Source organism: Myodes glareolus, chromosome 8 (assembly GCF_982192425.1).
Source record: "Myodes glareolus chromosome 8, mMyoGla1.1, whole genome shotgun sequence".
In the NCBI taxonomy this organism is placed as follows: Eukaryota; Metazoa; Chordata; class Mammalia; order Rodentia; family Cricetidae; genus Myodes; species Myodes glareolus.
The window spans coordinates 22,431,731-22,503,819 of record NC_142033.1 but is presented as its reverse complement, the minus strand read 5'-3'; positions in this window follow the sequence as shown (position 1 = coordinate 22,503,819).

Sequence of the window (72,089 nt, the reverse complement as noted above, 5' to 3'; positions counted from 1 at the left end):
AAGCCTATCCAAGAGGCAGTGTTTATGAACTAGTAGAAGCTATATACTAGAAAAACATGTATTGCTGCCATAAGGACCAGCATCCAGCATATCAGGGATTGAGGGGGAGCCATGGAGGGAGTCAGAGAACTAATCACTCCATCCACAGCTTTTTCTCCCTCCCCTCCTCCACTTCCCCCACCTCCCTCCAACCCAAACCCCATCCACTCCTCAGAAAGGGTAAAGCCTCCCATAGGGAGTCAGCAAAACCTGGCGCATTCAGTTGAAACAGGACCACCCCACCCCATCTGAATGGAGACTGAACAAGACATTCTACGATACAGAATGAGCTCCAGATAGTCAGTTCATGAACCAGGAATAGATCCTTGTCCCAGTGCAAGAGGTTCCACAAACAGACTAGTCAACTTGACTTTTCTAACCGAGGGAGTAAAACTTAATTCTCTAGGACCAGTTAGGCAGGCAACTCTTAACTCTTTGGGGTTGGCGATAAAGGGAAACACACGCACACACACCTAATATATGTCAGGTTCGTACCTAGGGTGCTAATGAATGTCAAGAGGAGATGCTGAGCAGACTAATTAAATACTGGATAGATAGACACATTCTGTCTTTTCTGAGGGTCAAAGTTAAGTTCTTCATTTTATTATTTTTTTCCGTTCTGTTCTTTCATGATGCTTTCCTTCTATCTCTCTTGATGTCTTCCCTCTAGCTAGCTTAATGTCTTCTCTTACAGCTTTCATTTCCAATCAAAATCTTTCAATCAGTATAAAAATTACAATGTAGTTACATTCTGCTTTTTACTTGAAATGAATACAAGTAAAAAACAACATGCTTTCCATATACCTTATGTGAGTAAACATTCTATGTATTACAGGTGAAAAACAAGTTGGTCCAAGAACCCACACACATTCATACCCAAGTACTTGTTATATATTAACAGAGTGTAAGCAAGCAACTTTTCTTAGCCATTTGTTTTAGTTGCAGGCTGCATTTTGCAGTTACAAAGAAAGGATCAATTATTTTATTATTTATCTAAAAGTTAATATTATATAAAATCTTAAAGAAATTATAAATCCAAACTTTTATATATGAAAAACAATGTCAGCTCCATTTTTTATTTTTTTATTTTATTGATTTTTATTGAGCTCTACATTTTTCTCTGCTCCCCTCCCTGCCTCTCCCCTCCCCTTCCACCATTGCCTAAGGTCTCCATGCTCCCAATTTACTCAGGAGATCTTGTCTTTTTCTACTTCCCATGTACATTAGAACTGTGTAAGTCTCTCTTAGTGTCCTCATTGCTGTCTAAGTTCTCTGGTACTGTGATTTGTAGGCTGATTTTCTTCACTTTATGATTAAAAAACACTTATGAGTGAGTACATGTGATAATTTTAAATCCTCAGGGTACATATACACTAATCAACTATATATATATATAGTTGTATATATATGTATGTATATATATATATATATATGTATGTATGTATATGTATCAGGAAGCTGAGAACAGAAATGGGTACCAGGAATTCATAACCATCTTTGATCATCAACCCATCTTAGCAAGAAAAGTACCTCAGCCAGCAATAGCCAGGCTGCCGTTGTTTCTGTTCCCTGGCCAGAACAAGTCCCTTGCTCAACTATTAAAACTGTGTCTTTATAAACTTTAAATTAGTACCCAGAATTTTCTACCTCTAAGCCATGGAAAAAAACCCAACTTATGCTAACCTTAAGCCATTCTTTAAAATTTTGCTTTAGCTATGATGCACACTGAAACCAATGAACACATCTCCAAATATTCAGGTTAAAAGAATTTGATCTATCTTAGCTTCTGGGACTCTACAGTTTTTTTTAATCATTAACCTAAGTAACAGTCTATATGGCTCTTCAAGAGAAACTCATAATTCCTAGCTATGTGACACTTCCTTATTTTTATTTTCTGTCCTATGCAGCCGCTGTTTTATCTGGGGTGGGGCAACACTATATCCTGCCTTTACCTATAATAATTTTTCCACTAAATTAACCTCTACTCTAATTCTTAACTATATTTGTTAAAAAACCCTCAATCATCAAAATTTTATTTAAACTGACACTGCTATTGTATAAAATCACTGTTTTAGTTAAACAGTACAGCTTGGGAGGAAATCATCTTTATATTAATCCACAGGTAAAATTGTACAGTAGAATGGGATATTTCCATGAGTTTATCCAACTACTTTAAAGTCAGTGGGGGAATACACACACACACACACACACACACACACACACACACACAAACACACACACATACACACACAAATAGTAGCCACAAACATGTAAAGACACAGCAGCAGCGAGAAACATTACAGAGTTGAAGACCACAAAGCCTTGCCTGTCCGAGATTCATCTATCACTGCCTTGTATTCTCATGGGCCAATACTCTGCAGTCAATTACCACCTGCTTCTCCTCTGACATGGCCACAGGAAAATATGTCCCTGTTTTACCTGGAGATAGGCAAAAGGTGGATCTGAGAAGACAACCAAAGGGGGCTAGAGATACCACCAAGAAGGGATTTGCTAAACAACAGCAAGAAGTATTCAGTCTCTGACAATCATATCTATGAATAGACTATACCATGAACTCTCCTCCTGGTGCACTGCCCTCTGGACAGATGTAACTTGATTTCCAGTACTAAAGATGACAGAATTCACAAAAGAAGCCTGAGGACATGAATGACATCACAAGAAATGCTGAGAAAGAGGAAAAGGCAGTACAGTACAAAGAGACTGATGTAAAGACTCAGCTGCTCCCTAGAGCAGAACCGCCATGTAGACAGCCCACAAACCTATCTACCTTTAAAGTACCTGGACCAGCCTTCCCTCCACAGGAAGTGAATGAAAAAGAAATGCTTTGACATTTACAAAACACTTTCTCCTAGACCTAAAGTCCCAGAAGCTTATGAAATGTTCACAGCAATCATAATTCATTTTTATCTTTATTATCTTTTGCAGATCTGGGTCAGAGAAATAGAATAATTCAGTCTATCAGCTCCTCTGATTCTAAATCATTTTCATTCAGAAAAATTCATGAATAAACTGTAAAGTAGTAGAACTCACAGAGACCAATGCGAACACTGGCACATGCAAGCACACACACACACACAAACGCTAAAGATACAACCTAGCTCCTTATATCATAGGCTCAAAGTGTATTAGGAAAGAAAATTGAAGAAACAGTCTTAAGATACAGCTGATTGCAGTTGAACATGTGTGAATATTGTTATCTACAGAGCAGATATCTTGAGCCAAATATAATTGTGTAGATGGAAGCGTCTATCCTACCCGGTCCCACTGCCATTCAGTTCCAAATAAACACACAAAGGCATATGTTAATAATAAACTGTTTGTCTATTGTATTGCTCAGGTTTATTACTATTTAGCTCTTACAACTTAAATTAACCCATAATTCTTATCTATGTTTAGCTATGGTGGCTTTTCTCAGTGAGGCATTCTCATTTTGCTTCCTCTGCATCTGCCTGGCGACTGTGTCTCTGGCTTTTCTCTTCTCAGAATTCTATTAGTTTGGTTGCCCCACCATGACGACCTTGCTGGCCACTAGCCAATCAGCATTTTATTAAACCAATGCGAGTGACAAATCTTTACAGTATACAAAAGCATTATCCCACAGCATCATTGTGTGACAGTGGAAACACGGTGTTACACAGTGCACACACATAAACAATGGGAATGGAAGCCATTAGGGAATGAGAACAGCTATTAACAGCTAGGAAACGGAAATGATAACAGGTCTGGCACATAATAATAATAGGTGGTCAGTTAGATATGACTGGAGAGAAGACTGGGTTGATAATGAAATGAGAACTACTCTCGAGGCATGAACAGTTACTAGTAGAGTAACTGGGGAGACAGAGTAATTCCTTAAGAAGATATAAAAAGACTACAGATTCTGTGAAGGAAAGTTTGAGTTATTTGACACTGGGAAAGAGGAAGGAGTTTTAAAAGAATCTGAACCTTGAGAGAAGCCAGGTAACAAAGCATGCTGGACTTCCCTTGCTGCTTAGAGGAAATTTAAACTTCTCTTCACGTATTATACAAGGAAGAGGAAGAGTTATCACATTCTTCATTTTTGAAGTGTGTGTCTGGCAGGCACAAAGATGAACTAGAGAAAGATAGGAGAGAAGGAAGGTGTGAGAAAAAAGTCTCATTGTGACCAAAACATCAAGTTTGTAGAAAAAATATTACAGGGAGAGTCAAATCAAATCAAGGAATAAAGCACAGGGGAATTCACCAATTCATTAGTTTAGGGTTCCGTTGGATGCATAGAATGATAGATAGAAGAGATAATATACTGACTTTGGGGTCATTTCCAATATTTTCTGTTATTCCTAACCAAATAGTAAATGTAAAAATAATAGATAATAAGAAAGTAGAAAAAATAAGAAAAATCTAAGAGTGATGTCAGAGACTGAAAGGACATAAAGCCATGAATGACCGTACTGTCAAATGGGAATAAAATAGGTACCAATATATACAGATGAGATCTGGCAAATAGATCACTGGCGGCCCAAGAAGCAGCTGTGTCAGTAGAATAGTGTGGGCAGATGGCATGGAGCAGCTGGCAGAGGGATTGAGAATGGGAACCAAGGGTAAGGCACCAAATGCCCAGAGATCCCTACCTCACAGATTGTTAGTAGTAACTTGCAAGAACATCACCATATTGGGAAACTGTTTCAAAATTTAAAAGTTATCTGGTTACCCAAGGATCACTCATTTATAATTAGAGGAATATATGCAGTGTGTTCAAAGTCCTTCACTAGATGGAGTGTATGACCTTGGTAAGAAAAGTCACTGGCTAGAATATGAGTCTCGAAAGATTAGGAAGTCCAACTATCTTGTCTCTCATTGTCCTAAAATACCTGGCAGTGACGATCATTAAGTAAGTGATAGATTGCACCTTTTGTGTGCCTATTTTTAAATTTCTTTATCATGCCAGCATAAATTCTACTCTTTTTCAAGGTCTCAGGTTCAGAGAATAAAAAATCACCCTCCATTTTTAATCTGCTTCTCTTTTATATGTGAGGGTGTGTGTGTATACTTACATACAGTCATACATATATATCTGAATATATATTTATATCGAAGAGGCTAACAAAATTAAATGTATGCAGTAAAAGAGAGATAAAGAAAAAAGAACTCCCAATGATAAAATGTGCCAGATACGTTTGTATATTTTATTAAAATTAATTTTATGTATGAACACATCTGTCTGACTAGAAGAATATTTATCAGCTCCATCAAAGCAGCAGATCTTCTGTTAAGTATTATTACACCTTATTCCAAGATTTCTTGTATTCAGTTCACTTTTTACTTCTGAACTATGCCAGCTATCAGGAAGGGAAGATTAATATGAACAGGGAAAAAGAAAGGCCAAAGTGGAACTCATGAAGATGAGATTAAATCTGCAGGGATACATGAACCCACATCTGTCTTTCACAGCAAGCTCCTCCAATCTTCTAACTTCTAACTTCAGTGACGCCATTTTCCTGAAGCTCTGGTGAACAATGAGTTGTGACCCTTTCGCAGAATTTCAAGAGAGAAAAAAAGATCCAGCAAAACTACAGAGGTTACTCGGAAGATCTATAACTGTGCCCGGAGTGCAGCTGTACCTAGTGCTGCAGCAGCCTCTTGTGTGTAAGCATGGCTGCCCCTTCTCTTTACTTTCCAAATGTCACTCAGTTTTCTCCTGTTGACGGTCCCAATTCTGAACCACACAGGGAAAGTAATTCTGGAAAATTAGCTCTCTGTAGGTTAGGTGGACACAGTAAAAGCACTACATCCTTCTCTCATTAGCTTGAAACCATACATTATCTCTTTTAAACACATGAAACTTATCAAAATGATGTGTTCAAGTAACATCACACCAATGTTGCTTAAATGGCCAAAGATATTCCAACCTCTCCTAGAAAAACAATATTATTATTATTATTATTACTCTATTCACCTTCCAATGATATTCACTTATCATTTAGCAGTCACAATCTTCCAAGTCACCCTAAATTTAAATATCAAGATGAATTTGCTTATTATTATCACATCATTGTATCATATCATAATAGAATAAGAAAATGAAAACAGTAAAATAGGCAATACTAAGATTAAGCAAAAATAATGGAAATATATGCTTGTTACAATCCTCATTTATGAAACAAAACACACAATAAGTGCTGTTCTCCAATGCCTTTACTACCAGCATCATATACAATTTTCTCTTAAATGAATTACCAAATTTACTCTTGAGGTGTTAGAAACATTAGTTATTTGGACTATCACAACATAAATTATGAAGCTGTCACCCAGTAAAAAATATTAAAGATTAATAGACAGGGAAAAAAGGTGGTCAGTTGCGGCGCGCATCCTGACCAGCAGGAATGAACGCCACTAAAAACGAGAATTCCTTCCCTGGTCATGTCTTTATTCGGAGCATTCCGTTGAGGAAAATTGGGGGAAGGGAAGATAGAGCAGGGACAAGAGAAAGCTTAGAGAGAGAGAGTAGAGTCCAGAGGCAGCTGCTTTTAAACGGTGGAGAGGCTTGAACGCTGTCCTGATTGGTTAATGCCATTCTGCTGGTCTGAGCATGTGCAAGCAAGGGTGCAGGCAAGGGTGCTCAGCCCCACGCGGCCAAGCCAGGTATACCTCCAAACTGCAGGACCACCTGTGCCTCCAGGTGGCTCCCAACAGTCAGTAACTGAAGCAAAAAAGTTAAGGTTGTTCTCTGACCTCTGCTTCTGCCACAACATGTGCACCCATTTACATGTGTATGTAAAACACACATATGCACATACATGAACATACATACCCACATGCACATACACAAAATAATCATGAGAAAGGTCTCTCACACATTTTAACTCTATTTTCAATAAAGTAAATGAGATTGAAGAAGTACCATCATATCTTCAGACTGGAAAGTTAGTGAGTTCCTGTCTCATCCCATCTTATATTTCTCTCTAGTTCTGCTAATTAAAGGTGTGCACCACCAACTCCTGTCCTCTATGGCTGACTAGTGTGGCTCCTGGGATTAAAGGTGTGTGCCATCACTGCCTGGTCTGTATGGCTGACAAGTGTGGCTAGCTCTGCACTCTGATCTTCAGGCAAGCTTTATCTATTAGATCATAAACAGAACATCGCTACATTTCTTCTATGCTCTTAGCAATCATGTCTAACCAATAGATAACTGACTATGAAGTAATATAAACCCTTACCTCTAGCCATTTCTCCTTTGAACTTTTTAGTTTTGCTTACAAGAAGGTTCCTTTTTGCCTTTTGAAGATACAACCAAATGGTATACTAATGTTGCAGCCTCTCCTTTGGGTAACAACAGCACAGGATTGAGAGTCATCTAAAACCAGGATTAAACATTATTTAAACTTCTTCAAGACACATATTATGATCCATCTTACATACAGGTGTCTCTCTACAAATAGCACTAATTTAAAGCACATGACTTATTATGCCTATTTTATTTAAAGTTTTGCAAAATATAGTTATCGCCCATAATTTCCTCTTTCCCAATTCTTCCAATAATCACTTCTTGCCCACCCAACTTCATGTTTCTTTCACACACTGAACAAGAAGAAAAACCAAAAGAAAAGCCAAAAAGAAAAAACACCAAACCATAACAATTAAAAACAACAAAATACTACTACTAAAAAAAAAAAAAAAACACATGGAGTCTGTTTTGTGTTTGTATACCACTCCTAAGCATAAGACCTTCCCTGTCATGTGGCTGACATACCCAATATTACTCCATTGGCAGAGATTAATTTCACCCCTTCCAACAGACATCAATTGCAAATAGCTTCTTTCTCTGTGCTGGCATTTTGTTTGCTTTGTCCCGATCTTCTCTGTGCTGGCATTTTGTTTGCTTTGTTCCGATCTTCTCTGTGCTGTCTCAGTGTCTTTGAGTTCATATGTGTATCAATACTCTTTTGTCTGGAAGATGCTGTTTCCTTGTAGTCATCTATAGCATCTGACTCTTATAATCTTTCTACCTTCTGTTCCTTCTAGATCCCTGAGCCTTGAAAGGAACGGTTTTATATAGACATCCCATTTATAGCTGAGTAGTATGAACTCTCTCTCTACCTACACATTATGTAATTGTGTCTTGATAAAGCACATATTCTCATTGACAATTTGGTTGCCTCTTGGGCTAAATGAAAATCAAATAAAGAAGAGAGTTGAGATAAAGCGGTCTTCTCTTTCTTGTGGTTGGTTTTATAACTATTTGAATATGTTGCCTATTTTAATTATTTGCTTGCTTTAAATTTTCACTAGATTGAGCACAGTAGACTAGGTACCTACTACTTTAAAAAAAAGAGTTCCATTGTTCACAGTTTAAGATTTTAAATGCATTTTATTTGTACATCAACTTTTTACATAGAGCATTTAGATTCCGTATTAGGAGAACAGGAGGCTGACTTTTATATCCCAGAGAGTTTGCACAGCTTTAAAGTAAGCCGTGCTTACACAATCCATGCATTAACCTTTTGAAAATATCATTATGTATGCATGTTCACACAGTGCCAGTGAAAATCAGATGCTACTCAAACCTACTCTACTGTGCAGTCATGTCAAAGATACTTCTTCTGACTGATTTTCCTCACCAATTAATTGTTTTGAAGGAACTCTCACCAAAGCTTCAGAGATTCAGAGAGTAACTACATCCTAAGGGTTTGAAGCAATAGCTTTCCCTACTGCAAAAAAAAAAGCATGTTTAATCTCTCACATATAATGGGTAGGCATGATTTCTATTCATGTCACCTTTTGATGAAGATTTCTCTAATAGCTCAGGGACAAGCATGAATATTCATGTACTTTTAGATTAACTAGGGGGTCTTCATGTGTTTATTGCTTCGTACTTTTTTTACATTTTATCTAGAATCCCTACATTTTCTCAGATGCCTTCTTAAAATAAAATGAATGAATGAATGAATGATGGGTTTTTCTTTAAAATTGTGGTTGATCAATTTAGAGATCTAACTATGATATGTGAATAAATTTCACATACGTGATCATTTCCTACTTTAAGCACCCTTGTACCTCTCCATCACCTGTATTAGTGTCCATTTCATCTCTTCTCTTTTATTAGATGCTGCTCACCTTCGTGTCACTCAATACTACCTGCCTTGAGTCCTGGTCCTTTCTTCTTCATTTACACACACCCTAGATACTCTCTTACCTTGTGGTTTTTACATTCATTACACTAATCTCAAAATTTAGCACCTCTTATATCTCTACCTTGAATTTGGAACTAATAAAATTAACTGCTAATTCAATCTTTTCACTCAGGCATTGATTGATAGCTGAAAAATAACATGTCAAAATTCAATTCCTGATTGCCACACACCCTCAAATTCACTGACTAGGCAGTCTTTCACTTTCATTAATGACTGCTCTATCTTTTGCTCTTTAATCAGATCAAATGCTTTGTTACCTTCTTTCATACCTCAATACAATAATCCTGCACAGAAACCTAGCAACAGCATTCCTACATCTATTTCCACAAGCATCCTAATTTAAATCAGCATCAAGTTTCACCTTGATCATCAGAACTGTTCTTTTGTTTGAAGTCCTGGCCAAAACACAACTCCTAGAGTTATTTCCCATAATGCTATTTGGCCTTGTCACTTAATTCTCCAAATCCTCCATTAAAGATAATAACATCATTGTTGTGGGCTTTCTTTCTTTCTTTCTTTCTTTCTTTCTTTCTTTCTTTCTTTCTTTCTTTCTTCCTTTCTTTCTTGACAGAGCTTTTCGATGTAACACAACAAGACTCTAAGTCATGGTTTTCCTGCCTCCACCTCCCATTTTCTAGAATTACAAGTATGTATCACCTTATTTTATCCTCATTAATGTGGAAAAATTAAGGAGTTTAAGAAACTCATAAAGAATAACAAATGATCTATGAAAGAGTTTATGTAAATAAAATTAATGTGTTATTTTAATAATTATCATTTGGGAATGGAAAGGGATAGAAAATATAACAAAAGGTGATCTCAATCTAGGTCTTGAATAATGGAAAAGAGAAGTCTCATAAAGCCTAACGAAGAGTAAATAACCTTGATTTTACTTGAGAAACTGAGACAATAATAAAGATTGTATCTCTGGGTTTAGAGTAGAGGAGTGGCAAAGAAAGGAGAGACTATGTATAAGCATAAATCATAAACACACATGCTTTGTAGCTACACAAGTCTAGTAGTCTCAGTTATAAAAAGCCATTTGAATATTTTAAGCATCAGATGAGTGTAACACTGATTTAGTTATTCTTGTAATGAGTAGATGGGCTGAAAGGGATAGTTAGCTAGCTGGCAAAATTATTTTGTTAGACATGAACAACATAACAAAAAAATGAAGTAAGAAAACCACAGGCAACATGGAGGTAAAAGATAAGTGAAAATGAAAAACTTAGAGTAATTCCAAGGTTTCCAGGTTAAGAAAGCAGAAATTGAAGTTAAATATAGTCATCCCTTGGTATTCTCAGGAGATTGGGGTCAGGGCTCCTCTCAAACACTAAAATATGAGGAAGCTTAAATACTTTACAATACAATAGGTTAATATTTGCATTTAACAAGTGCATAATTTTCTGTCCACTTATCTTTAAATTATGCCCACATTCTTTATAATACCTGATACAATACAATTGCTTTGGAGATGTTTGTTGCACTGAAGTATTTAGAAAATGATTACAAGTAAAAGGATTAGACACATATAACAGAAATACATTTTTCCCTACTTGACTGAATCCATTAATAGAGAACCTATAGCTAAACCAGGCTACTGTATATGACTTCCATTCAAAATATACTGTGTTTGATATGTATAATATCAAGAACCTACAGAAGTTTGTAAGATAAAGTAATTCATAAAAACTATGAACTTCTAGAATTGGAAGATCATAAATATGTGTGTGTTCATTAAAGTGTTATATATATAGGTGAGCATTTGGAATGAAAGGACTTAGAGAGAAGTCTATGAAAATCATATTGCTTGGCGAGAGTTTAAGCCAAAAGACAGCACACATATCAAGATTCAAAGAATTAAATATGGAAATATCAGAAAACTCACATAGAAAGTCAGTGAGTCGGAAGGAAAATCACTAGCATGGCATGAAGTTCTGAAGAAATAAAGAAGGAAAGAGAAGTGATTAATCAACAATGTCACCCCCTACGGAAAGGAAAGGAACATGACCAATACCATAGGACAGCTGGTAACCTGGTAACTATTACAGCTACTTCACACACCCATGAGTAAGTGGGAATTGATTTTCTTTAGATGCCAATGAGAAACCAATTTTATTTTCACTCATTCAATAAACATTTCCATGACAGTAATTTCATGGCTAACACAGCCTGCTGAATTAAAATAGATTAACCAAAGCAAAACCATTTTCCTTTATCATTAAATCAGGGAGAATTTCTTGAGCTCTTTCCATTTCCTTTTGTCCATTTTTATCCCACAACTCACCAAAAAAAAATGACAAAATCATCTCAAGCATTAATTTTAATTGCCTTTAATTGAACATATTTATTAGCCTTAACTATGCTTTCATCTCTTTCACAAAAATTTCAGCACCTTTGTGTTTTACCTTGCAACCCCCATCAAAAGACAGAAATGCTATAGAAGCTTCCATTGGCCACCATCTGAGTCATGGCCTTTCCCCCTCCTTGCTTGCAGCTTACTCATTTTATAAGGCAAAGAGAAAGCACAAGATGAAAGTGAGCGAGATAAAAGAGGATAATAAAAGAAGTGAAGCTGAAAAGAGGTGGCTTCCAGCACTCCTGTGAACAATAAGAGGTCCTCATTCATAATAAGGAGACACTTTGCTGGAAGCCTTCTTTCATGAATGCAGTAAAGTGCATAACCTTGGAAGAAGAAGGTGAAGTCGATCTGCTGCAGAGAGCAGGTATTTTTCCTCCAGTGCCAATACACAAACTTAAACTTTCTTTCTTACGATGCTCGGTGGTGATATGACAGCATATGTTCTGCACAAATGCAAAATTTCAACTTTAAAAATAAAAATATATGCAAAGCAAATAAAACAACAGAGGACAGCCACATAGGATGTATATTCACAGAACAGGTATTGTCCAGAGGATGCTAAGCTCCTTTGTAAGAAAGCACCACAGTTTCCCATTACACCTAATCCACATCATCCTTACACTGAACATCTGGAAACTCTCAGCTCAAATTCCCAAAAGTTTTCACACTTATTAAATTCTTATTAGAATTAATAGCAGGCTTACAAAGCATGACAACATTATAGCATCCTTTTATTAAAATGATGTGATCAATTGAAGTAATAAAACCGCTTTCTGCTATATAAAAATCAAGGCCAAATATGATATAGAGAAAACTATTCAAATTATTCCTGAGAAAATATCCCTCCTTTTCACACAGTGTGGATGCCCTGATGACTTACTCACAAGGCAACCTCATGGGCAGTAAAGTGAAGTGTCTCTGTATTGTTATAATAGTTATACAAATCCAAAATTCCAAATGTAGCCATTCGTATGTCCTCTTACCTTGCAATTAAGTGGATTAAGTGTCTAAACAATAATTTTGTATATTGTGCCACTGCAACAATTTAATAAGTATCAGTTTACAGCCTAAATCTGTTTCAGGGGTGTGTCAATTCCTCCTACTTATGTATTTTATTGATTACATTGATGTTATTATCTTTCAGTATGGAATTATACCCATACCCAAATCTTGGTGTCTTTATATTTGCTGTTTCTCTGCTTGCTTCTATGTGTTTATATGTGGGATTCTCTCAGTTTCTTTCTCTTTTTGTCTTTCTCTGTCTATCTGTCTGTCTGTCCATCTCTCTCTCTCTCACTAACATAAACACACACACATACACACACATGCTCCCACACATATAAATATTATCTGTGTAAATTTTTTAGTGTTTGTATGTATGAGTGCTATTTTCCATCTGGTTATGTTGCTGACAGCCACAATGTTTATATCTTTTTTCTTTTAGTTTGGATGTATGTAATTTGTAATTCTGCTTTCTTTCATGACATAAAACTTATGTACTCTAAGAATTCACCATATTATCCACTTTAGAGTGCAGGCTTCAGTGGTTTGCAGGATCTGCAAAGTATTGCGCAGCCATCAGTACTAAGTCCAGGGCATCTTCATCATTCCATAAAGAAAAATGGTCTCCATTAAGCTGTTATGCCCCATTTCTCCCTCCCTCTTTTGCCTGAGACCACTAATCTTTCTTTCTCTGTGATTTTTTCCCAATCTAGAGGTTTCATACAAATAGAATCATACAATAAGTAGCATTTTCACCTGCTTTCTTTCATTGGTACCTTTTCCAGTTGCTTCCATGTTATACCGTGTGTGAGAAACACATTCCCTTTTAATTTTTGAAGAAATACTGGACTAGGTTCTCATGTCTTCAGGTTTAACGCTGGGCATCTGTGGTTCTCTCTGCATGGGGTTCTGGTGAGCAGACCTTTGTTCTATGCTCTTCTTATCCTTCTTCTGTCCCTATTAGAGTCATACTGGCTAGGTTCTTCTTAACTTATTTTTGTCTGTGAATCCATAGACTCCCATGCAGAGATGAATGCTAGAAACGTACGTACACAGTACATTTTATAAATTTATATAAAGAACTCTTGTCTTTGATGGGTTTGGATTCTTTTCTTCACAGTCTTGATTGACCATAAAAGGTAATTGGAAGTTTCCCAGAGTGGTCGGCTTAAAAAAAAGGAAGTCTTGCTTTGCATCCAGATTCACTCCAACAAAGACAATAAAAAACAGCTCATTCACAAATTTCTACACATTATCAAGTTAAAAAAAAACTTGGGAATGAACTATAAAATTAAAATAATACACAACTGTAGTAAGAAGGAGATGCTTGTTCGTACTGGCCACTCAGAACCGAAATAACCACACAGAAACCGTACTAATTAAATAACTGCTTGGCCCATTAGCTCTAGCTTCTTATTGGCTAACTCTTATATTAATTTAACACATTTCTACTAATCTGTATATTGCCACGTGACAGTGGTTTACCAGAAAATTTCGGCATGTCTGACTCTGGCAGCGGCTCCATAGCGTCTCTCTGACTCTGCCTTCTTCCTTCCAACATTCAATTCTGTCTTCTCCGCCTACCTAAGTTCTGACCCGCTATAGGTCTAAAGCAGTTTCTTTATTCATTAACCAATAAAAGCAACACATAGACAGAAACACACCACACAACAGAAAAAGAGATATGAAAGAGAAATATTTGTTAATTGTCATGTTAGATTACTTCCAGTAAAATATGCCAGAATTCCTTTTAAAACCAATTGTAGGCTGCAGGTCACATGTTAACGCGCCCTTTCTCAAACACAATATACTATCACCACCATCTTCTTTGGTCACAACTTGGTACAAAAGAAGGAAAAGTGGGGGGATATTTTCCTATGACTTTTCAACAGATTTACTCCTGAACACATTTACAGTTTTGAGACTATGCCTTGCTGTCTTTCCTTTTGCCCTAGTTGCTAACTACCTTGAACTCAGCACATCCCCTGCTGAAGAGTTCCTGTAACTAGGGCATCTGGTGATCTTTCCTCTATTGGTCTGCATGAATTCCTTCAAATATTTTTTCAAATGTGGGTACCATATTTCATTTCTTCCAGTCCTTTTCATCACCCAATGAAACCAATTGTTTTCACTGGCATACCCACAACTTAGTAGCATCTCAACACTGACTATATTTTTTATTAAACTTATACACTTACTTGTCTACATCCCTTCTAGGTATTTAGGTTTGTTTTATTCAGTTGTGCATATGCAATGCTGAACATAAAGCCTGGTACATATCGAATTCTGAGTAAATTATGTTGGAATTAAATAATTTAAATTTTCCACTTAAATAGTGTGAAATTCATACTGTTTTACGAGCATTGAAACTGAAAAGAAAAATAATTGCAAATAAACAAAATCTAAATTAAGGACCAGAGAGATGGCTCAGTGGTGAAGAGAATTTGTACATTTGTGGAGGACCAAGGTTCTATTTCCAGGACTCAAGAGAGCTCACATACTGTCTGTAACTCCTGTTCAAGAGGATTCAACATCTTCTTTTGTCCTCTGTGGATAATATGCACACACAATATACACAGGTAAAACTTTTGTACACATAAAAATAAATATTATTCTAAAAAAGAAACAGAATCTGAATTAGAACATGATTCCTAAATGTTCCCTTAGAGAGAGAGTAAATGGACCCTGCTCCCATGATTTTACTTTTTGGTGGGTCAGACAGAGAACTTCTGTGAGACCTTAGTGAATAAGACCATAGTAGTGATAACAGTGAAAGTATTTGTGGGGACTTGTGGGCAGGGGGTACTTGGGGAAAGTTGCTGAGTAACATGGATCACTGAAGCAGCAATCTGTCTCATATCAATTTTATGTTCTCAGTATCTGTGTGTGGTGATGTTTCAGAGTAATCCTCAGAGCTGTGCTCCAGCCACAGCAGGGCTTTTCAGTTCCTGCTGCAAGTGCATAGATGACCCTGAACTCAAATATGGATATTAAAAGCATCAGATATTATTTTATCAGATTTTTTTAAACAGACATAGTAAGAGAAAGAACTTCAAGGAAATGCAAATCAACACTTGTTAGACAAATACATTTCTCCCCTGGCTACCCTTTTGGCTCCTACAGCCAACCAACTAAAAGTCAGTGCTAACTATTCAAACAACCTCACACTGAGATCATCTGATTAGGAAACAGTTTAGAGTTATTATATTCAGTATTTCTGTGCACTTATGTTAAATAGTTGCAGTGGGTTTTTGTTGTTGTTCTTAGACATGCAAACAAATGTCACTTTCCATTCAGCTGAGCTAAAATATAACAGAAAATGATCCTTTATTTTATCTTGTGTCTTGTCTTCTCTCTACTCAAAAGACTTGATGTTTATGTAACATCAGAAAAAGAAACTATGTCTCATGAAGTAACTCTAGAAACAAAAGCTATGTGAACTCATTCAGTGGAAAAGGGGAGAGACTGAAGTATGCAAACAGATAAAAAATAGAAAAATAAAAAGCTAAGTTGACCCAGTTTTTAAAAAGGGAGTAATAAAATAACTTTCCCAAAAGCTGGACAAAGGGAAACCATACCAAAACACTTTGTTGACCCAAATAGCACATACTTTCAAAGCACATGAAATGTAACCACTCTAAACTAAGATGCTCTGTAAGCATAAAACTCCACACAGAATGTCAAAAATGTATGTAAAAGGATATATAAAGTAGTTTATTGATAACTTTTATACTTACTTTATACTAATAATATTTAAACAAAATGAAACAAAATAGGTGGCTGAAGTTAATTTCATTCTCTATATAACTTTTCCATACAAATAGATATTATTAAATTAATTATATGTATTTGATTATTATTCTGACAAATCAATTTTTTAAAATACTGGATTTGGCTAAAAGAATTTATCTCAAAGGGTTGTTGTAATTTTAACAGACTATTTCAGTAGAAGGAATTGCTGCAGTAGGAAGAACACTGACTACAAGATCACCACAAGATCTTCAAGAACCTTTGCTTTCTTACATAGAATGAAACTTTTCTTTACAATGAAGAGGAAACATAGCTACAGAATATGAGGAGTTATTGTAATATGACAGTTGAGCAAGAATTGTACTTCCTTTCTAATAGCCGATTCCCAAAAGATTCCATGAAAGTAAATCTATTTGGTGGTTTAAATTAGAAATGGTCAAAGCTCCATAGTAAAGGACAAAGAATTACCAAATGTCAAGTCAACTTAATAGCATCATCTTCCAGCTTAGAAAAGGGACAAACAAGCCAGTTAACTTTTTATTAGTCAAGGAAGTGGACTGTGGCAGGTCTGTGCCCATTTGGCAGAGCTAAACAAGAAGCACTTACGAGTCTTACCTATGTAGGGCAGCTGTAGGTAGGTTCTTCAGAGTAAGCCATTTCTTAAATGCAAACAAAGTGTACGGAGATTTCTTTAGCTGTTGTTAATTTCATGAATTGTGGGGGCCTCTGGAAAATTTCACTGCCAAAGTCAAACAGTTATAGAATCTGGATGTTAAACTTGTGCAAATAGAGGTTCAGACAAGCTGTAGAGTCATATACACTGGTTTGTGATCTAAGTCATGTCAGTCTCCACCCTGAATTTTTGTAAAAAATTATATAATTCCTTTTTGCTCAGTTTTTTTCTATTTGTCAAAAATAGTCCATTGGCTCTTATATTTATGGAAATAAAAATACAATAACCCAAATGAGAAAAAAATGGCTTTTTATTTAGGTTGCTATAGAAATAATCAGCTACCATGACTTTTGCTTGAAGACTCAGAACAACAAAATGAAAATCTTCATGAATAAACTCACAAGACTTACAATGTCTCCTGATCATAGGTTGTTGGCAAGGGAAACCTGTGTTGGGTACTGCAGTGTTGGAGATCACAGTAGAACCAAAATTTAATTGTACTCCATCTTCTCTAAGTAGAAAACACATAGTTCATTTTAGGCCAGTTTTCTTAAGATAATGGACTAGAAGTTCATTAAAGCTAGTGCTCCAAATATAAGTGCAAGCAGTTATAAGACAGCTTGAATACCACTTATGAAGGGTGGGAACGCACACAGCAAAGTCTTCACGGGATTGAATGGAGATGAGATGGAATATTCAGAATTTATTGAGAATTAAAAACATGGATGTCTTCCCAATAATGACTGATTGCCAACTTAGGATTGGGTTAAAAAAAATGTCAGCTTGTTTTTTCAGAGAGAGATAAAGGGCACTGAGCTAGTTGGGTGGAGAGCTAGTGAGGATCTCAGAGGGGTTTGAAGAGGGCAAAAGTGTGATCAGAACATATTGTACAAAAAAATAGAATCATGATACAACTATCCTAGGTTTGGTAAGATGGCAAGCTAAGATTTTTGATGGATATAGAAAACTTTGGGGCATGAATTATCAGCAGGTTGAAATTATCTATTGAAATACCAGGGACTCAATTCTACTTTTCTACTTGGAAAAAAAATAACAGAAAGGAGTCACCATTGTTCTACATAAGATGATTGTAATTTACAGGAATCTGTACTTAAATTCCTACCCATCATTGGGAAAGAGCAATTATTCCATCAGTTTTCAGAGAGAGAGAGCCAGGAAATTAAAAAATAAAAAAGATACCATCAAGATGTACCTTTCCCACAACAGCAAGAGCTGTTGGAAAACTGAAGGAGATATGTTGGGGGTTCCAATAGCATCTGCTCCAATCTGTCACTGGCAATGCTCAAAGTTCAATTTACCCCATCACTGCTTCTTCAAGTTGATGGGCCATAAAAATTTCTAAAAAGCATTCAAGACTCACAAGAAAAATAATGGGGACTTTCAATGGAAAATGTAATGGGGCAAGCCATAGTTCTTACTGTTGTGGGTGATACTGAGGCCATAATTGACATTGTACATTTCTTCCTGCCTACCAGTCACTCTATTGACTGTAACTACCTTAGGCAGTACTTGTACTTGTCTCTGAGAATTATAAGCCATGTTATTGCATCTTTGTGTTGGCTTCAGAAGTCCACTGTCATTTACTATTAAATTCAAAAGTATTAGGGATTCATGGGAATTTACAAGCCCTGTGCACACAGATTTCTGTCTTTTTCACACAGCATGAACTTCTTCTCCTTGTTATAATGAATTGTCTTTACCAGTATAATATCAAAAGAACCTAGAATAATTGAACAATTTACTAAGACTACTACTATGTCTTCTGGTAGAAATGCCTAGTGCCACAACCTAAAATAAAAATTAAAACAAAAACAGGACTTTTGACCTATAATAGAACAAAAAGGCCAAGTTTTCCCAAATAGGTCATTGGGAAGAATGGACGAATTCTTTTCAATTAATTCCATCGCTGTTCCTAGGCCATGTATTCTGGTTCTCATTAATATCATTCCATAATGCTTACTGATCGTAATGCCATAACTTAAAGGATCGTATTCAAATCTTTCAAGACTATTGTTTACAGAGCTCTAAAAAGGCAACCCAAATTTCTGTCGTGCCCCCTCTCACAAGGTTAAAGGTTAAAAATGCAATGAATGTCATGGCAGTATGTGTCTCTGAAATTTTCAACACCCCAAACCAAAGAAGGAGGGAGGGTTAGCAACAACCTGTCTCAAAATAAAACTAAATAAAAGGGAGCAAGGATGGGGCACAGTTCAGAAGTGAAATGCGGTTCTAGAAAAGGCAAGACACTAAGTTCAAGTCTCAGCAGAGAAGAGAAGGAAGAAAAGGAAGGAAGAGAAGAGAGAGAAAGGGAGACTGGGAGAGGAAAAATGTACTCCTCCTTTTCATTCAAAGCACATATAAAGTAAAGAAAATAAAGCTGCCCTCCAAATTCATTGCCACCCCACGGTATTATGTTTATTACTCTAGTTGTCTTGTTTCTCTATAAATAGTTTTCTTAAACTCTAAGCTTACCAACAGGGCTCCAGAGAATTTGATCATTCACATTATGATGAACCTTGTGCAGGATGTTTCTTTATCCTGGTAGACTATGGATTGACCCTTGACCAGTTTTCCCTCTCACAGCAAATTTGTTCATCATAGCAGACACACCATGGCTTTTGTGTGACCTTTATCCACCTTATTCATCCCAAAGTAGCCTCTAATTATGAAAGGCTAACTAAGAAAAAAGTTTTGGTATGTCATAGGGATGACACAAGGAAACACATAAGAGAAGTAATTATTATTGACAGACACAAGAGTGGGAAGGGGTACTGGTGACAGGTGACAGAGGAATCACAGAAGCATGGTCCCACAGATGGCAGATGCAGGAACAGAGGGAGACAAACCTGGACGCTGTATGCTGTACCGGAGTTCGGGGTTGATATTCTAATAATAGTTCTCATTTGTGGGCTTACAGCAACCAGGCTACTATGTCAGGAAGTCACACTATAACTGGAAGATTATCCCTGGGCACATGTGTTCAGGCCATATGGGATGTGAAAGTTGGTAGGACAGGTCTAATAGGTGGTGTCTTCCCAAAAGGAGGTAAGTACCTGGGGGCAACCATGAAAGGTAGATGTCTGAGTCCTTTATGGTGAGGAACTGAAACTCTGTTAAATATTGGTAAGGTCTGCTTTTGAAGTGATAGGAGAGAGGTGACTTTACATTCAAATTTGAATTCCAGGCAAGAAAAATCCTAAATTTCACTCTATCTTGATATTCCCTCCTCTGTTGATTTGAGTGACTGCATAAAACAATGAAGGTGAAAGAAAATGAGGGACAGAAAAGCAATTGTGCTTATGAGCAAGCAGACATTACAGGCAACAATGTGGGACACCAGGGGCTCAGCCTCAGCCTTGTTGACATTCACTAGGATCATGCCTTTGAACTGGTCCACTCAAGGGATGAGAACCTGGGGTTTATATATTTAATTCCCACTCACTGTTAACTGAGTGTTCCTCATGGCTTTAGTTATCTAGCATTCCCCACCAGTCTTAGGCAACATTTAAGCCTTCAGACAGAGACTGCAGGAAACCTTGGCATTTAATGGAATGCTAGTGGTTAATGTTATGCCACCCTACCTAGGTATGTATGGTGTCTCCTTAATTATTGGAAAGAGAGAAACCAAATACACAAGGCTACCCATTTTTCACATCCAGTGGTGCAGGAAGAGCCACAAGATCAATCAACACCAACAGCCACCAACAAGCTGAACACATTGTAACCAACATCAATTTATAAACCTGTCAATGATGACTTCAAGCAGAAAGCTTCAGTTTTTCAATGAAAATGAGACCAAAATTGCTGGAAAGCGGAGGTAATTCTTATAGTTGTAGCGAGGAAATATACTTATAACCTGAGTTTGTTTTTGAAGTTCAAGTCAATTGAGTAGGTTTGTTATTGATCTCTGTCTCAGGGTAATATGCTTTACCGATCTGTCTGAAGGAAAACCCTTAAATGAAGATCTTTTAAAAACCCAAATCAGTTTTGTCATCCATATGGAAAATGTAATCCTTATGTTAGAATGCCAGTAGCATGCAAAATAAATACTCAATACATATTTAATCTTATCTCTGCATATTTAAACCATGCTTCTGCCCAAAGATTATAACCTCTCTGCTTTAAAACTTCTCAATAGCAAAAATTATTTTTGAATCATCTTCAGAAGGGCAAATTTAACATGAAGCTCAATCAATACCATATGGAACAGAGAATGAAATGAATTAACATATTATTAATTGCATACCATTAATTTTCAAGGACAACTAAAAATTAGAATAGCTCATTCCTTTATAAAATGAGAGCTTTTGTATGGGGAATATCTTCATGTCTCAGGCAGGTTCTCCATTTATTACTGTTAAAATATTTCCTCTCACTCTCAGTTCTCTGAAGGGTGCCATAAAAGGGGGACAGATGTTGAATGGATAGAGTGAAAGTGTGTGCGCTACAAGCCTAATACTATAAACCAGGGAGAAATAGAACAATCAAGAAGCAGGAAAGACTGAAGAAATCCACTCTGCAAAGGCCCAAGCACCGGTACAGACACATGCAGAAGAGGAAAAATAAGGTTAATGGTATTAAGTCCAGACAAAGTAGGAACATTATAGCAAGAATCTATTTTGGTCCCTTCAATTGCCTTCCTTATTCAGCAGATGTCAGACAGGCAAGATTCTCTGCGAAGTTTAGTTCCTGAATTGTTTGCAACATACAGACAATGTGCTTTACTCTGTATTGACTCAGAAGATGACTTGATCTCTGCCTAAGGCTCTTACAATCTGGTTGAAATAGTCAAAGCAATTCAAACATAAAAATGTCAGCCAAGGAGGGCATTGAACCTCAAGCGGCACAGGGGTGAATATGATGTTATTAGCTCTAACCCTCCATCGAGGGTAATTAAGCAGAGAAAACTTTCATTTGCTTCTGCTGGCAGTACAAATCAAAAGGGCACTATTTAAACTATGATGATCTGTTACCTTGATGTGACATATGATGTGATAAACTTAGAAGGTTGCCTATCAGTAATCCAAGTAAGCTTAAATAATCAAAATTGTATGCTGTTGACCAATGTAACTCTCAATACTTGAGAATCAATATACTTGGTGCTTTTCAGATTTTAAGAATATCATGCACATAGAAATAGGACAACTGTCAAAAGTAAATCTGACATGTCCATCAGCTGTTTCATCTCCATGGGTGACTTTCAGAAGATCTAGTTGAACAAGTCAACAATGAACTCATAACATAGTGCCTGTAGGGCAGATTCAGTCTGTGTATATGTATTAGTGACGCTAATTTAATTCTGTTAAAGTTAAATAAAATTATTGGTAGTAATTATTTAAATAGCATATTCCACATCACAGAACATTATGATTAAGTCACTAAAATGATTCCTCAGCTCGTCAATGTTCTCAATCAGTTTCTGTTATTTTTTCTATAGTGCACTCACACAAGCACATATGTTCATAAAGTTGCTATGTCCTAAGGTGATGCAAGGATGATTATTTTTTCCAAAATCTTAATATTTAGAGTGTTTCCTCAACTTTATAATTAATATATGTTATACATTAAACAAGTATACTAATTTAATTTGGGGGATTTGAAAAAAAGTTCATGTAGTAACACCGTTTCATGAGCTCAGAGACTAGGGAGACCGTATACAAAGCAGGAAATGACAGAACACTATTACAGTTCATAGGGCTAAAGAGGCTAGAGAAACATAAAACATTAGTGATGCTCCGATGTGTCAGGGTCATGGACAAAGAACCTCTTGACAAAATCTGAAAGATGAGTATCCGCCACTCACAGAATCATGGCAGGTAAGGAAGGTAGTAGGTTAGGGAACTTCCTCCCTTTGTGGTCTTCTGTGCTCCAGCTAATTCCTCCCATTGACTGAAACCAACTAGAAAACAAGAAATACATAGTGATGTCCACTTCCTGAAGCCCAGAAGTGAATGTCCAAACCATGGGTAGACAGATGTAGTTAGACAAATGCTCAGTGTTGTATGTAATCACCAAATACGGTGACGCGCATCATGTAATAAAATTATAAAGTTTACTTTCTATTTTAAGCCTCTCTCTCCTTATAATAGTGTGTCTCTTTTTCAAGAGTAAATGACTCAAGAACCAACTATAGCATACAATTAAGTATATCTACTAAATGCTGTTCATCTTAAAGGACTTACCTGTAAAATGCTCGATGTGCTTCGTAAGTTTTATTATGTACCAGAAACAAGCTCAGCTACCACCTTGACCCCAAAATCCCAATGTTGACAATCTCTGTAGAAGCATTTAAAGTTACTTTTGAAACCACGGGACATGTTGAGCAAGAGTCTCTTTTAGTTAGCTAAACCAAATAATGTTCCAAACCAAACATTGGAAACATTATTTAACCTTTTATTCTTACAGGTCAGCATTTTATGTAAAATTGAACATAGGATTCAATGTATACATTTTTTTCAGAAAATACCTCTTCTATAACACATTTCACTATTTAACTGTATCAATGATAGAAACAAATCCAAATATAAGTTTGACTAAACAACAGACTCCAAGGAGGTACAGCGATGGTCAAGCATCCCAATACAGGGAGTACAAACTAGTAAGAAAGAAGATCAATGAAGACAGAGAAGGATGGACAAATTCTGCATCATAAAACTGAATTGAAATGAGTATGCTCATGGTGTTGCTTTGTCGAGACGGAATAGAAATTTAAGTTAGTGGTTCAAGGAAGGAGAACTATTCAACTAAGAGACTTAAAGAGGCAACAGCCAGAAAAGAAATGGGAGTGAGTTACAAAAGGAAACATAATACATGCCTCCTTTGCTGTCTTTAGTATTAAATAATACCGAAATTTTGATTTGGCTCATTCATAGGCATCTATTTTTTTACATATCAGTGTATGTTTCATAGATGTATGTGGTTATGTTAATTTGTCCAATTATGTTACTCCACCAAACTCTATATCAAATATATTTCTGTACTGAGACAATTGGCCTAGCCCAAACATAAATAAATGTTTATAGTTCTTAAAAATTATTAGAGATATTGAAGTTATTTGTTATACTTCTATTCAAGTGGAAAAAATTATTCTGTATTTCAAACAAGACCTTTCTTTTAATTATTCTCTTGTATTCACATTATTTTCATGACATAATTGTGTCTCTGTTTATAATGGTGAGTCCTGTTGCCCAAACTAAATTGCCAACTGCTAGACATAGTCTTCCTGAATGCATGTAGCACACAGGACTGAGAAAATTGTTAAAACTTAATATATTTCTGCTGGATTTAATTTAATTCATCTTCCTACCTAACAACTTTTTCAACTGAAGAAGCATGCCTTTTACCTCTTATTCTTTTCAAAAGTACAGCTGAAAGTAGGGTACATTCCAAGTTCATAGCACCTATTCACTCTGTCATATAATTTCTGGAAATCAAATATTCAAACCTAAACTGTGATTAATCTCTTTATATGCACTTATGAGAAGGATAAATATAAATTGAAATTCTTCTGTGAACAGCAAATGAAGTAGAACAAATGAAACATTGTTACAAATTATTTTTATCTTATCTCTCTGCGCTACTAAGGCTTTCAAAAGGGATCTGAAATGGCTATAACTTCATTTTGTGCTAAGTTTTGGAACACAACAGATATTTACCATAACTTTCATTATAACATAAAATCAAGCCCCTTGTATGTGTTATCATGCCTCAGATGCTCTCCATGTGCATAAAATTACAGTTAACAACCCTCTTTTGTACCATTGTAACAGTCTTCCCCTCCCTTCAAAATAGAGATTTCTCTAGTGAATTCAGTATTCTCTAAAGGCAAACTGAAAAACTCAAATATTGAAATAGCAAAAGATAATAGAACACTCAAGATTTTATTCTCTTTTATTCTATGCTGCACTCTCCAGAACAGGCCACAGTTCTGTCATTCAAGTAACAAGTTTTATATCTATTTTCAGTTCTATGGAGAAAGAGATTTTCCAACCTGATGATACTTTCAGCACTTCTGCTATGACCTCAATCATATGACAGTCTTAATCTTTCCATTTTGCTCCTATCTGTTTCACAATTTAAAATCTCTATGCCTGCAATATAGACACTGAATAAATAAGCTTTCATGTGGTAGTATGACATAATTCTATTTCAATTTTCATTAAATTTCTCTATTTTTTAGAATTGCATACATATACACAGTGAAATATAATTATTTCTACACTAATTTTTCCCATCAGCTTTCCCTATACCTTCCCATAATAGGCCCCCAACTTGCATTTTTTATTTTTAATAAACCACTAAGTCCTCATGTCCATAAGTGCATAAGTGTGAGACAATTCACTGAGGCACAGGAAGCCAACCAGAAGCCATATCATCAAGACTAATGATTCTCCCTCCCCCAACAATAGCTCCTCAGAATGAGGTGGAGTCTGGAAAGCACCTTCCCCACCCATGTGGGGATTTGGGCTAGCTTGATCTTAAGAAGGTCTTTTCAACTAACTAAAAGTGTCATGAGACTGTGGTTGTGGTCAACATGCTCTGTCCAGAAGAGATCACTACTCCCCATTCTCTGGCTCTTATCTTCTTTCTGCCTCCTCTGCCATATTGTTTTCCCTGAGCTTTCATGGCAGTGTTGGGAGTCTGATATAAATGTTCTATTTAAGGATGAGCAGAGTTCCTTATTTACAAAAGAGTTGCTTCTTTCTGTATTTAATCATTGCCCTATGGTTGTTAATCCTAACTCTGAACCTAACTAGAATCACTTAGAAAACAGGCTTCTGAAGGTACACACACATGTACCGACACTGTCCCCCACAAACACACATTCATACACACACGTGTGTGTGTGCACATGTATATTTTAATGGAGAAGTTTAGTTGAGTAGGAATTACATTAATTACATGGGTGACATGTTTCCATGAACTGGGTTCCTCACTGAGTATAGAAATGAAAGCAAGCTGAGGAAGGCATTTTCTCTGCTTCTTGAATGCAGACGATCCGACCAGCACTCTCGGGCTCCTGCTGCTTGCCTTTCCCTTGATGCACTTTATTCCTTCTTAAACTGGGAGACAGAGTAAACCTTCTCTACTTGAGATGCCCTTGCCAGATAGCTTGTAACCCAGCTATGAGAAGAGGGATTAGTATAAGCCATAACATCCCCTTACAAGTAGCCGAATTATCTCAGAAGATAAACAAATAAGTTTTCATGAGATGAAGCTATAGCTACTGTTCCCTAAACAATGGAGCTTACATGTCTAAGATTGTCTAAATCCAAATTTTTCTAAAACCTTCTGTCATGCCCTAACTTTCCCACACAGTGCTCTATGTTTGGTCACTAATCTGAAAATCTTACTACATACAATAATTGGGGTATCTTGAGAACTTTTGCCTTGTCTTATTATGTCTTGCTTTGTCCTGATTGGCTGTTTTGTCCTTTAGAGGCCTGGTCTTTTCTGAAGAAGAAATGGAGAGGAAGTAGATCTGGGAGAGAAGGGAAGTGTGGGGGAGCTGGGGATTGGGAGTGGAGGGAGGGAAAACTGTGCTTAGGATATACTGTAAAGTAAAGATTTTTTTTAAAGTGTACTTCCTGTACCTGTCTTTTTAATCAAGGGTATTTCTTTTATGGTCTTAAGTTTAATCTTTGTAAGTTCCACAATCTCTTAGACTAGTTTACCAGAATGTGGTAAACAAAGTCACCATTTATGACTATTTTACTTTCATTTCTTTTCTTGACAGTCCTGTCCCAATCGTTCTTATACTTCTGGACACTTTTTCTCCCTTCTTCTTATTCTATTTCTTTCTATTAACTCACCTGGAGTGTATCTTAAATTGAATTTTCATAGGGTCCAGGTTTATGACACACATCGTGAGGTATATAAAACAGATACTTTAGCTGTAATCACTTTGGATTCTCTCTGATGGCGTTAACTATGCAATGTATTTCTGAGTATCAAAGCTGTGAAAGGAAAAGATGGGATGCTTGGTTGAGCAAGAGGAATTAGTCTGAACTGCAGGCTTTGTAAAACCTCTGATAACGAAAAAGGTACTAAATAGTTTAAAGTAGCTTTTCACTGAGCAAAATGACAAAACCTGATACGAGAGTCTTGCTCTGACATTTCCTTCTAGACACCACTAGGAAAAGATAACCATCACTGTGAAGTTGAAGTAAACAAAAAGATTAAGAGCTGGAGAAGGGGTCTTCCACTAACCATATTCCCCAGCTCAGCAAAGAGCCTTACTTGAGTAAGGACCTAAATGCTGTATCTCTATGTCTGCAACTATCCATCCTGTGCCTCCTGAACCTACTTCAAAGTCCTGGAGACACAACGGGACAATGTTTACAGATGAGTTAAGGAGATGAAGAAGAGACCCTATCACAGAAATTGACTCTAAGGTTGAAACCGTTTCCCTCTGTTATCTAAGTTGTATTTCCTTAACCTCCCTCTCCTAGTAGTCACAGTGTCCCACGTGAAGGTCAAACTCAAGTCCTGAGAGCCTTGGAATCATGCTTTCCTTATCTGAGCATTTCTTAAACTTGTCTATAACCACAGTTGGATGATAAAAAGAGATGTTCAGATTCTATATATGGTATTTCTTACCTCTATAGTATAACAACTCTGCTTCTACTTAATTATTAGGCCAGTTATCCCAATCACATTTCTGCTCTTCTCGACTTCTGTTTCCAGGACACAAGGTATTTTGGCAAATAGAAGTTGTGAAGAATGCATACATATATTATCTTCTGTGCTGACAAACACAGAAGATAATTTAGTAGTTTACCCTGGCATTGTCTCTCCCTCCCTGTCCCCCACCCAGCCCTCCAATAAACTTTTAGGGAGATTCTGCTTTTTACCATGTCTTCAGGCTATGCACAGTTGAATATGTAAATGGTTATAATATGGTGAAATATAGGAAGGGAAACAGAAAGTAGGAAAAATGAATTATGATCTAATCTATCAATCAATATATTAGGAGAACCACCTAAACTGTGCTATTTAGCATCCAAATCCTTATTCTCTTGAGCCTCATAAAAGGAAGCCCAACACTAGTCAAGACTCTTGAGCATATCATTCTTGTGGTCTCCTTTCTTACAGTGGATTGTAATCTTTTCCAACACTTTGCTTGCTACTTTCATAAATCTGTGTGAGCTTTTCTTTCATTTTCTTAGCTTTTCTTTTTTATTTATTCTTCTCTCATAAAATAGATCCCAACTGACGTACCCCACCCTTCACTCCTACCATCCACCCATCCTATCCCCCAGATCCCTTTTCCCTTCATTTCAGGTCAGAAAGGAACAGGCTTCACAGGGATATCAACTGAGCGCAGCATAACGAGATACAATAAAACTAGGCACAAACCTTCACATCAGGGCTGGGGATATTATTCAGTAGGAGGAAATGGATCCCAAGAACAGGCAAAGAGTCAGAGACACACCCCACTCCCACTCTTTGGAATCCCACAAAACCCTAAGCTAACAACTATAACATACATGCAGAGGGCCTCGTGCAAACTCTTGAAGACTTTGTGATTGTTGCTTCAGTATCTTTGAACCGCTAAGAGCCCTGCTTAGTTGATTCTGTGTGCTGTGTTCTCCTGGTATCCTCTACCCTCTAGCCTCTACATTTCTTCATCCCTCTCTTGTATAGTTGTCGGAGCCCAAAAGGGAGGGACTGAATGGAAATCTCTAATTTGGGCTATCTCTCTGCTTCATATTTGGCTGTGGGTCTCTGCATCTGCTCCCATCAGCTGCTGGAGAAAACCTTACTTATGATAATTCGGATTGTCAATGACTTATGAGTATAGCAGAATATCATTGAGAACCATTTTATTGATTTCTTTTCTATCCTAGGTATGTAGGCTATAGAAGTTATGGTTCCTGGTCATCTAGGTAGTGATGGGTATGGACTCCCTCTCTTGGTGCGGGTCTTAATTTAAACTAGTCATTGGTTGGTCAATCCCCCGAGTTCTTTGCCTCCATTACTCCAGCATACCTTGCAGGCATTAGATTGTAAGTTGAAAGTTCTGTAACTGGGTTGGTGCTCCAGCCCGACCATTTGCAGGTGCTTGGTTACAGAGAAGATGGCCAGTTCCAGGTTCTTCGTTACTAAGAGTCCTCAGTACGGTCACCATCTTAGAATCCTGGGAGTTTCTACTGCACCAACTTTCCACATCATCCCCCCAAAGCCCACCATTTCCAGTTACCTCTTCCCCACACTCTCCTTCTACCTCTGCCCCGCTGATCCTCCTATTCTCATTCCCACCTGCCCACAGTCCACCCACAAAATCTATTCTATTTCCCCTTCCCAGGGAGAGTCATGAATCCCCCCTTGGACTCTTATTATTTAACCTTTCTGGGTCTGTGGATTGTAGCATGCTTACCATTTACTCAATCCAGCTAATATCCACTTATAAGTGAGTTCATACCATGTTTGTCTTTCTGGGTCTGCGTTATTTCACTCAGGATGAATTTTTTTCTAGTTCAATCCATTTCCCTGCAAATTTTGTGGTGTTATTTCTTTTTACCAGCTAAGTAATACTCCATTACGGATATCTTGGTTGTTTCCAGTTTCTGGCTATTATGAATAAAGCTGCTATGAACATAGTTGAGCAAGTGTATTTGTGGTAGGATGGATCATGCTTTGGGTATATGCTCAAGAAAACTACTATGGAAATCAGTATGGCAGTTTCTCAGAAAACTGGGAATTGATCCACCTTAAGATTCAGCTATATTTCTCTAGCCTTTATTATCAATTCTTTGGATATGGTATACATCTAAGAGAAAAGAAATAGATGGAGGGAAAGAGAAAGGTAGGGTGAGGAGAAAGGGAGAAAAGAAGAGAGGAAAAGAGGAGAGATGGGGAGGAGGGCAAGGGAAGAGAGAGGAGAGAAAGAGACTGACACAGAGAGAGACAGACAGACATACAGTCCATCCACCATACCTCCTAAAGTACATATCATTGTCATGTTTATTTTCTCTATGGCTTCCGCAAAAGCACTCTAAGGATTTTAATGCTAGGCCCCATACAATATCGACTTGATGTCTCAGAGTAATGATATTTCTAAAATAACCTCTGCTGAAGGTCAAAACCTTAGCTAAAATAAAAATGTATTTCGTGCCCAGCTTGCTCCTCTATTATGGGTAAGGGTGGCAGGTATTTTTCTTAGCAAAGTGCACTGATTGTTTCTCAGAAAGTTGATTTCATGAAGGCGCTTGCAAATTGATTTTCTCAAAGTTGTTCTCGATGCTTCTTTTGCGGCAAGTCTTATCTGAGTTAATCTATTACCTTCTCTATTGCCATGACCATAACTCAGATAAAGCATAACACATTTTCATTTTGTCTTTCCATTATTTTTGCAGTAAGTCAATATAATCTGAGGCGAAGCATGCCTTGCTCAGCATTTATTGATCTGTCAGTTTGCTTATTGTTTACATCAAAATACCACTTGTCAGTTTGGCCCTATTACAATTATCTTCTCATATAGGAAATGACAGCTGCAAAACACAGCTAGGAGTCAATTTCCTGGACAAATTACTCTTAAGACGCTGATAGGACATGAGTACCCCACTTCCTCTTGGTAGGCACGGATGATGGATGACTTTCATATTCTCTCCAAAACTCAGAAAGGCATACATCTATCCTAACTAGACACCACTTTCTCCAATACAAGAAAAGCATGTTTTAATTTGAATCGCAGTGCATGCTTACATAGTAAACGGTCAATAAATGGTAATCACTATTAACGCTAGTTCAAGCAATTGTGCACATGTTCTAGTCGTTAATAGGAATCAATTTTGCTGAGGTAGGATAAAAAATGAGAAAAATAATACAGCTTGGAGAAGTGTTTTTGACTCTCGCAGACAGAAAATTTATTTGGCCTTTGAAACGTCTCAGTATACAGACAAAAACCCTTTTACTCAATGCTAATCTTCACTTCTTGAGTCTTTAACCCCCCCGATTATTTTGAAAGTATGTGGAGCCCTATTAACTCTTAAAAGACACGAACATCAAACCAGTTTATTCACCCCTTCGCTAACTTTTTTCTATCATTTGAAGCTTTTAATTTAGCCCTTGCTTCTTATATCTTGACAATTTAATATCTAATTCATGAAAGCATCCTCCTGACAGAAGTGTCCATTAACTGCATTTCTAATGCTGGGTGACTTTGCGCCTGACATCCTTTTTAACACAAACGTCCTTCACTTTCACCACTGCAGATAAAAGAAACATTAAACCATGCCTGTGCTCTGCTCAAAACCTGTTTTCTTCATGGACTTCTTCCATATAAGGACCACCTACTTGCATCTTTCATCCCCTATGACATTTTTATTATTTCATATATTTGGCACTTGAAATAGAATTGCTTTTTATGTCACCGTCATTCACTAAGCCACTTTCATAATGCAGTGCTGGGCACACGCATTGCAGCCTCTGAGGTTTACAGCTTTGTGATCTTCGGCAAATTCCTATGAGTCCTTCGACCTTGGTTTAGAAATTCAAATTATTTTCAAACTCCAAATTCCTGAAAATTGATTTAGTTGTATATTTAGTCTGGTACTGTATATAACTAATATATACATTTTAGTGCTTCTCATGAACAACTGAAGTAGCAAAGTTATTATACATAAATTCACAGTAAGTATATGCTGAAAAATGAGTGGTGGGTTGAGTGAGTAGCAGGATGGATGGATGGATGGATTCACTAGTTTAAGACTTCATATCGAAAACTTAGTTCTAATTGTTTATATTATTGAGAGCTGTGGCTATTCCTTCTTGAGTTTGAAAGTAACTCACTCATTTCTAAAAATTTCCAGTAAAGCTTTTCTAGCAAACAGTAATGCTTTCAGACATATGTGCACAAGTATGAATTGCCGTTTGATAGGCAAAGATTTGTAGGTAACATAATTTGAATTTTTTCTTTTAAATTTTTACTAGATAAATTATTGTAAAGGCAACTTCTGTCAACTGTGTTCAAAGTCATCAACCTCAAAGCATGCATACAAACACGCACACATTATTGAAAATAACTGAAAAGGGCACAAATAATAGCCCAAGTTTATCCAAATCTCTAAAAAGAATTTTCTGCTCTTTTGGAGTTTGTGTATGAAGATAAAAGGGAATTTAAGTCAAGGAAAAAGGTCATACTCTAAGTCTGATTGAACTGTATTAGAATATTTGTTGCTTGCTCTTCTTTTGTGAAGATAGAGGTGGATTTGTCTCATTACCTCTCTGTCATGTACCTTCTTAATCACACATACTCAACCCATAGAAGAAGAATGTCACACACTTTGTAGGACAACACAAAAGCTTCATTTAGAGCAGACTGGCCCAACGGGATCTGCCAGGGCCCTTGTAGAAAGCAGATGAAGTGTTCCTGGTTCCTGTGGCAGGCTGCGATTGGCTGGCTTGAATAATTCTGTAGGCTGGCAATGAATGACATCCATCTAATCAAGGACCAACTGGAATGCAGCTGTTTCAGCTGATAGAGGGCCTTGCTGAATGGAGAGGCCTTCTGGCTGCTGGGGAAGTTTATCTGTTGAGTCCAGGAACTCACACATGTCAAGGACACACTTGGAATTGTAACTTTTACAATACCCCTGATCATTATAAGATCCAATCCGTTTATCTTAAAGCAAAGGGAAAGTTACGAATTTATATTTTTAAAAATTCAGTCAATTCACCCACTCTGCAGCTTTTAATGTATGTACTTAGCCACCGACATACACAAGTGGTGGGGACTAATGATATGTGAGATAAGACATACAATGAAAGGGACTTTTAAACAAAATTTTATTAATTGATGGGCCGTGTAGTCCCTACAGTTATCTGTATTAAATAATATCTAATGGGTGGTTTGAAAATGAATGAATAAATAGGAAGAAGAATGTGAATAAAGGGACAACGAAGCTAAGATAAGAAAAAGACAGGTAAAGGGGACAGCAGGAGAGAAATGGTTCAAGCTCATTGCGATGAGACAATCTACAACTGTTGCAATGAAGTGGCGGTTACCCAAACGGTAGGCTGTGAAGACAGAGATAAGTGTGTTTCAAACAATCCTAATTTTGACATTTCTGAGAATTCTTAGGAATCCTGGCTTACTGTGCCTGAATCACAGAGTGACAGGCAATGGAAAACAGTGAGACACATCCTGTTTTTCACCCTATGTTAAAATGCTAAAAGACGTTGTTGTTGAACAATCACTCTTTAACGGTAAGGATATTGCCAAGGGAACGGGAATCCCAGTTTGTCTTGTGAAATATTCCCTTCGTAGGTGTATTAAGATTAGAGAACTTCCTCAGATAATGGCAAGCTGTCCTACTTGAAGTTTTCACTTAACACTGTAAACTACCAGGCTGCTGTAATGATGCAGAAAGACAGGTGAGCATCATATTCTTGGCTTAGGGGTTTTGTTTTTTGACATTTTTTTCTTTTTTTATTGATTTTTATTGAGCTCTACATTTTTCTCTGCTTCACTTCCTGCCTCTCCCCTCTCCCCTTCAACCCTCCTCCAAGGTCCCCATGCTCCCAGTTTACTCAGGAGACCTTGTCTTTTTCTATTCCCATGTAGATTAGATCTATGTAAGTCTCTATTAGTGCCCTCATTGTTGTCTAAGTTCTCTGACATTTTTTAACACACTGAAATTCTGTTTTATGCTGAGCACAATAGTGAAAGAGTTGTTGCAACTCTTTAAATGCATATTGTTATTTTTTCTTAGTTTAAAATACCTTGGACTCCAATGTGGGTCTCCGTCTGTATCGCCATCCATCGTCAGATGAAGGTTCTCTCTGGTCTTGCCTTCTTTGCTCACGTTCTCTTTCCTTCTGCTTCTCGTTTGGACCTAGGGAGTTAAGCCCAGTGTTCCGATGTGGGTCTCTGTCTCTATCTCCATCCATCGCCAGATGAAGGTTCTGGGATGAGGAGCAGAAGGATGAAGAAAATGAAAAAGTAAATAAGGACTGCGAGGGATGCGATCACCCACTGATACAAGGGGACGGATCTAATGAGAGTTTACCAAGGCCAGTTGGACTGGGACTGAACGAGGACCCGATCCAACCAGATTCTCTGAATGTGGCTGGCTTGGAGTCTTTCTGAAAAGCCATTGACAATGACACTGGGACTTGTTTCCTCTGCATATACTGGATTTTGCGGATCCAGTCTGTCTGGACACTCACCTTCCTGGACCTGGAGGGAGGGGGGAGGAACTTGAACTTCCCACAGGGCAGGAAACCCTGACTGCTCTTAGGGATGGAGAGGGAGGAGGAGAGGGAGTGGGGGGAGTGGGAGGGTAGTGGGAGGAGGGGCGGAAATAGAAACTTTTATAATTTAATAAAATTACTTTCAAAAAAAATAAATAAAATAAAATACCTTGGACTTAACATAAGTCATTTTAGTCAGTAAATAAATATTGAGATCTAAAACAACCCACAACAGTAACAGGTATGAATCTCTCTCATCATAACATTAACACGAGAACTTAGAAAGGGCCCACTGGTCCTACATGACACTATCTCCCCCAAAATAAATAGGGACTTCACCAGTTTTTCAATATAGGAACAGATAAAGTATATATTCCAAATATAATGAAAGCAAATAAAAGCTCTTGAAACTGCATTTAACGTTATAAAAACAAAGTTAATAAGAATCCACAGGTATAGCTCAAATACAGCCGCCAAGCTTTCAGAGCAGGGGAATAAGCCTTTATTCTGGCTTCCCACTGTATATACTTCAGAAAGTCTGAACATCAGGCATTCCCCCTAGGAATCATATTTGCCATTCAATAAGCCCTTGGGGAAACATTTCAGACAGATGCTGGCTTTGTCCCTGTCCACATTAGCCTGGGACAGGAACAAATCTTAACAATTACACTGTACTTATAAAACATATCGAAATTCTTCTAGGAAATAAATCATTTCACACTCATCCATTTTTGTCATGTGAGCAATACTGTTTATTCACTTGGAAGCACATTACAACCACACTCTTCCCCCCATGCTTAGAATGTCTTCCTTAGCTGTCTCCACAGCCAAGAAGACTGGTAACTGTTAAAAGGATTCTAGAAATGCTTTGGATGGAGGAACCAGGAAACTGTGGTGTTTACAGGCATAGAGCAGGGCTGGTAATGGGTAAATGAGTTTCTTTGAAAAAGCTGAGCTTAAGAAACCTGTGTCTTTGCATAATGCACAATGTTAAGACACTGTTCATACCTGCTGGGTTTAGCTTGATTTTCTTAAAAGAAAAGTACTTTATAAACTTAAGTCAAATGATCATGAATCTTAATGAACAGATAAAAACTCAAGAGATTTGGGGGTGAGAAGACAACATTTTTATTTTTTATTTTATTTTATTCACTTAGGATGAAAGTTTACCTAAGGAACTGTCTGATCCATTTGTTCTAACAAAGAACTTTATACTGAGTGGAAATTTCATTCCTCAAGTGTGATTTAATAAAAAAAAAAGACATTTGGGCTCAGTGGTCAAGAGCACTGACTGCTCTTCCAGAGGTCCTGAGTTCAATTCCAGGCAACCATATGGTGACTCACAATCATCTGTAATGAGATTTGGTGTCTCCTTCTGACCTTCAGGCAGACATACAGGCAAAGCACTGGATAGTTAATAAATAAATAATTTTTTTAAAAAAATAACATTTGCCTGTAAGTTTTGATTTTTGAGTAGAATATTTAGACATAATACTATTTACAATGTAGAGATATATCTATCAATATAGTCCACCATTTTACTGTCTTGTGCCTCTTTGTATTACTTCTTCTTTCCCATAGTATTCCCCGTGCTTTCCTTGTATTAACTGGGGAGCTTTAAAAATATTTCATTTTATCTCCACTGTTATTACTAATTATACTATCTTGACTTATCTTTTTAGTTGTTACTATTGGGCTTATATTTATGATGCTCATTGGTAAGATGTCAGAGTCTACATTCAGATATCTCTGTATCACAGTATGTTCATTTTGGCCCACTCTACAGAGTTTAATATTTCTGGGAGTCCTCTAGAGCAAATAAGATAATGTACTAAAAAACACTTTATAAACTTTAAGAGAATTACACATCAGATCTCCATGCTTCTGCAGAATTTTCTAAAGGAATATGTGCAGTTTACTAGAATAATCTATCAAGATATTTATAGAAGTTCTGTTCTTCAATGTGTGTGCTAACTGAATGGACATGAATGTAAAGCAGGCTGTAAGAACTAAACATCATTGTTTTGTTTTTTATAAAATAGAACTTGCTTAGCAAAGAATACTGTAAACAATGAAAAATCTTTCTTGTAGGGAGCTCTAAACAGAATTCAAGTATTTTCTAAGCACCACAAAAATGTAGGTTTACAAAAAAAAGAACTAATATGCATAAGTCATGTTCATGATGCACAAATAGTGTGTTTTTTCTTTAATTTGACTTTTAATTTTTATTTTTGCCAGTTTCTTAAACACAATGTGCAGTCATCATATTTCCTTTCTCATTGCCTTTTATTATTCTTCTCCAAGTCTCATCAACCTTCTATTTCCTAGCTAGTTATTCACACTCTGTTTCATGAAGTGTGTGTGAGTGTGTGTATGCACATGCAGAAGTATACACAGTTGTATATGTAAATCATGTGTTTAGTGACAGTTCTGCTACCTTGTTTTATGTCAGTTTTTAATATTTATTTGCTTATTTGGGAAAAATCTTAGTTCCTTTACCATTAGAAGTATTACAAAAGAAGCCCTAGTCATTCTTAATCAATGTCCTGTTTTTCCAGAGCTGTGTGATATGGAATTCCCCTCTGTATGCTGTGCTTAAGTTTTATTACCACTGATAATACCACAAGCTGCTTTGGCCCACGGCAGGACAGAATACAGCAAGGTAGGAAATCTAAGCAGAGAAAGAGAAGGAAAAAAGGTGGAGCCATAGAGAGGCTTACTGGTAAGTCACAGTAAGCCAGAAAGATGCCAGAGGCTTACTGGTAAGCCACAGCCTTGTGGTCATACACAGTTTAATAGAAATGGATTAATTTAAGATATAAGAGCTATCTATGAATATGCTTGAGCCTTCAACCAAATAGTTTTGTAATTAATATAATTTTTGTGTGATTATTTGGGTCTGGATGGTTTGGAACAGTGGAAAAGTCTCCACTTACATAATGGCACCCAACATGGGGTAATGTATAGTCATATAAAGCCTAAAAAAAACTTTAAAAAGAGGGCTTCTAGACCCACAAAAAACAGGAACCAAGTGCAACTTCTTGGTGTCTGCAAGCAGTGGCACGGTTTCTTTAAGAGACAGATTTCTGGTTTGTACTGCTGGAATGAATGGCTCTAGATCTTTTAGGAGGTCCTGTCTCAAAGCACTTGAATGGAGTTTGTGGGCAGTATTCTGCAAGTTACTTGGTGGTAGAATAGGCCACCTGCTTCTGAGAGTTAGAATGGTAAACATCACTCCCAGAGTTTATGGTAGATGGACCTCTGGCATGTTAGAAATCCTACTACAGCAGAACCGACAGCCAAAGCAGCCACTCTAGTCCTAGCTATGCTTGTTTAACAGTTTAAAGCAGTGATCATAAAAGGATTACAGATACATAATAAAGACATATTCTGACAGAAATAAACCTCTATATGGGTCATAATGTGTTTTAAAAAATGCACATAGGCTTAAGAAAATGGGTATAGGTATTTATAGAAAGAAATGTTTTTAAAAATAAAACAAAGGTTTAAAGAGATAGTAAAAGTAATATAAAAGAGTACATATACATAGATTAGAGGCGTAAGATAAAATAAATATTAAAAAGTAATAGAGTAAAAAATAAGCCAAGTAAAATTGGAATATACACAGAGAGTCACTAACAGTCAAAAATTGGAGTAAACCCACAGTATCAAACATAATCCAGACTCTCTGTGTATATCTTACGCCTTTAATCAGAATCTGTCTTTATTGGAAAACATTTGATTCTGGAGGCTACTAAGCTAAACCAACATATATATTTTAAAGATATCTTCACTTCAAATTTGAGTCTAAGTATATACGTTACTTTGGAAAAGAGGTTATGCTTTTGTTTCTACAGAAGATGAGAACCTGTGGATTTCTTCAAGGCTAATGTGGTTTTATGGAACAAGGCTCGCCAAAAGGTCTCAATGAACCCTAAAAAAAAAATTGCCTAACAAATAGCAGAAAGCAGTTTGAAAAAAACTATGTTAAAATATGCAAAATTTGATTGTTTATAAATGTTTGTTTTCACTTAAAGGGGGTTAAATATAAGTGGTTAATGGTCACAATCAAGCCCTTTCTTAAAAGGAGGGGTATAATACAGAAATAAATGCATTGGTATGGACTTTGATTTATTGATACAAATTTAAGGTCAATTTTGTTACATGCATATTTCAACTCTTGTTTAAGGTATTATGTTTATAAAAGAGAGGTTGTGGTGGGAATGCAAACTGGTACAGCCCCTTTGGATGTCAGTGTGGCGATTTCTCAGAAAATTAGGAAACAACCTTCCTCAAGACCCAGTAATACCACATATTGGTTGTATATCCAAAGGATGCTCAATTCTGCTACAAGGACATGTGCTCAACTATGTTTATAGCAGCATTATTTGTCATGGGCAGAACCTGGAAACAACCCAAATACCCCTCGACCAAAGAATGGAAAAGGAAAATGTGGTACATTTACACAATGGAGAATTACATAGCAAATAAAAATAACATCTTGAATTTTGCAGGAAAATGGATGGAGTTAGAAAGCATCATTTTGAGTGAGGAAACCTAGATCCAGAAAGACAATTATCACATGCACTTACTCATAAGTGGTTTTTGATGTGGGATTCTCCTCTGTGTGCTGTGATTAGCATTAATGAATAAAGAAACTGTTTTGGCCTGTTGATAGGGCAGGACTTAGGTAGGCAGGGAAAACAGAACTGAATTCTGGGAGAAGGAAAAGGTCAGAGAGGCACCATGGATTCCAGAGACAGATGCTGGGAATTTTACCCAGTAAGTCACTGCCACGTGGCAATACACAGATTAATAGAAATGGCTTAAATTAAGATATAAGAATTAGCCAATAAGAAACTAGAGGTAAGAAAACGCTTTATTGAGTGAGGTAACCCAGTCCCAAAAAGAGGAATATGGTATGTACTCACTCATAAGTGGATTCTAGCCATAGTTAAAGGTCTGTGAGTCTATAATTTGTGATCCTAGAGAAGCTAAATAAGAAGGTGAACCTGAAGAAAATCATATAGTTATCCTTCTGGATAGTGGAACTAGGCAAGGTTGCCAGGCAAACTCGGGTGCATGGGGGGTGGGGGGGTGGAAGTAAGGGAAGATGGTCAGGGAGAGGGGTGAGGGGGAGGATTGGAGAAGGCTTGGGGGAAGGGGGGGGAGGGAGGAAGGATGGTTGGGGGAGCAGGGAGGTTTATATCTCAGCTAAGGGAGCCATTTTAGGGTTTGCAAGAGACTTGATTCTGGAGGGGTTCCCAGTAAAAATTAAATAAAAAAATAATTAAAAAAAATAATAAAAAAAAGAAAAGAAAACGCTTTACTGAGTCAGGTAAGCCAGACCCAGAAAGAGGAATTTGGCAGGTATTCATTCATAAATGGATTCTAGCCATAATTAAAGGTCTTTGAGCCTATTATTCGCGATCCTAGAGAAGCTGGATAGGAGGGTGAACCTGAAGAAAATTCAGGTAGTTTTCCTCCTGGAGATTGGAAATAGACAAGAGTCCCAGGTAACCTCGGGTGCATGGGGGGGTGGGTAGGAGGGTTGTTGGAAGGGGAGAGGGTTAGAGAGAAGTGAGCAGGGGAGGAATGGGGAATGCTCGGGGGGACTGGGAGGGGAGGAGGGAGGAAGGATAGATATGGGATCAGGGAAGAATATATCTCAACTAAGGGAGTCAGTTTAGGGTTTACTAGAGACTTGATTATAAATGGGATCCCAGGTCCAAGGAGAGATCCCCAGATTGTTCTCTGGACAGAGGAGAGGGTGCCTGAACTGGCCTTGACCCATAACCATACTGATGAATATTTTGCTTATCACCATAGATCCTTCATCTGGCGATGGATGGAGATGGAGACGGAGACCCACATTGGAACACTGGATTTAACTCCCTAGGTCCAAACGAGAAGCAGAAGGAAAGAGAACGTGAGCAAGGAAGGCAAGATCAGAGGGAACCTTCATCCGACGAGGGATGGTGATACAGACGGAGACCCACATTGGAGCACAGGACGGAGTCCCCCAAGGTCCAAATGAGGAGCAGAAGGAGGAAGAACATGAAAAAGGAAATCAGGACCGCGAGGGGTGCGATTACCCACTGATACAAGGGGACTGATCTAATGAGAGTTCACCAAGGCCAGTTGACTGGGACTGAACGAGGACCCGATCCAACCAGATTCTCTGAATGTGGCTGGCTCGGGGTCTTTCTGAAAAGCCATTGATAATGACACTGGGACTTGTTTCCTCTGCATATACTGGATTTCTGGGATCCAGTCTGTTTGGATACTCACCTTCCTGGACCTGGAGGGAGGGGGGAGGAGCTTGAACTTCCCACTGGGCAGGAAACCCTGACTGCTCTTAGGGATGGAGAGGGAGGAGGAGAGGGAGTGGGGGGAGTGGGAGGGGGTTGGAAGGAGGGGCGGAAATGGAGACTTTTGTATTTTAATAAACTTTGAGAATAAAAAAACACAAAATAAACTCTAAAAAAAAAGAAACTAGAGGTAATGGGTCAAGCAGTGATTTAATTAATACAGTTTTTGTGTGGTTATTTTGGGGCAAAGCTAGCCAGACAACTGGGATGAACAAGTGGTCCTCCTTTTTTAAACATAAAGCAAAAAAAACTAGCCCACAAATTACAATTCCAGAGAACCTAGACAACAATGAGGACCCTAAGAGAGACATACATAGATCTAATATACATGGGAACTAGAAAAAGACAAGATCTCCTGAGTAAATTAGGAGCATGGGGACCTTGGGGGAGGGCTGAAGGGGAGGGGAGAGGCATGGAAGGGAGCAAAGAAATATGTAGAGCTCAATAAAAATAATAAAAAATAAAGCTCATTTAAAAATGAATTGTATATTTAAAATTAAGGATTAATAGAGAGTCATCTATAATAGTCAAACTGTAGTAATGTTAGTTAGGTTTTCTAGATGTACAGAAATGTATTTCAGATGGAACAGGCCTTCTTTAAACCTTTCAAAGACTGACAGATGTGGCATTTAAAAGTTTTTAAAAATTAGACTTCTTGCAACAGTGAGACATGTCTGCTTCTGATAGCACCAATTTCTTCAAGACGATGAGGAGCATGGAAGAAGCCCCTTATGGAGCTTGCTAGCCATTTGGGCAAGAAACTGCTCTTGCCTGGACTGCTTGATGGTATGTTGTATGAACTAGATATGCAGGGCCCACAAAAAAATGACTGCTGAAAGTGTCAAAAGAAGGTGAGATGGTCCTTCAGGAATTTTGTTTCATGAAAGACTCTGTAGGACATTCTACAAGACACATAAGAAAGTAACTGACAAACTGCCAGTATAGGTGAAACAGTCTTTCAAATTTCCTGCTTCATGAAAATGTCTGCTAGATACTATGAGCCTGTAGGCTAAAGATAAATGCCCCAATCCATCATGTCCACCCAAAAAACTACTTTCCCCTTTAATCTTTAAATTAAAATATTGAACTCATAGAGACACTTAAGCAATTATAATCCAAGTCTCATATTCTATTTTATATGTGATTAGAAGAATTATAAAAGCTAAAGAGTAGGATATAGTACTGTACAGATTTATGTTTATAGATCAGAATGTCAAAAACTTTTATTACTCAGTTTATTGACTATGCTCCTGTATTGCAGAACTGTATATGGTCTTTATAAAACAAATAGAGAATCAAAACATCAGCATGTGTTTTACATTTAAAGGATGGAAGGTTCTTAAAGGGTACCAGTTTTTTTCCACAAATAAAAATTTTTGTTTGGTTGGTATAAGTTGTGGAGACAGTGTCATGTTATGTAATTCAGGCTGTCATAGAATCCCCTATTGTTCTGCATCAGCCTCCAAGAGCTGAAATTACAGCCATGTATTGTCACTTTCTCCTTCAAATAAAAAAAATTAAATCATTTTTATTCTACTTTAAAAAAAGATAAATGACCCAACATTATAGAAGAACTTTGGGTGAGTGTCTCAGCAGCAAGATGTCTCTGTCAATTCTAGAGTTTTGGAAGTTGCTTACAATATACTTCCTGTTTACTTAGGCAATATTATATCCTTCTGGAATCTTTGATGGAGTTGAAGACAGATAGTGATAGTTATAGTTTTCCATAGTTATTATAAATTATAAGCTAGATTTAAAAAGTACACTCCCAAAGATAAAATAGATAATAAAAGATTTTTATTAATTTTGCCTTATACAAATCGACTACTTTAATTGTAATTCTTGCTTAATACCTGTTTTGTCATATGTAATTTTACTATGTTGAAGTTAAAACCTTCCTTTTTATTTAGACAGAAAAGGGGAGATGATGTGGGATTCCCCTCTGTATGCTGTGAATATGTTTTATTACCGTTGGTTAATAAAGAAGCTATTTTGACCTATGGCAGGCCAGAATACAGTTAGGTGCGAAATCTAAGCAGAGAGAAAGGAGGAAAGAATGCAGAGTCAGGGAGATGCCATGGAGCTACCAAAAGAGAAATATACAAGAGGCTCACCAGTAAAACACAGCCTCCTGATGATACACAGATTACTAGAAATGGGTTAATTTAAGATATAAGAGCTTTCTAGGAATATACTTGAGTCTTTGGCCAAACAGTTTTGTAATTAATATAGTTTTGTGTGATTATTCTGGCCTGGATGACTGGGAACAAAAGAATAGTATCTCCTTACAACTGTGAATTGAATTGAAGTTAGATTCTACTAAGGGAACCCATCATCCACTGAACTTCATGTCAAAGAACTTAAATTTTTTGCAGCATTGCTTTATACTCTTCTTTTTTAAATTAATTAATCTATTTTAAAGTAAACTATCTTTTCTCATTTAACACAACAATCCCAGTACTCACTCCCTCCCCTCCTCCAGCTCCGTGCATCTTCCCCTCCCCCTAAACCCCTTCCAATCTTCAGAGAGGGTAAGTGTTCCCAAAAGTCAACAACATCTAGCACAATGCTATGAGGCAGGACCAAGGTCCTCCCAACTATATTGAGGCTGAGCAAAGTAACCCATCAAAGACAATGGGATCCAAAAATCCAGTACAATAAATCCCGGTCTCACAGTCAATGACTCCACAGTCTGCCCCAGTCACCCACATTCAGTGGCCTAGTTTGGTCCTATGCTGGTTCTCTCACTTTCAGGTTAGAGTTGGTGAGCTCCCATTAGTCAGATCTGCTGTTTCAGAGGGTATCCATATCATGGTCTTGGCCATTTTGCTCATATTTTCACACCTCTCTCTCTTTGACGGGACTTTGGAAACACAGCCTAGTAATCCACTGTGGATCTCTGCATCTGCTTCCATCAGTTGCTGATGAAGATTCTATGAAGACATTTAAGATGCCAGCTCAGGCACCTTCTCCACAATTATCTACAGTCTTAGCTGGGGCCATCCTTGTGGATTCCTGGGAATTTCTCTAGTGCCAGGTTTCTTGGTAGCCCCATAATGACTCCCTCTAACAAGATAACTTCTTACTCTACTTTTCTGTCCTTCCCCCATCTCCACTACCCCATCCACTCATGCTCTCCTCCCCCTTACCCTCTTTCCTTCTCTTCTCCTTCCAGTATCCCTTTTCCCTCCACTCCCATGCTCCCAATTTACTCAGAAAAACTTGTCTATTTTCCCTTCCCAGGAGGATCTATGTATGTTTCTCTTGGGTTCTCCTTGTTACTTAGCTTCTCTGGGGTCATGAACTATAGGCTTGTTATTCATTGCTTTACATCTAATATCTACTTATGAGTAAGTACATACCTTTCTCATCTTTCTGGGACTGAGTTACCTCACTCAGAATGGTTTTTTTCTAATTTCATTCATCCATATGCAAATTTCAAGATGTCACTGGTTTTTTTTTTTTAACCACTGAGTAGTACTCCATTGTGTAAATGTACCACATTTTCTTTATCCATTCTTTGGTTGAAGGGCACCTAGGTTGTTTCCAGGTTCTGGATTTTACAAATAATGCTGCTATGAGCATAGTTGAGCAGATATACTTATATCATATTTGAGCATACTTTGGGTATATGCCCAAGAGTGGTATTGCTAGGTCTTGAGGTAGATTGATTCCCAAATTTCTAAGAAACTACTATACCGATTTCCAAAGTGGATGTACAAGTTTACACTCCCATCAGCAGTAGAGGAGTGTTCCCCTTACTTTGTATCCTCTCTATCATAAGCTATCATTGAAGTTTTTGACTTAGCCATTCTGATTGGTGTAAGATGATATCTCAGAGTTGTTTTGATTTGCATTTCCCTGATGACTAAGGGTGTTAAATATTTTCTTAAATGTCTTTTGACCATTTGGGATTCTTCTTTGAGAATTTTCTGTTTAGATCTGTACACTATTTTTTAATTGGATTATTTGGTATTTTGATGTTTAGTTTTTTGAGGTTTTTATTTTGGAAGTAAGTCCTCTGATGTGGGGTTGGTAAAGATCTTTTCCTGTTTAGTGGGCTTCCTATATTTGTCTTCTTGACCGTGTCCTTTACTTTACAGAAACTTCTCAGTTTTTGAACATTCAATTTCTTTATTGTTGCTCTCAGTGTCTGTGCTACTGGTGTTTTATTTAGGAAGTGGTCTACTGTGATCAAGTGCTGAAGGCTACTTCCCACTTTCTCGTCTATGAGGGTCAGTGTGGCTGAATTTATATTGAAATCTTTGATCCATTTGGACTTGAGTTTTGAGCATGGTGATAGATATGAATCTATTTACATTCTTCTACATGTTTACCTCCAGTTATGCCACCACCACTTGTTGAACATGCTTTCTTTTTTCCATTATATAATTTTAACTTATTTGTCAAAAATCAGGTGTTTATAGGTATGTGGATTAATATCTAGGTCTTTGATTTGATTCCATTTGTGCACATGTCTGTTTTTTTATTTTTATTTTTTTTATTTATTTATTAAAAATTTCCACCTCCTCCCTGCCTCCCTTTTCCCTCCCCCTCCGCACCTCCCCCTTCCTTTCTAGTCCTAAGAGTAGTCAGGGTTCTCTGCTCCATGGGAAGTCCAAGGTCCTCCCCGCTCCATCCAGGTCTATAAAGGTGAGCATCCAAATAAACCAGGCTCCCACAAAGTCAGCCCATGCAGTAGAATAAAAACCCAGTGCCATTGTCCTTGGCTTCTCAGTCTGCCTTCATTGCCAGCCACATTCAGAGTGTCCAGTTTGATCACATGCTCCATCACTCCCAGTCCAGCTGGCCTTGGTGAGCTCCCATTAGATCAGCCCCACCGTCTCAGTAGGTGGATGCACCCCTCGTGGTTCTGACTTCCTTGCTCATGTTCTCCCTCCTTCTGTTCCTCATTTCGACCTTGGGAGCTAAGTCCAGTGTTCCAATGTGGGTCTCTGTCTCTATTTCCATCCATCGCCAGATGAAGGTTCTATGGTGATATGTAAGATACTCATCAGTGTGGCTATGGGACAAGGCCAGTTCAGGCACTCTCTCCTCTGCTGCCCAAGGAACAATCTGGGGACCTCTGTTTGGACCTGGGAACCCCTCTAGTGTCAAGTCTCTTGCAAACCCTAAAATGGTTCCCTTAATTAATACATTTACTTCCCTGCTCCCATATCCACCCTTCCTCCATCCCACCCATTCCATTCTCCCAAGCTTTCCCAAATCCTCTCCTTCTCCCTTCTCTCTAACAATCACTCCTTACATACACCCCCCACACCCCCGTGCACTCAAGTTTTGCCTGGCAATCTTGTCTATTTCCAATATCCAGGAGGATAACTATGTGATTTTCTTTGGGTTCACCTTCTTGTTTAGCTTCTCTAGGATCACGAATTATAGGCTCAATGTCCTTTAATAATGGCCAAAATCCACTTATGAGTGAGTACATACCATATTCCTCTTTTTGGGTCTGGGTTACCTCACTCAATAAAGCGTTTTCTATTTCCATCTATTTGCATGCAAAATTCAAGATGTCATTGTTTTTTACCGCTGAGTAAAACTCCAATGTGTATATGTTCCACACCTTCTTTAACCATTCTTCTATTGAGGGGCACCTAGGTTGTTTCCAGGTTCTGGCTGTTCAAATAGTGCTGCTATGAACATAGTTGAACAAAAGCTTTTGTAGTATGATAGGAAATCTCCTGGGTATATTCCCAAAAGTGGAATTGCTGGGTCCTGAGGGAGGTTGACTCCTAGTTTCCTGAGAAACTGCCACACTGATTTCCAAAGTGGTTGCACAAGTCTGCATTCCCACCAACAATGGATGAGTGTTCCCCTCACTCCACATCCTCTCCAGCATAGTCTATCATTGGTGTTTTTGACTTTAGCTATTTTGACAGGTGTAAGATGGTATCTCAAAGTTGTTTTGATTTGCATTTCCCTGATCGCTAAGGATGTTGAGCATGACCTTAAGTGTCTTTAGGCCATTCGAAGTTCTTCTGTTGAGAATTCTCTGTTCAGTTCAGAACCCCATTTTTTAATTGGGTTAATTAGAGTTTTAGTGTCTAGTTTCTTGAGTTCTTTGTATATTTTGGAGATCAGACCTTTGTCTGATGAGGGATTGGTGAAGATCTTCTCCCAATCAGTCATTTGCCTTTTTGTCTTACTGACAGTGTCCTTTGCTTTTCAGAAGCTTCTCAGTTTCAGGAGGTCCCATTTATTCATTGTTGCTCTTATTGTCTGTGCTACTGGGGTTCTACCTAGGAAGTGGTCTCCTGTGCCTATGTCTTGTAGACTACTTCCCACTTTCTCTTCTATTAGGTTCAATGTGGTCAGATTAATATTGAGGTCTTTAATCCACTTGGATTTAAGTTTTGTACATGGTGATAGATATGGATCTATTTTCATTCTTCTACAGGTTGACATTCAGTTATGCCTGCAACATTTGTTAAAGATGCTTTCTTTCTTCCATTGTATAGTTTTAGCTCCTTTGTCAAAAATCAGTTGTTCATAGGTTTGAGGATTAATATCTGGGTCTTCGAATCGATTCCATTGGTCAACATCTCTGTTTTTATGCCAATACCAAGCAGTTTTCATTACTGTAGCTCTGTAATAGAGTTTGAAGTCAGGGATGGTAATGCCTCCAGAAGTACCTTTATTGTATAGGATTGTTTTGGCTATCCTGGGGTTTTTTATGCCAATACCAAGCTGTTTTCATTACTGTAGCTCTATAATAGAGCTTGATGTCAGGAATGGTGATGCCTCTGGAAGTTCCTTTATTTTATAGAATTGCTTTGTTTATTCTGGGTTTTTAATTTTTCGACATGAAGCTGAGTATTGTTCTTTCTAGGTCTGTGAAGAAATGTGTTGTGATTTTGATGAGAATTGTTTTGAATCTGTAGATTGCTTTCGTAGGATTGCCATTTTTATTATGTTGATCCTATCTATCCATGCGAGCATGAGAGATACTCCCAATTTCTGGTATCTTTTTCAGTTTCTTTCTTCAAAGACTTAAAGTTCTTGTCATATAGGTCTTTCACTTCTTCAGTTAGTGCAACCCCAGGTATTTTATGTTATTTGTGGCTATTGTGAATCATGATGTTTCTCTGATTTCTTTCTCAGACCCTTTATCATTTGTTTATAGGAGAGCTACTGATTTTTTTTTTGAGTTGATCTTGTATCCTGCCACATTACTGAAGGTGTTTATCTGCTGTAGCAGTTCCCTGGTAGAATTCTTGGGATCACTTATATATACAATCATATCATCTGCAAATAACAAAAGTTTGACCACTTCCTTTCTATTTTTATCCCCTTGATCCTTTTTTGTTGTCTTATTGCTCTAGCTAGATCTTTGAGTACCATGTTGAATAAATATTGAGAGTGTGTACAGCCTTCTCCTTTTCTTGATTTTAGTAAAATCTCTTTTGAGTTTCCCTCCATTTAATTTGACGTTGATTGTCAGCTTGGTGTATATTGCTATTATTATATTTAAATATGTTCCTTTTATCCCTGATCTCTCCAAGACCTTTATTATGAAGGGGTATTGCATTTTGTCGAATGCTTTTTTAAGTATCTAATGAGATGATCGTATGATTTTTTTCTTTCAGTTTATTTTTATGGTGGCTTTATACTCTTCGTAACAATGGACATTAACACCTTATTAAAAAGTCTCATTAAATATCATAGAGGAAACTTTGAAATGTAGAGTTTATGTGCATAAATCATATTTATCTTTTTATAGTACATGGCATAACTGACAGGAGAGCTGAGAAAGTTAAAGAATAATCCATTTGAGCTGATTTTTGAAAAGTAATGACCATCATCTAAGTCACAGAAAGGAGACTGTGGTGGATTGAAAGAAAATGGACCGCAGAAGGAGTGGTACTTTTCAGGGGGGTGGCCTTGTTAGAGGATCTGTGGTCTTTTTGGAGGACATGTGTCACTGCTGAGGCAGACATTGAGGTTTCATATATGCTCAAGCCATGTGCCTAGGAAAACAAACCACTTCCAATTGCCTTCAGGATCAAGATGTAACAGTTCCTTCTCCAGCAAGAGGTCTGCCTGCATGCTGCCATGTTGCACCATGATGATAATAGATGTACTGTCTTAGTTAGGGTTTTTATTAGGATGAAGATACACCATAACCATAGGACATCCTATAACGAAAAAACACGTCTTACAGTTCAGAGGTGTAGTCTATCACCATCATGGTGTGACAAATGGTGTTTTAATGTAAGTGTTCGGCTCTGTCCACATTTTCCTTAGTCAGTAGTTACTCACTATGACCCTAAGAAGTAAAGCTATATTTCTTTTGAAATGTACCATAAGTCAGATTTTATATCAAACCATAGTGACCTTCTTCTCAGTTCATATAAAGTCGTGGGGATTTAAACAATATTTTTATGGCATAGATACTGTAAACAACAATTGCCTTGGACCAACAATCACCTTCCAAATATGCCTGAGGAATCTAGAGAGAAAATTACTTTTATTGTACCACCTTTGGACAGCTTGGATTTTAACACAAGTATAAATTACTTTTTCATTTTAGACAGTTCTGGCTAATAAAACCATTCTGTAACATAATTTTACAATTATAGTGTGCAGACACCATTATGGATTATAAACTTGTATAAGTATATACACCCAGGTTTTATTAGCCTTATACCTAAAAAGGTATTTGCTATGCACAGTTGACCACTGCTTATGACAAGTTAATGAATGTAAAGCACTCAGATGTAAAATAATAATTGGTGATAAATAAGTTATTTTCTCTTGACACTGTTAAATAACTAAAAATTAAAAGCTCATTGATTCTCAATAAAAATAAATTCAGTCAATAGCCTCACAGTTAGAACCAGCATACAATTCCTTCAGAGAGCCTTTCGGAAGCCTAATAAGGACACAGTGCGTAGCTCTAACAAATGCCATAATTCCCATACATTGTCTAAAGAATGCTGCAAACGGTAAACAATGGGGTGATGAAGTACACGCCCTTCTGATTTCAGCATTGCCTATCATTCGATCACTGAAATGAGAACACTGTCTTACAGAATCTGCCATTTCCCTCAGATTTAGATTCTGAATTATGGAAAATTAAATGCAAGCTCTAATTAGTTCTTTCTTGTTAGAAAAGCCACCAAGCACCATCTTTCCTGTCCTACCACAGTCCCCGGTGGAAGCTAATGCTTTACCATTGAGTGCACTGGGACTGTATATCGCTGGGTTCTGTGCTGGTACAACAGACTGACTGACATTCAGATAAGAACCTCATGAGTTCAACTCTGGGACCATGGCACGCTAAACAGAAAAGTTTATTTTCTTTTTACCTATTTATTTCCATTTTCTTTTTGAGGCCGTTTTCAAACACCAGTCCTTTCTCAATTGCTAAGGAGATTATCCTCACCCTGTAGAGTCCTCACTCGCCCTCACTTGCAGCTCTGTCTTCAGTACAGATTTCTGTAATTGGATGAGAATTATGTACCAGTCGATTATTGATCTTGTTATTTTAATGCATTTTCTATCAAAGCCCCAGTGAGATTTTACTGGAGGCATAAAAAAAGATTATCCAAAAAATTTATGTGAAAGTCCAAACGACACCTGAAACCATTTTGAAAAATAAAATTAAGATGGGAGGTAATCAATCCATAGTATAGTGATTACGGTAGTTAAAATTATATGGTGTTTCTAGAGGAATATGCACACAGATCACTACAAAAAAATGACAGAATGTATGACAACAGTTCCAGGATGAACACTGAAGAGCCCAGCACCAACAAGGGCATAGAACATGGTTGGGGAATGAAGGAAGGGCCAGCTGGACAAAGAGGACTAAGACTGAGCTCTAAACCTACTACCCACTGGGACTGTGGGAGCTATTCTCATCTGGTGCAAAGTACTTAATCCTAAGGATTACAAACTATTCTTCATTTACTGTCATTTCTCACTTCCACTCTGAAAAGGAACTGTCTAAGACTCAAAAGCTAAAACTAAAGTCCCAGTTTAGGTGACAAATAAATCAAAATCACCTGCTTCCTCTTTAACCTCTGTGGGGGTGGGGGATCTCTTCACTGCAGGTTGGCTATTATCTTAGCCATTTTGTTACATAAGCTTTGTCACTTAAATCCTTTCGATCATCACTCCAATTGGTCCTGGAATGAGGAATAAAAGCCCTGAACGCCATCTCCAAAGCCAGAAAGCGTCAGGCTTTTACTTCTCCCTGATCCGATTTTCCAGTATCCTCTTCCTTTTCCCTGTTGTCTCTTGGCTTCTCTGTCTGTTTTTATCTGTGGCTGGAAAGTTCATCCCTTCTTTGGTCGCTTAAGAAAACATCTTCACAGAAGAATTTGTCATGGTGCTAATTATAGAGCAGCCCTCCACTCAAGGAGATAACGCAAACAGACAGATTCACAACAATGGCACCACCAACGACCACAACAGGCTTGGTGTCCCATGATAGAAACCTGTAGCACGTATTTATTAATTCACCTTGACAGCTTCACTAAAGAAATAGTAATAGGAACTAGCTCCGTCACGAAAGCAGTTCAGACTTGCAGGCGTGAGGACCTAAGTATAGAGCATCAATACTCTCATTAAAAGAGCGATGGACCTTGGTAGAGGCAGAGACAAGTAGATCCCTGGAGCATGATGATCAACCGGTCTGGCCTGTTTAACTGGGTTCTAGGCCAATAAAAGACTGTTTCTCATACAAAAGACAGAAAGTGCCTAAGGAATGACAGCCGAGGTTATGCTCTTACTCCTATATGCCTGCGCATACATGCGTTTCCCCTCACATAGGAACTTGAACACACAGGTACACACACACACACACACACACACACACACACACACACACACACACACACGTATAGGCACAAATGGAACAATAAGGGTCTCATTTAGTCCTTAAGCAGAAGCCGGTGAATTTACCTCGGATCCCCTTGATTGGACATGGCTACTGAGCTTTTTCCATAGGCAGCCTTAGGCTTACCCATGCTCTTACACAGTGGTGCCCATGATGCTCATATCACTGAGCCATAAAAGAGACTTTTTATTTCAATGTAATGAGGATTTAATGATGTCCAGATATAATTATCAATTAAGGGGCCACACATGCTAAACTCCTAGCAAATACAATATTTAATACAAATACTATTAACACTGTTTTCCATTTTCATCCTTTTTTTAAAAAAACATGTATTTTTCTTTATTTTATGTGTATTGGTGCTTTCCTACATGTATATATGTGAGAAAGTATCAGATCTTGGAGTTACAGCCAGTTGTGAGCAGCCATGTGGGTGCTGGGAATTGAACCCATGTCCTCTGGAAGAGCAGTCAGTGATCCTAACCACTGAGTTGTCATCTCTCCAGCCCCAGTTGCCCAGTTTAATGGGTTGCCAGCATCGGAATCATTTACTATTTCTCAGGGTGGGTCACAGAGAGGCTTTTGGAGTTCTGGAAAGTGCTGGGCAATGCTTTCAGCTAAAGGAAGGGAAAAATATTAACATATCATATCTCTTGAAGTAGAAAATGTGAGACAACATTGTAACCCAGTTGAAATGATTTTGGGGCCCTTATTGAGATACACAGAAACAAATTGCTTTCTAATTATCACACATCCAAAGAGACAAGAAGCAGGATTTTAGACTTGTGTTGTGCAAATGGATTTTAAATAGACAGGTAGACGGCAGATGTTACCTTTTCCTTTCAGTGGAGATACCCATAGGTTGCAGCTGCGTTCACATATCTTTTTTTAAGACCTCGGCAATTATATATTAGTAGCATTTAGTCTCCTGAGAAGGAAAGATACTTTCACATCTGTGCCTGCCATTTCATTTCCATTTGGAGAATTTCCTGAGAAAATTCCGCTGTGCCCTGCGCTTCTCTTCCTGGAGTCATCTCCTCTCACACCTCAGTTCTCTATTCACTGCGCCCAATTTTAGTTTTTGCCTGTTTCTGGTTTTTTGGTATTATTTTCTTCCCCACTAGCTTGTGAAGGCATAGGAAGGAATATTTCGTTCAGTTAACACTGCGTACTTTGCGCTTTGGAAGAGAAAAGGTAGGAACTGCCTGGCTACATTATGTATAGAGTGATTCACCATTTATTCATTCAGCCGATATTTTCTAATATGTAATAAGATCAAAAGAAGAAGTCAACAACACAAAGACCTTGTCAAAACTCTTTATAGTCTAATGAAGGAAAACAGAGGTCGTGGGCTCTTTTAGAGGTTTTAGACTGGACTAGGTGTATGAGATACTGTGAGAATACTCAGGAGAGAAATTCGCCATAGTGAGGAGACATAAGTCAGTGTTCAGCAGAAAAACAAATACGGGGGTTGATAAGTGAACAGTCTGAAGCAAAGGAGGAGTATAAAACCATGAAAAGGTCTGGGGATCAGAGCCCAGAACAGGTGGCTTACGGACCTGGAAACGACTGACAGTGTGGAAGTACTTTCTTTTGAGGAGAGTACAGCACTCGGGAATGGTTCTCAGAAAAAAAAAATATTGTAAAAGCCCAGGTGTGCTGCAGAATAGTGCAAGAGAAGTTGGAGGAACAGTTGACAGCCGACAGTTTATCATTAAAGGTCACCCAAGTGTGGGAGTTTGATGTTCCAGTCTAAAGCTACTGGAGGGAAATTACAGAGAAATGGTAATGGTTTTGAGAAGAATTGAAGGCATGGAATTAACAGAACTTCAGGACCTATTTCATGTGGTAGATGAGTGATTACAAGGTTGCTTGAAGACCCCTGGATCAGTCACCAGCCATGTAATTTCACACACAGAATTTCAATGGCGTACGAACCCAGTCTTCATGCTGTCTTCCCAATTCTGTCTTTCTTAATCTTTGATCATATTTTAAAACACACTAGAAAATATGCTTTCTCCCCTTCTATAAATATCTCAAAGTCACTACCCAAAACTAATTTTGAAATATTATATTCTTTCCTTTCTTTCTGAATGTTGCACATCAAGTTCTTATAAAAATTTGAGAGCTTGACTGTTACAACCCTCAGGAAACTTTCCCTGAGTATGTGTTTGATCTGATGCTTTCTAATGACCCATTAGATTGGTCACAGAGCTGAAATTTGGCTCCTCCAAGTGTACCTACTCTACTTTAAGTAGTTCTGTCTTCTCTTCTTCATAAAGTTGGAAAGAATCCAAACAACACTTTCCTATCCATCTAAAAACCATAAATCAAGATTCAGTGGGCTAGAGGAGTTGGCCGCAGATCAGATTACAAACCTCTTCCCACTATACACTCAGGCTATTACATGGTATATACAGCAACAAAGTTAAATTAACTGAAGTTACCTCTGCCCTACACAGAGACTTATGCTAATGAGCAGAGTGATGTAGAAAGATAATAAAAGAAGGAGATGTCAGGATTTTCCTTTACCAGACATGCTAGCACATACAGAGCCACTGTGGTGTCACATGACCAAAAAACAACAGAATGCCAAGATTAGACATATAGACAAATTCAATAAAGATATAAAATGTAAACATTATATTATGCCAGAATTTGAATAATAACTGCAGCAACTTTGGCCTGAGGAAATTTCTTGTGCACTCTAACCATTAAGAGTTAATACACTGCTTGGGACACGGCAACATGCCCAGGCTGACTTGGAAATTTTGTTTTGCTCTACCGTCCTTGGAGAAATCAGAGCTGCCAGCCTGAGAACAGGCTGTCATATTCCTCTAGATTCTTAAAACTTGGGTTATGGGGTCAGTCCAAAACCAAAAATAATCTGTTTTGAACAACATGAAACTATCTCTACTACTAAATTTTGTACTAATAAAGAAGCACTCTGGCTATAAGATTGTCCCAACCATCACAGCCTGGCTCACTTCCTTCCCTCATCAATTCCTTTTACCCCCTACTTGGACCTGTCCACTGTCAGGGATGTGCTTCCTCTATGTCCGTCTCTCCTAAAATGAAACTAAGAAGTGTCCCGTGTCTGGCTCCTCTCATCGCCGCTTTGCATCCATCCATCTTCAGACCCTGCCCTCATCCAGAACTGGGCTTTAGCAGATAACCTTAGGGGAAGAATGGAGTCAGGATTAGGGGCAGATATCAAAAAAAATGGGAATCAGAGAGGGAGATTACATAATGATACAACTATATGAAAAATGACATGAAACATAACAAAAGTAATTTTAAATGAAAAATTCATACTCAGTTTTAAAATTGACATTTTCTTAAATGTTTTTCTTTTACTGTGAAATTTCTTGGTTTTGGTTAGATATATTTAGACAGTCTCATTACACAGAATATGAATTTTAAGACAAAAACTTGTGTGGTCATCATGATACTCGATCTGAAATAGCTAACTAAACATCACAAATCTTGTAAGCCACAAGATTACCTCAAGCTTATAAAACCAAGAAAATAAGGTAAGTGATTTTTCTGGAAAGGTTGTGAAAATTATACTTCGGTGAAGGATGAGGGACTTCCATTTTTTATTGAAAATGGATTCTTCTGTCATATACTGCATCCCAAGCATAGTTTCCCATCCCTCTACTCCTCCTACCTCTCCCACCTCCCCTCACCCTCCACTTCCAAATTCACTCTGTTTGCTATAACACAAGAACAAAGGACCAGGACACAGAGGCAACCAGCTCTTTATTCAAAAGCCCAGAGCAGAGCTGGTGATTAAAAGGAAGTCTACAAGCAACATATAAAACATTTCAAAGGCACATATTGAGTGGGAAGCAACCTTCCTCACTAATGTAATTATAAACACCTTTCTTCAGGGAACAGTAAGCATATGTGAAAGTAAAATCTCGGTTGTAATTAGGGCTTTCATCTGAATTGTTTAACAAATCCGTTCAGGCCAGTTTATTCAACAACCACTAACTATCAGGAATTAAAGAATATTAACACTTGAAGAAAACTTAGAACATAAATAGTCATAGACATAAAACTAATTGTTTTCTGAAGATTTGCTCTTGTGCAGGTGCTGAGCGAAGTGCTCTATATTCATTGTGTTACTTAATATTCACAGTACATTATGAGACAAGTACTGTTTTAACAGCTGTTCTACAGATGAGGAAATAATCACTCATGGTAGTCAAGAAATTTGCCCACTAATAGACAATAAAGCCAGTTTCTGAGGCATTCCAAAAACCTGGTACTATCCTGTTCCTTAAGCACTAAACAAAAGACACAGTGCAAGCAAATTGTTCTCATCGAGCCTTCCCCAGCTCCTTTATAAGGAAGAGTTAAATGAACTACTAAAAAAGAATTGAAATGATTCGCATTTACATTGAAATATCAAAACGCAACATTCGAAAATTTTGGGCTCAATGTTCTAAAAACTGTAATTATTTTGAATAAATGATGAAAATGGAGTAATTCTCAAAATTTTTCTTAGAATAGTCTTTGAGATTCAAATTAAAGTCATAATTCTGCGTGCAGGACTTCTTTGGAATAAAACTGGGGGTGGGGGGCAGAGATCTTTTGGTTTCTTTTCATACTATAATTCGTCCTGAAAAGAACTTCAGATGCTGATAGCGCTGACCACTGCTACATTTCATGCCATTTTTATTGGTGTTGAATTTTAATACGCTTCTGAAGCACGTTTAATAATTTATACAACTTTTCCTAGGTACTTCCCTTGCATATTGTGGCAATTTTACTTACCTCTAGTTTTATTCAAAAGACTTATCTGCCTATATGCATAAATACAGACGCTCATATTTGCATGCCTCACCTACGTGCAAGTGAGAAGACAGCAGTAGACTGTTTTATTTCAAGGCCATTATGGCTGAGCAGCTATTTGATGGCTTAGCAGTTATATTCATGCAGTGTCAGCAGTAGCCCAGACACTGATGATATAAGGGCACTAATGATATTATATTCACTGAGCTGCCATAATAAGTTTCCAGAGGAAGATAACTTAATTGGCAGCCTATTATCAGTAGGTGTATGGGTGCTCTGGCGTGCGGAATGCGCTCATTGAAGCCAGGGTAATTGAGGCATCAGGTGATTTGAGTAACGGTGATTAGAATCATCTGTGTGCAGTGTGCAGCGAGGAAGAACATATGTAGGAAAGAACCATTTTTAGGAGACATTTAACTGTTGAGACCCCTGTATAACCTTGCATCCTACCCCGTTTGCTTCCCAATCTACTATAAATATAAGAAAGAAACTTATCAGTGTATATTTATACTTAATCATCATCTGTCCATAAAAGAATAACAAAGTATCTAGCATCTTTCAAAACACAATGTAATGATAAACTTCAAAGGAACTCAAAAAGAATATTAGATTGTGTTAATTCTTAAAGAAATATATCAATATGAAAGCCTCTTTAAAATATGTGGGAAACTCATGAAAATGTAATGAATAAGATATATAGACATCTGATGTAGGAATAAAAACAATCATAATTATAAATGCTAAAATCATCATTTATAAACTTTTTTCTAGCTCCCATTATATCCAAGATGGCTAAGTTGTTTGGGAAAAAAAATCAATATATAAAGGAATTATAAACCACTTGGGCTTGTTGAATAAACTATTATAAACTAAAGTGTTCTGTTTTAACCAGAAAATGTTAAAGATAAAATTTTATTCCATGCCCTTTACTCTCCCAGAGGTGCTCACGATATTTGGTGAGTGATGGAATAAATGGTAACAGATGGGAGTCTAGTGATGTGATTACAGAGTCGCAGGGATTGCCTTTGGGTCATTTTCCAAAAGCAAATTAAAGATATTTGCCACAAAATAGTAGTGAGCTTTAAACATCATACCAAGCAATTTAAAATCGAAAATATATTGGCATATACCTAGAGACAATGGCAGTTCTAGTGAAAATCACAAAACAAGACAAAAAGACAAGAATGTGAGTGAGAAAAGGGAAGGACAGATTTTGGCAAAAAGTGGGTGGGAGTTCCAACAGGCTAGTGAAGAAGAATGACTAGAATGCACAAGATGCGTGTAGGAAATTGTCAACACACAAATTCAATGAAAATTGTCATTTTAAAAAGTGAAGGAAAATACAGGATATATTAGACTCAAATGTTGATTGATGAATTTTATTAAGTAGGAGTCATTGTGATAATTAACTGCCCTCTCTCTGGGTGTTTCGTGTCAGATTATTCCCAACTCTTAAGGGAACGGTACAAATAAACACTCACATAATACGATGTTAATGACACCTGTGAAAGGGACATCACCGCTGTGTGAGAGCATGAAAACCCCCGGTCACATGTCACAGACTCGGGAGGCCCCACCTCTTGACACGTTATTGTAGCAAAGCTTCATGAGCTCTCTAAAGCATGACTTACTAATAATTCACATTGTTTCCTTATAGGTATTTGTGCTTTCCTTTTATGTTGTGGAGATTTTACTCACCTATACATCTTAGAAAAGACTCACTTGAACGGTGTGCATAAATTCACACATTCATGCTCTACACGTGTGGAAATAATTGCATACAACTGGAGACTTTTTTGTATTTCAAGGTCCTTGTGGTTCAACAGCTGCCAACTGCCTTGATAGAATTAACCTGAGTCACAGCCTACCCATAATCTTCTGACATAATTTCCTCTTTTAAAAATCATTCCTATAATTTTTAATTACTTTATAAAGATAGGACTGGTCAAAACTTGGCATTATCTATTGATTAGTAAAAGAATTCAACTTGGGGATAACCTCTCGTTCAGCTAATGTCTATTCTTCTTGTGTCAAGATTTATCCTAACCACTTTGTATTTAACGACAAAAGGCTTCTGTGCTGCTGGAATCTCGTTGGATGCTGGCATCATGGGGGAGTGCTGGGGAAGTGTCATTTTGATGAGGAGGCCAAGAGGTCACATCTGCTGGGCAAATCTCAGTGCAGGAGAAGTTCTAATGTGTCCTAATAGTATGCAACACAACAACCTGTCCAATAGGTTAATCAGTACTGCCAATTACTAAAGAAAACACCCCCATTGCCTAAAATGACATCTTTCAACTATTAAGTCTATTTATAAAGGAGAAAGGTAAAAGAAGAGGGTGAAAGGTACAATCATCTCAGAGCATGGGAGATGGTGTTGAGGACTCCCCAGAGCATGGGAAGTGGTGTTGGGGACTCCCCAGAGCATGGGAGGCAGTCTTGGGGACTCCCCAGAGCATGGGAGATGGTATCGGGGACTCCCCAGAGCATGGGAGGCAGTGTTGGGAACTCCCCAGAGTATGGGAGGTGTCACTGCCCTCCTAGGAAAATCTGCTTTCCTGTTCAGTCTCTCATGTCAGCAAAGAAAATAACCATTAACAACCTTCAACACTTTTATTAAATTATAATCAATAGGCGTGGTTACTAGAATGTATCAGTTTCAGAGCTAGAGCAAAATTCTTTATAATCTTCTCACTGCTCATCTTTATTTCTTATTCTCATGGGTTTTCTGCTTCTACTGATTCTGCTGTTGCTGCTATCATTCTTCTAGTCACCTGGAAGGAAACAATCTACATATAACAACCATATATTGCCAGCCTTCAAATTTTGCCATCATTTCTTTCATGGTATTTGTTAGACCCAGGGTCTCCTGTAGAAAGAAGTTTCTCTGCCACCTGGTCCCACAGCCATTCAGTCCCAGAGAAACAAATAGAGGCTTATATTAATTATAAACTGTTTGGCCTATTAGCTCATACTTATTATTAACTAGCTCTTACAATTTAACCCATAATTCTTGTCTATGTTTAGTCACAGGGCTTGGTATCTTTTCTCAGTAAGGCATTTTCATTTTGCTTCTTCTGAGTCTGGCTGATGACTTAATCTCCTTCCTCTTTGCAGAATTCTTCATCTGGTCACCCTGCCTATACTTCCTGCCTGATTACTGGCCAATTAGTATTTTATTAAACTAATATGAATGACAAATTTTTATGATGTACAGGAGCATTTTCCCACAGCAGTCTCCCTTTGAATTTCTAGTACAATGAACAATAGTGTAGTTCAAACAGAAATTTGTGAGATTAGGGGACTAAACATATAGTAGTGAACAAGAAAGGGGTGTGAAGTAATGTGCTATGTTTTGGATGCTCAAAATCCACTTGCATTACCTTTGGTATTTATTTTTTAGTAGTAAGTATGGTGTTTACAGACTTTGATAATATTGTGAAAATATTTTGTCTTACTAATGTTGTGAAATTATTTATTTTATCTTGCTTGGGGAGAAGCCTTCTCCAAAAAAAACTGAATCTGAAGCTGAGCTATGAAAGGAAATATGAACAAAAGGAGACCACCAACTGTACTCTTCACAACAATTAGAAGATCTCCTCTCCACTCCCTGGTTTCTTCAGTTATCTATAGTATTTTATGTAGGATTGCAGTCTCATGGGATTTCTCTGTCCACTTTGGCATGTCCATTTTCATGACCAGGCATGAAAAAAGTTGTACTTAGGAATATATACATGTGTGTGTGTGTGTGTGTGTGTGTGTGTGTGTGTGTGGGTGGAGAGAGAGAGAGAGAGAGAGAGAGAGAGAGAGAGAGAGAGAAACACAGGATAGGAGATAGAAAGAGGGAAAGCTGAAGAAAGTCAAGGGAAGTGGACAGTAGTAAATGACACAGGAATTTGTAGAATATCCAGGATGAGAACCCCTGGCTGTCATAATTTATCTTGAAAGAATTCAGGGCAAATAGAAATGACAACAAAACTAGAACAGAACAGAAACCTATATCGCAGTGAATAAAGTATTAAGGGGTATGAAGAGAACACGGTGTGTGCAAAGAAATTTTTACCTCTTCATGAATTTACAATAAGTCCTGTGTTGACCTTCTCCATATCTCAGTTGGTCATTGATGCAATGATGCTAGCATTAAATAAGTTGCTATCATTCTTTTCTGGGTGAATAACACAGTCCCGTAATCAGCCATTTATGACTTACACACATGGCTCTCGAATTTATTCATGGTCACACAATAGCAAGAACTTTCAGGTTAGAATACTGTTTCTCTAGACAAAGCCCAGAAACAACCTCTCAAACCAAGTCACAATCTTCCCAGGTCCTTTGCCATCTCTCCCTTCCTATGACCTCACTACCTCTAATTCCACAACAGCTCAATTCATGCACTCATTTACAGCTACATTGTCCCTGTTGTACTATTTAAGTGGGCCAATAGAGGCTTTCAGGAGGCCTTTGGACATGTTGTTTCCCCTGCCTGAAATACTACTTCCCTCAGATAATCTTTGTAATTTGCTCCTTGTAATTTTTTTATGTCTGACTGAGCATCATGCAGCACTCTAAGTATTTTATAACTTTCTAGTTTATCATATAACACCATATACTATATCAGTGTCCTCACTATAGCAGGAATTGTCTTCAGATTACTGAATATTGCACCTCTAGGAACAGATATATCAATTTCAAAATGAGAATGGAATGAATATTTGTTAAATAAATGGAAAAGGTAGGTTTTTAGATTAAATAAAATATAGGAAAAGCAATGATTGCTTAAATGCATGCTTTAGCTGAACAAGAAATAGATAGATGATAGATAGATAGACAGATAGATAGATAGAGATAGATGTAGATATATAAATATAAAGTGATGTAAACAAACAAAGAAGGATGATTAAGACACAGGAAGCTAATAATAACGTAAATTTCTATGGTAGCAAAAAAAGTGTAAATTTTGATAAAATCTGGCTCTAGAAGTATATATTGCCTTGTAACCAAAGATATTAACAAAAAAACCTAAAATAGTAAAGAAGGACTGATGACAACAATGAGGAGAAATTGTACACTGTTGGTAGGAAGAAAAATTGGTGACATTAGAAAATGGCATATGTGGAAGTTCCTCAAAACTTTCAAACAGTTAACATATAATTATTGACTACATTGTTAATATACATCAAAGACTTAGGAGGAGAATTTTAAAGAGATATTGGCATATACTTGTTAGCAACAGCAATAGTTATACTGAAATGAAAAGAAGCATGGATGTTCAGTGAGGGATGAAAGAAAAAAAAAGACTGATATATTCAGATATGGAATATTATTCTTCCTTTTCAGGAATAAACATCTAGCATCTCTAAAACACAAATGATCATTGAAGATATTATGCTGCTAAATGACCCCATTACAAAATGATAGATACTGGGTAGCTGGTCAGAATCATAGAGACATAAGGCAAAGGAGAGTTTAGATCATGGATGGCCATGATGGTTTAGCAAGATTTCAAATGAATCGAATATTACTGAACTCTTAGCTTAAACTGTTCAAGTTCATAAAATGTTGTTGTAAATATTCTGCAATAAAATTTGAGGGAATTTAACAGAGTTTGCCTGTGTTTACTATTTACTTTGTTGTTTCCTATTAAAAATTTCTCAGAGGTAAAATTTAATGCAAAAAGTAAGGTAAAAAGTTTGCAGTATATCAAAATAAATTTGATGATACTTTCATAAAAATAAACTTGCTATACAAATTTTCACTATGTATTATTTTAAGAATTCTAGTCATTATCACCTGATATTCCTATAACTGCTTTAGATATGCAATATGCTTTCTACAAAAATATAATTTTAATTTAGAATTTAGGGAAGCCCTACTTCAAACCTTCTCCTGCAATTCGAACCAAGAATGATGCTTGACTTGTAGAAATGATCAACACATTTTGAAAAATATTGTCCAGGTTAATGGAAGATTAAAGAGGAGTTATTGTCATCCCATCTGGATCTAAGAATAGCACAAATTAACGTACAAGATAAAATAAAAAACGATTTTTCCTTTTTTTCTATCTGGGAAATAAAATCAAAGACAAGTGAAAACATCACATCAAACAAAGTGTTCTCAACCAGTTTCGCAGGCCTAGTGTCCCTCATTAGTTCTGACAGCCTGTTAAGATGAGACTCACAGAGGGCTTCAAATGCTTGGCATCTGATTTGGCTCTTCCTTTGCCTTCTATTTCCATTTTCCAACCATATTTCAAGAACTGCACAGTTCTCTGAATGTCTAGCCCATCCTCTCTAACATCACTCCCAATGATCCATGACAAGGTCTCATTACTTGTCTTAACCGTGATGGCAGATTCCCGACCAACTCTTGCTTTCCTTTACTTTGGATTGCAACGGTTCTTAACCTGTCGGTCGTGATCCCTTCAGGGGTTACATATCAGATAATGTGCATATCAGATATTTACATTATGATTCATAACAGTAGTAAAATTACAGTTGTCAAGTAGCAATGAAATAATTTTAAGGTTGGAGGTCACCACAACATGAGGAAATGTACCAAACTTTGACAGCATTAGGAAGGTTGAGAATCATGAACTAAGTATGTAGTTGCACACACAGGACTAAGTGACTGACTGCAGATCACATAAAATTGGAATTTTCTGTGGAAGTTCTGATAATATTTCCAAGTTACATTCAGCACACTACACAAATATCATGAAAAATCACAATTACTTTTCAATGATGCAAATAAGCACCATAGAAAATCTCCAAGTTCAATAAAAATTATTTATAAAGTATAAAGGTCATTTAATCAATAGTTACTATGTAAAAGCATATTTTACCAGAAGATACATATCAGTATGTATGTCTTGCCACACTTGCCACACACACATGTAAACACACGTACAGATTTGCATATTTGTAACATCTGTACCCCAGAACCACTTTTCATTAACACCCTTATACGAAAGCATCTCTTATTGATGAATAAGGAATCTGAGCATCTTTATGTCACCCGAGGTGCTACTAGCTTAATTACTACAAATTCCAAACAATAATGACTTTGATTTCCACACTGCCCCGTTCACCTTCCCCCAGTATCCAGTATCTCTTTAGCATTTGTTTCTTTGCTCTGTTTTGTTTGTTTGCCTATTTTCTGGAACTCCCTTTCATCACCTACTAGCTTGCCCAGACTGAGATGAAGGCCATGGCAACTATTTCGATCATTGCATTCCAAATATAACACTGTCCAAAGTAGAGAATGTGTCCATGCTTCTCCACATCTCCCAATCAGGAAGACCTCTGTAGTGGTTTGATTGAGAAATATCACCCATAGGTTTGTGTATGTGAACACTTGGTCCTTGGTTTGTAGTTCAGTTTGTAGCAGCTATAAAACCTGTAGGAAATGGATAGAGCCTTTGATGTAGAAAGAATATCATGCAGGTGGAGTTGCCTTTCTAGCCTTGCCTCTCTTCCGGTTTACCATCTACTTCCTGAATGTGGAGCAAATATGCTCTCTCAGTTCCTGGCTCCAGCTGCCTGTGTGTCATTGTGAGCAGAGGGAGTCTCACAGGGAAGATGCTACTTGAAGGCCTGAGACAGGCACACATGTAGTAGTCACAAGACAAAGAACACAAAGGATTGCTTTCAGCAACAACAGAGTAGAGAGAAACTTGCACAGTTCTGCTGCAGAGCTTCTGGAGGAAGCCAAGCCTGTAGACTCACTGATGCCAGATTTTACTGAATCCACTAACCCATTTCTGGTTTTATGCCGTCTAGTTTCAGGTGATCTGCTACAGTAGCCTTAGAAAACTGATACAGGCCCCAAACTTTTTCCTTATATAGCTTGTTGGATCATGTGTCCATTTGTTTTCAAACTAATCACGTGGAAGGAAAATAGATGAACATCACTGACTGAGCAGAAGGAATTCTGGGAAAGTGGGAGTCAATCATAAAACACAAAATTGTCAGATTTGACCTCTTCCTTTTTATTTCCTATGTTCAATCGTCAGATTCCATAGATGTTGCCTTGTAAACATCTTTTGCCTGCATATTTATTTTTGGTCTTCTGAAAAACTATTCACATGGTTTAAACATTGTGTTACTTGGAAGTAGAGAGAAAGAATTTCCAGAAGTGTCCTTAGTATTTGGTATACACTGGATTTTATGTTCTGCAAAAATTAGTATGTTGAAATGCTAACCCTCAAGGTTACTAGCAGGAGGGGCATTTGACAGGTTACTAAGATCTGACTTCTCTGTCCTGACCAGTACAGTGTCTTTATAAAAGAACCCATGAGGCTAACCCTATGAGAATTTTGCAGACTCTAGCTCAAAGGAGGCCTTTGGCAGAGCTTGGTCCTGCTAAAAATCCTGACCTCAGACCTCCAGCTTCCAGGAGGGTGAGGAATAGATTTCCACTGCTGCTTAGCTACAGTACCTCAAATGTTCTAAGACACCACACATTCCCCATTAATTGTTCTGCACAGTCTTACAAATAGGTGATTATTTTTATCACTTTCTCATACACTGTCCCAATGTTTCTACCTGCAATTATAAGACAAGGGTGCTATGACTGTACATGATGTATATTCCTTGCTTTTTAAAAAATCTATACCATATTCTAGAGATCTTCTCCATATATGCACTGGATAACCTTCCACATTTTCCATGCCTTTGCCACTGTCTCACATTAACCCATACAATCTCTCTCCTGTCAGGGAAGAACCATTTCCTAATGATTATTCTGCCATTCAGTGCTGACCCTGAATTGACTGACTAAACAGCAGCAGCCATGATCACTCCAAACCTTAATCGGTTCCTGTCACGTTATTGGAGAGACTCTGATGGTCACATCTATACAGATCCAGCTACAAAATTTGTGAGTCCAGCTCAAAATGAAAACGTAAGACCCATTGTTTAACGAGGCTTAAGACTTTCAAGATGGTGATATGAAAAGAAGAATGTGACACTACAGACAAGGAGCAAGAGTAACTGCACACAGGGTCTCCCCGGCATCCGTGCTCTCTGTGCATCACTCTTCATCTAGACCGAAGCTTTTTGCTGTGTTTTATTGAAAATAATCTTTCCATACAATGTATTCTGATCACAGTTTTCTCTCACTAATCTTCTCCCAGATCCTCCCCTACATACCCACCTATTCAACCTCTTGCCTTCACTCTCTTTTGAAAACAGATTAAAACAAAAAAATAAAAAAAGAACTTTAAAAGGGGGAAGACAAAAAAATCATGAGAAACATACATATGCTCACACACACACACACACACATACACACACACACACACACGCCATGAAATCACAAAGAGGAAGCCATATTATACAAGCAAAAGACCAGTAAAGTTTAAAACAAGCAAATAAACAAAACAACAACAAAAAATAAAAATGCCCACACAAAGCCATGAGACTATTTATTTCCTCTTTCATGGCTTGTGTGCCTGTGTCCTTTTACCTGCATTAAGTCTTTTCCTGTCACCTAATACTACACATTCTTTGTCTCCTTTTTGAATGTTATTCTGTAGTCACACTTACAACTGTTTGAATATGAATAAGAACATGCAGATTTAATCTTTCTCAATTTAGGTCACCTTGCTTTCCTATAGCTACTTCCAAGTACACCCACTTTCCTGTAAATTTCATGATTTAATTTTTCTTTGCAGCTAAATGTTTCATCTTGTATATGTAACACATTTTCATTATCTATCCTATGGATGACTATCTAGACGGGTGCCATTTCCTTGCTATCATAATTAAAACAGAAATAAACGTGACTGGAAAAATACTTCCATGGCAGCTTATGGAAGTTCTTTAGCTATATTCCCAGAAATGGAAGACCTGGGTCAGACTTATAGTTTTATTTTTAATTTTCTAAGAAACCTACAGACTAATTTCCATATTAACTCAATGAATTTGTTTTTGTATTTTGGATGATTGTTTCAATTTTTTAAAGATAATCATAAAATAGGAAGGGGACAAATGTCTCCATCTGTGCTGTGGGACAATGGTCTGTACCCTGTCAGTTGTATTTCAATAATATGCTGGTTGACCAGTAGCCAAGCAGGAAGTATAGACAGGGTGACCAGGCAGGAAGTAGAAGTGGGGCAGTGAGAACAGGAGAATTCCGGGAGATGAAAGAGTCAATCTGCAGTTGTCACAGAGGAAGCAAGATGTGACCGTCTCACCAAAAAGGGTACCAAGCCATGTGGCTAACACAGACAAGAATTATGGGCTAAAATAAGTTATAAGAGTTAATAAGAAGCCTGAGGTAAACGGTCAATCAGTTTATAATTAATACAGACTTCTGTGTGTTTCTTTGGGACTTAAGGGCTGAGGGACTGGTGGGACAGAAACATCAGTCAACACATCTGTAATTTTTACTTGAGGAAATAGAAATACAAACAGGTAATTACCACAGATGGCTGAGACATCTGCGTTATTTGTTTAGTATTATAGACAAAATTTCAGTGTAGACTAACTCTGAACCTGAAATAGATAAAAAGAAAAAAGAAGAAGAGGTTTTTTTATGATAAAAATAGGCACAGGTGGAATAGAAGCAATGCAGGGAAACGGGCGCACTTAGCAGAATGTAAATTCTATGAAGTATTTGCATAGTAATGTTCCAAGGAAGGGGTTCCAAACACTTCTTCTTTGCTGTAATTTTTAACATATGTACTCTCATTTTCACAAGAATAAACTGAAAATTAATGTCATACAATTCTTATGTGATGAAAATAAAATTTACATGCAAGTATCTAGACTCCAGGATTCTTTTCATTGTTGTTGTTGTTGTTATAAAACTCAGGAAGAATCATCTGCAGTGTGTAACCACTGGATACTGTAGGTTCATCAAGTAAAATTACCCAGATTTACTTAATTATTTAGACCTTAATGTGAATAAGAAAAAAATGCATAAAATTTAAGAGAATTTAATCTAGTAAATTTGAACTTTAAATATTTTTCCATTTTTCTCTAAATGCAGAGTAAGAGAAATATGTTTTTATCCAGACAAATGTGCTTGTCTGACATACTCTAATGCTTGTAACTTTGGGCATCTGGATGCTTATAAGCCAATAGAAAGCTCATAGTGAATAATTCTGAGGAAAATTAAGTCAAAAATCTAAGATTTTGCTGTGTCTTAGTTGTAAAACAGAAATCGAGGCAAGGATCAAGCAGTTGTGCTTAGCCTGGGAGAGGCAAAGCACTGGGACTCCAAAAGTGTTAGTGGGCATGGAACACAGTGGGCCACACAAGTTATCACTACCATGTGACCTCTATGTCAAGAACACTGGGAATAATAGTCTGTGGTCATTTAACAGATGTGCCTGTCATATGTGGCTTGGAACAGTGCAGTGGAAGAGGAGAGGATGAAGACATTAATCAACATAGTCTTGCCTTCTACTGTCTTCCACGCTTCAGTTGCCCCTTGAAAACTTATCAGGCTCCGTCCGAGTTACACTCTACAATCTAGCAGCCTCTTGATAAGCATAATCCTCTACCCACAATTAAAACTCAGTCAGTCAAACCATATACACACTCATTGATAAGGTCAATCATGATTCCAGCTGAAGGGAAACAGGAGGATAAGAAGCATGCAGAACAGATGAGATGAAAAGGATCTGAGGAGACATCAAAGCTGTATCTGATAAAGACAAGGATTCTATATTCAAATGACTGCATGAATGGATTTGTACTAACTATTCTATTTGGTTTTCTAAATTTAAATACACACACACACGCACACACACACACACACAGAGAGAGAGAGAAAGATAGAGAGAGAGAGAGTAAATTTTTTCACACAATATACACAGATCATGGTTTTCCCTTCCCATTTCCTCACAGATCCTTCCTATTCCCAATTACAAGTCTATGCCTTCTTTCTCTCTCCCTTTGGAAAATAAGTGAGCAGGAAAAGATCAACACATATGAGAGAGAGAGAGAGAGAGAGAGAGAGAGAGAGAGAGAGAATAAAAACTAACAAAAGAAAGAACAAAAAACACACACGCAGACACATACAACCAAAACCTATAAGAATACAAAGGTAAAAGCCATAATATACAAGCCAAAAACAAAATCTAATAAATTGAGATTTAAATATTTATCTACTTTTCTTTATATGCAGATTGATAGAAAAATGCACAAACATAGCATTGAGAGACAAAAAGTCAACAAAAATACCATTAAGTTCATTTTGAGTTGGCCACCTACTTCTGAGCATGAGGTCTACCTTCACATGTAATTTATACCTACAGTGATAGCCTATTGGCAAAAACTAATTTTTCCTTTCTAAGAATATGTCAGTTGGTTAGGGATGGGAGTCACTTCCACTCTCGTCACTGGGACCCCATCTGAAGCTGCAGGCTCTGTGCATGCTGACACAGTTTCTTTGAATTGATATGTGCATCAGTCCTGTTATGTCTAGAAGTCACTTTTTCCTTGGTGTTAGCTATCTCCTTTGACTCTTTCCTTCTCCTCTTTGGTATAGCTCCTTGAGCAGCAAGGGAATAGTTTTGATGAAGAAATTCCATTTAGAACTTAGTGTTCCAATTCATGTACTCTTTCTATGTACGTCGTCCCTTTGAAACTCTCCGTGTCAGTTCCCTTCACTGCAAGAGGAAGCCTCTCTGATGATGGCTGAGTGCAGCACTGATCTAGGAATCTTTTTTTTTTCTTTTTACTGTGTTCCTTTAGCAGAACAATAGTATTTGGTTTTCCCGTAGGCCTACTGCCTATCCGATCTCAGGTTCTTGGCCACCCAGGTAATGTCAGGCATGGGTTCTCCCTCACAGTGAGAGCCTTACATCCAAAAAGAGGGGTTGGTTACTCTCACAACTTTTTGACACTATTGCACCAGTGTATCACACAAGCAGGTCACCTTTGTGGTTGGCAGGGTTTGTAGTTTGATTGATGGTTACCCTTTGTCCTCTGGTAGCAGACTGGATTTTATATTTCTAAGTTGTTTCAAAACCCTCTCTGAAATCCTGTTTGCTAATTTATGCTATATTCCAATATTTTTGTACAATTATTTATTTATTTTCTTTTTATTTATTCCTTTCTTTATACTACATCCTGACCACAGCCTCCTTTCCCTCCACTCCTCCTAGTCCTCTCCCACCCCTCCCCTCTCTCACTGCTCCTTCATTTCCCTTCAGAAAAGAATAGGCCTCCTAGGGATATCAACTGAATAGATCATAACAAGATGCAATAAGACTAGGTACAGACCCTTATAACAAGACTGGATGAAGCAACCCAGTAGAAGAAAAGGGTCCTAAGAGCAGACAAAACAAAACAAAACAAAATAACAAAAAAAAAGTTGGAGATACTTGTGAAGGAGTTCCACAGAAAACCAAGCTAATCAACCACAACATAGATCCAGAGGGCATAGCGTAGACCCATCCAGGCTCTGTGGTTACCACTTCAGTCTCTGTGAGCCTCTATGAGCCCTGCTTAGTTGATTCTGTGTGCTGTGTTCTTCTGGTGTCCCTGATTCCTTTGGTTCCTATAATCTTTTCTCCTCCTCTTCTGCAGGATTCCCCAAGCTCAGACCCAACTATGACCTCGTTGAAAATGTTGATTGATTTTTTTTTTCACAATTTTCTGACAAATCTCCCACAAATACTATATTTTCCTGTGTCACTCTGTTGAGATTACCTACCTTAAGAATCTTCTGTTAACTCTGACATCATTTTTCTCTATCTCAAACTATTCTATATACCATTGTTTCTTAAGAAATCCTTTATTATGATCAAAACACAGGGATATGAAAATGTTCTCAGGGTTCATAAATTTTATGTCTCTCTCTCTCTCTCTCTCTCTCTCTCTCTCTCTCTCTCTCTCTCTCTCTCTCTGGGTTTTCAAGGCAGGGTTTCTCTGTAGCTTTGGAGCCTGTCCTGGCACTAGCTCTTGTAGAAAAGATGGCCTCGAACTCACAGAGATCCGCCTGTCTCTGCCTCCCGAGTGCAAAATCCTATCTTATTTTCAAAGTATGTTTTAAGAAATTTGTAGATTATCTGAAAGTACTGATAGACAACTTTCAACTCATAATGGACTTGGATGATGAGAATTATCAGAATGACTGAGGTGGTGTCTGTCTAAAAAACATTCCTTCGAAGTCAAAATATAGTGGATAAAAACATCATCTTAATAACTTAATAGAAAATATGTGGTTAGAAAATGGAATGATTGTAGTACATGGATGAACATGGGTAGGTAGAATTCAAGAAAGCTTACCTGCAGTAGTCAGTACCATAGTCCCTTCCATAACAAACACATAATCTATCACACATAATTTAATAGGTGTCACATGACACCTTCCACCAAGTGGGTCCTGGAGCTCAAATTTGGGTAGTCAGACTTGTTGACAGCCATCTCACGAGCTACTACTGACATTAATTTTAATTAGTTTGATGTCTTCTAGTTAGCATTCAAATTTATTTCATTCTCTAATAAAGATTTAAGTCATAAGAATTCTAATTCTGTGAATTTATATTGGATTTAAGTTTTACTTACTTATGTAGTATTAACCATGAGGGTTTTTTTCAGGTTTTTTTGTTTGTGATTTTTACTTGCTGAACATTTCCTTAAGTGTCTTTCAGCCATTTTAGATTCCTCTGTTGAGAGTTCTCTGTTTAGGTCTATACCCCATTTTTGACTGGATTATTTGTTCTTTTAATGACCAATTTCTTGAGTTCTTTGTATATTTTGGAGATCAGACCTCTGTGTGATGTGGGGTTGGTGAAGATCTTTTCCCATTCTGTATGCTGATGTTTTGTCTTGTTGACCATGTCTTTTCCTTTACAGAAGCTTCTCAGTTTCAGGAGGTCTCATCTTTAATTGTTTCTCTCAGTGTCTGTGCTACTGGAGTTCTATTTAGGAAGTGGTTTCCTGTGTACATGCATTCACGTGTACTTCCCATTTTCTCTTCTATAAGGTTCAGTGTGGTTGGCTTTATGTTGAGGTCTTTGATCCATTTGTACTTGAGGTTTGCGCATGGTGATAGATATGGGTCTATTTTCATTCTTCTACATTAAAAAAACTACATTTTAATTTATGAATCTTGTGTTGCTATTGATAGGAATCCCAGCTGATCATTGCTTCCTAAATTTTACACGTGTACCTAACAATTACACGTCATGTTGCTGTGGCTCAAAGTTTGCTGCAGTACAGATTCAAAATTTAGTGCAAAAATTCAAATACAATTTCAAATACAATTCAAATTGTAGTGCAGTTCAAAATTTACATGAAGAATGAGAAACACCAAAGTGATGGTGTAAGGAGTTTTACACCAAAGTGATGGTGTAAGTTTGCTGTAATACAGATTCAAAATTTAGTGCAAAAATTCAAATACAAATTCAAATACAATTCAAAATTGTAGTGCAGTTCAAAATTTACATGAAGAATGAGAAACACCAAAATGATGGTGTAAGGAGTCAGGACCTTAGGGATAATTAGTTCACAAGGACTGTGCTTTTGTGAATGGGAATAAAGCCTTTGTAAAGCAGAACTCAGCTACCTGGCTAGTGCCTTTGATGATATAAGTACATAGCAAGGACATGTCACCTATAAGCTACAAAGTAAGCCCTTATTGGACATGAAGTCTGCTTTAAGTCTTAGACTTTACAGCCTCCTGAAATCTGTCCCTGTTCTTTATAAGTCCCTGCTTATGGGGTTCTGTTGCAGCAGTTAGACAGCCTGAAACCCTTGTCTTCATTTCTATTTCTCTTTTCTAAAATCTTCTCATGAGCAATCCTGTAAATGCATTAAGTTCCCCAAGGTCTTTATGGTTGTTCAAGTATATAGAAATCCTC